This window comes from Magnolia sinica, chromosome 10, assembly GCF_029962835.1.
Source record: "Magnolia sinica isolate HGM2019 chromosome 10, MsV1, whole genome shotgun sequence".
Taxonomy (NCBI): domain Eukaryota; kingdom Viridiplantae; phylum Streptophyta; class Magnoliopsida; order Magnoliales; family Magnoliaceae; genus Magnolia; species Magnolia sinica.
Window position 1 is genome coordinate 83,116,334 of NC_080582.1, and position 72,089 is coordinate 83,188,422.

The following is a 72,089-nucleotide window of genomic DNA, read 5'->3' on the forward strand; positions in this document are numbered from 1 at the left end:
TCTTCATATATATATATATCTCCACGTGAAGTAGCCTGGAAGCTGAAAATGGGTAGTAAGGCAGATGCAACTATAGAAATGCCTCAGAAGAAAATATGGTGCCTTCCACTCTGACAAAGGCCACCTAGAAGCTTATGAATAAAGGTAGCAGTTGACTGATTTCTTTTAACACATCGGCAACTTGCACAGCCTAAGAAAGTCGCCTGTGATAGATTTTCGTATCAAATGTGGTGTACACAACATTCTGCAACAAATGTGGAATCTGACGCATCAAAATCAATCAAGAGAAACCAGCATGAGGATTTACAAGATACCAAAATGTGAACAGAAATCTGGTAATCTCATTTCAGAGTTCCAAAAGTCTGCTGACTGTGGTGAAATCGTCAAAGAAGAAAGAAAAAGAAAAAAAAAGAAAAAAAAAAGGCTATCACTGTTAGTGCCCCACCGAATCAGGTTTCAACCATGGGTTCAGGGCTTGATGACTCCGTTGTGATTGAGCGGGCCCTTGTGGATTGGTGTACAGAGTTGAAAAGGATGTCCTTGATGACCTGTAAAGAAGTGAATGGTATCAGGAATTTCACCATTGCAGCGAAATGTATTAAAAAATAAAATTAAAAAAAATCAAGAATAGCTAGCTAGTCACCTGAGACATGAGCCCGTGCACCTGCTCGACAGTTATTTTCGAGCTATCACGAGTGATCTTTGCGAGCTGAGATTCCTCCTACTCTCCCCCAAAATCAATATAGTCAGTGTACCATAAGAAAAAGAGGAAAAAGGGGGAAAAAGAAGGGGAAATAGCCTGTGAGTATTGTTTCAAATAATAATTATTATTATAATGTGGCCTGTGAATAATCTGGGATGCATTTGGATTAATAAGTTAAAGAATTGTAAACAATCAGAGTCTTAAAACTACTGATGCTTCCTATCATTCTTAACAAGTGCTCTTCAAAATAGCATTTAGAAAGTAGCATTATAGAGGCGTTTAGACCATTACAAGTTGAAGTTTTGGATTTACTACGAACAAATATTAAGGCCCTGTTTGGTTGATTCATAAAAGTGAGTTCGTCTCATTTTAGTTACCAGTATTATATATAGGAGATTTTGGTAAGGACCTCCAATACATAATTGCTGTTAACTAAAATGAGATGGATTTTTCTTATTTTTATTTTTATTTATTTATTTTTTGTGTGGCAATTAAACAGGGCCTCTCCAATACATAATTACTGTTAACTAAAACCCTTCTTTTTTGTGGCAATTAAACAGGGCCTCTCCAGTACATAATTACTGTTAACTAAAATCAGATGGAATCTTCTTCTTCTTCTTCTTCTTTTGTGGAAACTAATCGGGGCCTAAGGATTTTACAATCCTGAAAAGTATGTGCACTCGATGGTCTTGCTAGTGAAGGGTTTTCTTAGCTTTGTATTCTCTCTCACCTTCATGTGGGTGTATAGTGAGTTCTACAACTGTGGAAACTCTCCCTCCCTCCATACAAGTGGGAGCCACGGTTCTGTGATCTAGACTCCTTCCCTCCCTTCCATACAAGTGGGACCCATGGTTCTCTTATCTAGATTGTTCGTCTGATCAGCCCCGCCGTGGATTTGGCATACAGGTCAACATCCGCACTGGTACCCACCCAACTATTGGCTATTCCCATATTTGTTTTAGATCACCTTTTGCCACGAAACATTTGTTTCTTCACCACAAAGATCAGCAACAAAAGTTACGGTTGCGTGTCCAATATTTTCCTTCTTTCTTGTTTTTCTTTCAGCATTAGCCTAATAAAATTGCACCTTCAAAAACAAAAAAGTTATTTACCACTAGGCTTGGGTTACCAGTTCATGTATAGTGCTTAGTGTGTGCGTGTATTACATGTGCTTCACATCCAAATAAAGGATGCTGTAGAATTTGTCATGCACCAATCAAATTACAGTTTGCTACTAACTACGGGATCAATAACATTAAGCTTTTGCTTTGCAATAAAATACATCGCCCTCCACTGTAATAAGCAGAATCTAAACCGTACAAAGTTACAAACTATTATACCACCCTCCAAAAGATCAGTGGTGCTGCAAATCAGTTGGGTTACACTGAGGGAAGTTCCCGATCCAACTCGTTTAATAATCAGGTCTAGATCGCAGCTCAGGTCTAGGTCCAGTCCAATCCCAAATAAGGCAGGGATCCGGTCAGGCCTAGACTAAGATGATCCAGACCCAACCCATTTATCCATGGATCAGGTTTTGTCATGTCTGGTCAATTACTAACTCCTTACATAGACTTCTTCCTAGTACCCAATATGTGTTTTCTTTAGGTAGGTTTTTACAGTTTAGTCAATTGCCTTAATTACCTTAATTGAAGGATTTTTTTTTTGGTCAGATATATTTTCTACTGTTGCAAATCCAAAGCATTTAAAAGTTGGGCCTCCGGGCAGGTTAGAGGGAGTCAGCACTGAGAGGTTCCAGACCAAACCCATTTAATAATCAGGGAGGTATTTTGGACCCAGACCTGACCCAATGGATGTGATTTCAGATACAGACCAGTTTATTGTTGGATCAGGTGGCTGTTCAAAACGAAAATATGAGGTTGGGTACAATGACCTTCAGGTTGTTCTGACCCGTTTGGACCCTTAGAAGTGAGTGAAGGAGACCATTTTCATCTGTAATTAAAAATAAATAAAAATTGTTTATATGTATCAGGTGATAACTGCTCAAGACCTGGTATGGACAATATGAACTTCTCTTGGCTATCTAGTGTGGAAGCTGATTCTCTTAAAGCACAGATCTCTGAGGTAAAAATTAAAGTGGCGGTTGATTCTTTGTGTAAGGATAAGGTGCTGGGCCTGGATGGCTACCCTATGGCCTTTTTCCAGAAGTTTTAGCACGTGATTAAAGCGAATGTGCTAGCTTTTATTGCTTTCTCTGAGAGGGATCATCATCTCTCAAAAGACCTTGTGAAGCGCAGATCTCCGAGGCAAAAATTAAAGCAGTGGTTGATTCTTTGGGCAAGGATAAGGTGCTGGGCTCATCTCTCAAATGACCTTGGGGCCTCTTTCATAGCTACCATTCCAAAGACAGGAGCAGAAAGCCTAAAAGACTTCAGGCCTTTTAGTCTAATCGGGGGTCTTTAGCCAAAATTCTCGCCACAAGATTCCGAGGGGTGCTTTCAAGTGTTCTTTCAGAAAATCAGGGAGCCTTTGTAATGGAGAGGCAGATTCTGGATAGCACCTTCATTGCTTATGAATGTATAGATTTCAGGCATAGAGAAGGCAAAAGTGGGATAGTGTGCAAGTTGGACATGGAAAAGGCATATGATCACGTAGAGTGGGATTTCCTTGACTATATGTTGGGTAGATTGGGGTGTATTCAGAAATGGAGGGGATGGATTCGGGCCTGTGTTGGGTACAGTGGGGTGTGGTCAGAAATGGAGGGGATGGATTCGGGCTTGGTTCGGCTACTGTCTGTTTTGGTTAATGGGTTGCTGAAAGGCTTTTTCAAGGCTGCGAGGGCATTAGACAAAGTGATCCCCTATCTTCATATCTCTTTATGATCATAGTAAAGGCTCTTAGTAAAATGCTTAACAAAGGAGAGGTCAGCTCAATCAGTGGTTTCAGGGTGGGAGATGCGAAACCTGAAGTTAGTCATCTCCAATATGTGGACAACACATTACTTTTGTGTGAGGCGGATGCAGTAAAGGTTGATAATTTGCAGAAGATTGTTACCTGTTTTGAGTTGGTATCGGGCTTGAAAATTAATATCGACGAAAGCAAATTTTTGGGGATCCGAATAAGCAGTGAGGAGGTGTCGATGTTGGCTCCTGTGTTCAGATGCAAGTTGGGTTCGTTTCCTTCAACATACTTAGGCTTACCTTTGTGTATTGGAAAGTTGACCACGCGCACTTACAGGACAAGGTTAGAGAGAATTGGAAGAAAGCTCTCGAGTTGGAAATGCTGGCATTTGTCCTTGGGTGGCCGCCTGACCCTCATTAAACTGGCCTTCTCTAATATGCCATCATACTTTGTGTCCCTCTTCAAATGTCCGAAATCGATTGGAGATGGGATGGAAAGTTGAGAGATTTTTTATGTAAAGGGGCTGAGGATAAGGAAAAAAAAATCCTCATCTTCTTAAGTGAGAAGAGGTCTGCAAGCTGAAAGACAACGGTGGAGCAGGCATTAGAGAGTTAGAATCTAGGAATTTGGCTTTACTAGGCAAATGGCTATAGAGGTTTGGAACTAAAGAAGGTAGGATGTGGAGGGAGTCAATTGCGTGCAAGTATGGCATCTATCTCGAAGGATTAGGGGTTAAGAGATCTTCGCTTTACCGTGCCTGTGGTCTTTGAAAAGCTGTGGAGTTGACTTCTTCCAAATTTATTCAAGAAGTCTCCTTTCTACTGGGTGATGGGGGTTGTATTCGGTTCTGGGAAAATGTGTGGTGCGGGGATAGTCGGCTACAGGAGGTCTTTTCAAGAGTGGCTAGTCTTGTGATTGACAGGAACATTACAATTGACCGCCGTTGCTCCATTTTTTATGGTTCTATAGTGTGGTCACCTCCTTGTCACATAGATATGAATGGCGAGGAAGCCAAGGAATTGATGAGACTCATGGACCATCTCAAGATCTTTTCACCTTCAGTTGGGGGAAAGGACTCTATGACGTGGCATGTTCATAGTTCGGGTTGCTTCTCCATTCCCTCCTCCTACAAGTTACTCCGAGAACCACCTTGGTCTTCAGGATCTTGCCATCCTTTCCATCCTTGGTCTTGTGAAGCTCCCTGGAGAGTCGCGACTTTCATGTGGTTGGTTGGAAGAAAAAGAGTGTTGACAATCAACAACCTTCAAAAGAGATCTATGATCCTTCCCAATGTTTGCATTATGTGTGTGGGCGATGCAGAATCTATCAATCATCTCTTTACCCATTGACCATTTGTTCGAAAGATTTGAGATTGGTTTCTAGACATCTCTTAACGTAGAGTGGGTGACGCCGAAGTCTGTGGAAGATCTTGGCATGGGAGAGGATCCAATAAAGAAGGCAAGGCAGTGTGGTGGCTTGTCATAATGGTTGTGCTTTGGGTGATTTGATCCGAAACAGGAGTGCCTCTGTGGAAGAGGTCGTTAAGAAAGCTAAATTCGATTTGATGGGACAGGCATCCAATGTAGAGGTAGCGAACACTGTCAACCTTTTCTCCTTTTTTTTGTCCTTCCTTTTATTTTTGGGTTGTATTCTTTCCCCTATTAGGAGGATTGGATAGCAAGTTAGAAGTAATCTGTTGGGTGGACTGTAAACTGTGGTCCAACGGGTTGGACTTGAGACCTCCTCACACACACAGTGTGTGTATAACTCCAAACATGATTAAACAATGCATCAATTATGCTTCACAAGGCCAGTTACTTGATGATTAATCACTCAGTTATACTTCAATGGAAAAATGGTGGAAAGATAATGCAAAACAACCAAAATCAGTAAGCACGCCAAACCATAAAATAAACTACCTGAAAATTGAACCAGCCAATGGTACAAAATATCAAATCTACACTAACCTCCTTCTTCCGTTGTGGGGGTACAAGAAATGATCCAAGGCGTGAATGAGCTAGTTGATTCTCCGCTTGCTCCAGCTTTTCCGCTGCATGATGTAAAAGTGATCATTTAACACTTAACACAAACTATCATTAAAAAAACAAAAGGATCCCAGGTGAAGCAACCAGCTAATCACAATTGTAAGAAGCTATAACAGCAAGGAATGCATCAATCAGGATGTAAAATGGAACAACTAGACGCAAAGAAACACAGTAACTTCATTGCAGAACTTTCCCAAATAAGATAGTTTACTACCTCCCTAATCTCATAGCCAAACTGACTTTTCTTGCGGCTACCTTAAGTCACTCAAATGGAACCTATTTATATGTCAATCAGAGATGGACATGCATCTCAATGTCTGACATACTAAAGCGTCAAACATGGTAATCCAGCCTGTTTACACTCATAACATAAATTGAAAAGGCATTTCAATGTTAACTACAAATCTATTTTTTTGAATGAAAGGCATATCATTATATAATTATCAAATTCATAAAAGCATATGGAATTTAGCTGTAATTTAAGACCATGTAGTGTCTGTTAGGTTAAGGAAAAACTACAATTTAGCTATCCAACACTGTAGTGTCTGTTAGATTAAGGTAAAACTACAATTGAATAAAACCATGTAGTGTCTGTTAAGTTAAGGTAAAACTACAATTTAGCTGTAATTTTTGTAGAAGTATATGGAATTTTATTTTAAGTACGGAGGGCTTGGTCGTTATGGAAGGATCCATCAATCCCACTCCATAACTACCAATGCAGCTATCCAACATTGTAGCTTATGATCATTGGCCAAGAAAACGGATGGTCCACATCAACTATACTTGACATAATATCCCCTCTCTCTCACATCAATTATACTTGACATAATGTCCCCCTCCTCTACATGTCTACCATATATACCATTGCAGCTATCTCACTCTCTCAACATGTCTACCATATCTACCATTGCAGCTATAAAACATTGTGGACTCACATTAAGAAAACAGACGGTAGACATCAATTACACTTGATTTAATGTTTTGATCATCCAACACGCTGGCCTACATTTGATTACCCATGCCTCTCAAGAACTAAGAAATTGCACTTTTTGATGAAGCACGCCAAATATGCACAGAGCTGAATTTATATATATATATATATATATATATATATATATATAGAGAGAGAGAGAGAGAGAGAGAGAGAGAGAGAGAGAGGCATGCTCACCAACGCACCTTTGCACACGTGTCATGGGTGTCGAATCCGAACGGTCCATAAGATGCGGAATCCCATGAAACCTCAGGGGGTGAATTTTCACCCTGATCTAAGATTCTGGTGGGCAATAGCAAAGAGAAATTCAAATCAAGGGAAGAAACTGTTTGCATTTTTCGTGGCCCACCGAAGTTTTGGTTCAAAGTAAAAATTGGTACCAGGGGGTTTCATGAGGTTCTGCTTCGTGTAGACCGTTCAGATTTTCGAGACTCATCAGGTATGATGAGTTCTCAAAAAAGTTCATATGTAGTCCGTGCAAACTGGTTCGCAGGTATGCATTCCGCTATATATATATATATATATATATATATATATATATATATATATATATATATATATATATATATAACAATTCCATTATATATTCAGCATGGGTTTGGGCCTGTAGCTCATTGGTGGATGGTGCATTGCAACATTGAGTTCTCCGATTTGAGTACAATAATGGACCTACTGCAAAGATTATGTATAAAACCATATTACAAAATTGAGGTAGCTAAAGAAGAAGATTGACCGAAGACCTCTTGTCTAGACTTTACTAGATGATTGAGAGTTCACTCATTTTTATAGGCCAGAGTATCCAGATTTTACAAGATTTCAGTTACGCTATAATAACCTGCCGACACTACAATAATTCATAAAAGACAAACTGTTACAGTATTGCTACACTTACAATGATCTACCGACATTACAGTGATCCATAAAAAGACAAACTGCTACAGTTCGCCGCCATCTTCCTCTATCAAGCAGGTACAAGTAGATGATAACATTGCCCTGACTTCCCTTCAGATACAGACTCAGACTCCCTTCCCGAGCTTTTCATACAGCATGGCACTGTCCATAACCCTTTTGATTGTGAATCAGACATTGGGTAACAATAACAACCGCCCATTCCGGCCCAAGTTCATTATGCTAAGACTATTGATAAGAAGTGTCTCTTCACTTTTGATGATATACCACCCTCCCAATGGCAAAGCAAAATATTTGAAATATACTCTTGGTGCGCAGCTGAAATGCATACCCCAAATGCCACAATTCCCCGCACCATACGAAAATTCGTAGACCTACCGGCAGGACAGTTACGAGAATGGTGGAACAGCCTTGGAGAATATCGGTAACTATACACCCTTCAGTTTCAAACTTTTAAAGCATTTATGGATCTCATCTACGCTGAATTTATCAGCTCTATTGAAACCTACAGAAACTCAGCCTGCGGCGAGATTCTCAAGATCAAGCTCTGCTCTTTCAGAAAGCGAGACATTGAACAACATTACAACAATGTCTCGACGGTTCTATATCCTCAACGATGTCGATGATAGGAATCTCAAGCAAACATCAACTCTCTCCCAAAACCATTAGGAGATGAAACTCAAAAGTTATTATAGCCCTCAAAGGTCTTAATTTGCAACAAACCTCATTAGGGTTCATTCACCAGTACAACCGTCAGTCAAAAAATTGTGCAACCAGTACAAATTCATGTGTCAAATCGAGCAACTTGGCAAAAGATTAGGACATGCGATTATCCAAATCTATCCATCAAATGCAATGATCCAGTAACCTGCATCTGTCCTACCAAAAAGAAACTCCATCACAAGAAGCCTGAACACTTCCTCCGTGATCGACACTTTCCCTCGAAGAACTCAGCTCATAAAAGTTGCAAATGGAAGTTTCTTTGTCCCAAAAAGTTTAGACACCGCACTGCCAATCGATGTTACCTCTATGGCAAGAAAGGTCATTTCTCCAAGCAATGTCAGAAAAGACTCAAAAAGAAAAACGTTGCCCTCTTTCAAAAGGCCAAAGACATTGCTCATACTGACTTTTCAGATCGTGAATCTATATTTTCTCTAAACGATGATTATGATCCTCAGTCAATCCTTGCCATCCAACAGCCAGAAGAACCCTCTTCTTCTCTCTTCGCCTATGATCCTAAAGAAGAAATCAACAATTTCTCAATTATCCCAACAAACTTGTTTCCCGTCCAACTAGCTCCCCTTGTCCAAACCCACCTCCTTCTGGACACTTATTCTCTCCCCATTCTTGTCATTGTTTTCCTTGAAACATGTGCTTCTTCTATCCTTAATCCTTCTATTCTTCTAGACTCCTTTTGGCAACCGCATACTCAAGCTTTCAGAGCAGCAAATGGAAATGTATTCTATACCAAATTGCGTAGCAAAATAGTCATCCTCAAAGTGTTTCCCTATTTACAAGTTCTTCATAAGTTTTTAGGATCTAAACTAACTAGTAAAGATCTGACTCTCGGCTTCGACATCTTGCACTCCATTAGCCAATTACGATGGACTCTTACTAGCCTCTCTCACCATAACCATTTTCTCCCATGGACCTACAAACCCCATTTGTACAACCTGGATTCTCAAAATCCAATTCCCATTGAAGAATGACTAAAGACGGATTGTTGTGTTGAAACTTGCAATGAGTTTGCATTAAAACATCCAAAGCTACTCTGGACGAATGTTGACTTCTCTGTCCATCTTCCTTTCAAGAAAAATGAAGACATCAACCCTACAAAGGCGTTTAATGCAGGGGCATATTCACACTGGGCTCGAATGGGGTGTCCTGTGGGATGCAAGGGCACACTTAGGGTGGGCGGCCCGTATGAGGCGAGTGGCTCATGTGAGGCAAAATCCATGTGAAGTGGGGCCCGCGAGGGGAGTTTGGCCAAGGTCCTGACTCATGGGATGTGGGGCATGAGCTATGAGATAAAGGAATTGATTCACCACACTCTATCAGTTCGAGCTTTTAGAGCAAGTGGTTAATTGTCCTGCATCAAATTGGTATTAGGGCGAAAGGTCTCGTGTTCGAGACTCCTCACTGGGGGTTATTAATGCAGGGGCATTTTCACACCGAGGTTAAGTGGGGTGACCTATGGGATGCAAGGGCACACTATGGGTGGGAGGCCCGTGTGAGGCGGGTGACTCGTGTAAAGCGGAACCCTTGTGAAGTGAGGCCCACGAGGGGGGTTTGGCCGAGGTCCTAACCCATGGGATGTGGGGCCTGGGCTATGAGATAAAGGGATTGATTCACCATGCTCTATCAGTTCGAGCTTTTAGAGCAAGTGGTTAATTGTCCTGCATCAGCATCACACCAAGGGATGTCTCCAGAGCATCTTAATTTGCCTCGAGCAAAACTCTCAGAGCTCATGAACTAGAAGCTCCTTGAGCCAACCACTTTGTAGTGGCCTTGTGAAGCTTTCTATGTCAACAAGCGAGCAAAATAGACAAGAGGAAAACCCAGACTAGTGATAAATTACTAGCCCTTAAACTCTTTCCTTGTAGATAAAAAGTTTCCTCTCCCTCACCAAATCTCATTATTACAACCATTAGTTGATGCTCATGTTTTTTCAAAGTTTGACTTGAAAGTTGGCTTCTGGCAGCTTGGCGTTCATCCTGATGATAGGCCAAAGACCATGTTTACAATCCTAAATGCTCACTACAAGTGGACTATTCTTCCCTTTGGATTGAAAATAACCCCCTCATTGTTTCAGTAAACCATGGTGCGCATTTTCCAGCCAATCCTTCAGAAAGCTCTCATCTACATCAATGATATTCTGCTCTTCTCAGCTACAAAGGAAGATCACTTCGAGCTCCTTGAGCAATTCTATCAGCAAGTCCACCAGCACAGCATCATGCTCTCAGCCTGCACGATGATTCTATGCTCCCAGAATATTGAATTTCTTGGCATGACCGTTAAAGATGGTGCTTACTGTCCCCAACCGCACATTGCTTCTCAGCTTTCGGCTTTTCCTGACCAACTCACAACTAGAAAACAAGTCGAACAATTGCTTGGGAAAGTAAACTATGCGGCAGATTTTGTTCCACATCTTGCCCGACTCACAAAACTAAATCTCCCAACAAGTTTCCAAAAACCCACCTCCATTGTCGTCACAACATACAGCTGCACTTCAAACCATCAAAACCCAGCTCTCTCATCTACCACCATTAGAAATTCCTAGCTCAACCGAACGGGGTATTCTCCAAGCTGATGCAAGTGATGAATTTTGGGGACCAGTTATTCTCATTGAAGAAGGGAACAAGCGCAAAATCCGTGGATACAAAAGTGATATATTTAAACCAAGTGAACAACTTTACCATTCCACTTTTAAAGAAATTCTTGCTGTCAAAAAGGCAATTCAGAAGAAATTTCAATTTTATCTCATTGGCCAAACCTCCTTCCATATTGCAATGGATATGTCTCCTTTCCCGCACATGTGCTAGTTCAAGCAGAAGCAATTGCCTCAGCCACAACTGCTCCGATGGGCTGAATGGTTTTCTTAGTGGTCCTTTACAGCCCAACACATCAAAGATAAATCAAACACCTTGGTTGACTTCCTCTCTAAGATCCTCTCAAAGAAGAAGTCCCTCTAGTCCATATTGCTGAGCCACTGTGTTTTCCCAATCCGCAGAATCCCACATTTGCCTGCAGAAATTGAAGAAACCATTGCTCGACTCTACTTTGCTCACCAAAGTACTTACCAGCTGCGATGCGCCGATGCCATCTTGAAATTCATCTCAGGTGCAATGTGCCTCTCCTGGACCAGATTCCTCACCCAGAGTACCTATTTCTTACCCATTGTCATTCAAAAATTTGAATGGCACCACAAACGAATTACTTTGTCTCCTTTGGTAGCTGTTTAAGACCCATGCCATGACAGTCATCTTTCACACAGGAAGACTTACAACCTATCTTCTTCAGATAGTTGTTGGTCGAATCCCTCCGACTGCAACTCAATACAATACAGTACTTTCAAATGGCTTTCTTGGTTTCATTCTCTTCATGAATGGCAACAACTGCTCAATGACCATCATGACAAATATGTGCAAATTGTATTCCACATCACACAAGACGAGCGTTTCTCTTTTGTAGAAACCCAAGCAACAGTCCAACAGTGGCATTCCTATAACTTGGCAAGGCACAATTCTAGATATCCTGACCAATGGTACTCTTTCATAAGACAAAAGGCAGAAATTAACCGCCAAGATTGATTCGCTATTCCTCTAGAGATTCAAACCCATCCAATTTCCAACCCAGCTTCAGCTCCTACAGAACAGTTTGCGGAAACTCTGGTCAATTATTTCGAGAAGTGTGGCCCTTTTGCTAATGCAAATTATCCACAAAGTCCACTAGTAGAAGTTGGCACACACCTCAACTCAGATGGTGAACCACCGAGCTCGAGCCCAAACTCATACTGACTCAAGGTTGCAACAGCAGCATGGGCATGGAGTCACTATAGATGATTGGAACGGCTACACTATAACAATACTGTAGCAGTTTATCTTTTATGAATCATTGTAATGTCGGCAAGTCACTGTGACTGTAGAAATACTATAACAATTTATCTTTTATGAATCATTATAGTATCGGCAGGTCACTGTAGTGTTGTCAAGTTACTGTCGCATAACTGAAATTTTATAAAATCCGAATACTCTGGCTTATAAAAAGGAATGACTCTCACTCATCTAGCAGAGTAAGTCCTAATGGGAGATCTTCAATCAATCTTCTTTTTTAACTATCTTGATTTTGTAATCTGGCTTTATTCATAATCTTTACAGTTTGTGGCTTGATCATCTTATCCTTCATTATTGGTCTCAGAGCCATGGCAATAATGTCTTAGTAAGATAACTCTATTCCTTACTAGTCTTCTCATGGGTTTGAAGGATTATTTTCTTGTCATATATTTTTAGAACTTCTTGCCTGATTAGTATTCACTATGACTGTCATTCTATCGGATCTCTCACAAGAGGAAACCGACATGGAGTCTGGTAATATAATATCTTAATCTGATGAGATTGGTAATATTGTCTCTTATTGTTACTGCCGAGCTTGACACAAGATGTCGGTGGAAAGGCGAAGTCGGAAGCTCAATGGATGTAAACTTATGAGAAAATATTACTCTGTTCTTAAAAAGGGTTTCGCTTGCTCTACTATACTTTGGTACAGTGCATAGCATTCTAGGCAAAAACTGTTTTTATAATCCAGAGGACAACCCATGGTGAATACTATTAAGGAATGTTATTAAACAATGACAACAATGTCATCCCCTGATATCCCTACTCCATCCCGACCTTCTACATCTTCATTCTAAAGCCTCTCATCCTCTAGGGCCTGTTTGTTTTTCCAAAACACTGGTAAATGCATTTTCCCTGAGCATTTATTACTTGCTCTAGGAAATGCTCGGAAACGTCAGAGGCCATCATTAGAATTTTCACCTATTTGAAAGTTTTGTACAACTGTGAAAATGTAATGTAATTGTTATTTCCCGCGTTTGGATTTGGCTGCCAAAAGTTTTGGCGGAAATAGGGTTTGACATTGATGGTCTTCAGTAGTTTCTCGACCATACGCATTTAAACAGTGGACATTTCAGTGGCCCACGCTATCGTGGGCCTACCGTCACCGTCCATTTTCGTCCTACTCACTAAAATGAGCTGCTAATTCAAATTTTGTATGTTTGGCATATATTTCCTTCAATATAAACCGTCCAAATCGTGTAAACCACCTTAAATTTCTATATTCCAAAAACTATCTCATTTTCCATTGAATTTGGACCATTGATACGAAAAATGGATGGATGGTGTGGATAAGACCAATACTTCATGGTGGACACTAAAACCTGCTACCCGTTCCCAGCTGGAGACCGGCGGAGGTAGGACGCAATCCGAGTTTACTCAGATCGCAATCTACGACCCGTCATTCCAGCCAGAAACGACGGTTTTATGGTGAGAAATCGGAATGCGTCTCTCCTCCCATCGCTCAAATCGTTTTGAGTTTCCGCGGTTGGGCATGCACACAGTATAAAAAAAAAAATCAGCAGGCCCACTGTGATTTCGTGGGGTTTATTTGAGCCGTCCATCTGGTCTTGCAAATCATTTTAGTGGCTGAGCAAAAAGCTGAATACTCAGTTGCAGTCTTAGCCATCCTGGGTCTCATCAAAGTATTGGATCCGGGATATATTTTCATCCGGCATTATCTAAATGCTTTGTGGGGCCCTCCATAGAGTATATACGATATCCAAAACGTTCATCAGGTCAGCCTCACCAAAACGGAGAAGACATAGGAGTTTGGAAATAAGGCTTAGAGTACATATCTGTCAACGACTCTTTCCTTCTCTACAGTCCGTGCTTCGCAACAAAAGCCTGAAATTTTCACCAACAATAGCAACCTTTTCTCACAAGTAAGGAAGAAGATACCGATTCAATTATAACCTCCGATATGTATTATCTCTGAGAGCAAAGAACACAATGCGAAGTCATTCCATGGAGCGATGGAGAGATACTTACCAGCGTTGGGAGATTCTCGCGGGTGGAAGCCATCCAACAGAGTCGACTACGTAATATAGGAAGCGATCTTTCACGTTTTCTCGAACGTGCTCATACGGACCACCAAGTTCGGGGTTGGTCTTGTCGATGCCTCGAGCCTCACAGCGGATTTCGCACAAGATTTCCTTGGAAATCGCCGAGATGAAACAGAGGGAAATCCTATTTGCAGGGGGAAAGATATCGAGTGGATTTACACCCTTGCCAAATGAGATACCGGGTCATTATTGCTGGAATTCTTTGCGCTTTCACCACACGCAGAAAAACAAACAGGCCCTAAAGGAGCGAATTTGGATAAGAGACTTACATCCCAATCACCACGCATTTCTTTTGTTATTCACTTCCCTTTAGGGCCTGTTTGTTTTTCTGCGTGTGGTGAAAGCACAGAGAATTCCAGCAAGAATGACCCGATATCTCGTTTGGTAGGGGTGTAAATCCACTCGATATCTTTCCCCTTGCAAATGGGATTTCCCTCTATTTCATCTTGGCGATTTCCGAGGAAATCCTGTGCAAAATCCGCTGTGAGGCTCAAGGCGTCGACAAGATCAACCCCGAACTCGGTGGTCCGCATGAGCACGTTCGAGAAAACGTCAAAGATCGCTTCCTATATTACGTAGTCGTCTCTGTTGAATGGCTTCCACCCACGAAAATCACCCAACGCTGGTAAGTATCTCTCCATCGCTCCATGGAATGACTTCGTGTTGTGCTCTTTGCTCTCAGAGATAATACATACCGGAGGTTATAACTGAATCGGTATCTTCTTCCTTACCGGTGAGAAAAGGTTGCTATTGTTGGTGAAAATTTCAGGCCTTTGTTGCGGAGCACGGACTGTAGAGAAGGAAAGAGTCGTTGACAGGTATGTACTATAAGCCTTATTTCCAAACTCCTACGTCTTCTTCGTTTTAGTGGGGCTAACTTGATGAACGTTTTGGATATCATATATACTCTATGGAGGGCGCCACAAAGCATTTGGATAATGCTGGATGAAAATATTACAGTTGGATGTTAAGATGAAAATATATCCCTGATCCAATACTTTGGTGAGACCGAGGATGGCTGAGACTGCAACTGAGTATTCAGTTTTCTGCTCAGCCACTAAAATGATCTGCAAGACTGGATGGACGGCACGGATAAACCCCATGAAATCACAGTAGACCTGCTGATTTTCTTATACTGTGTGTATGCCCAACCGCGGAAACTCAAAACGATTTGAGCAATGGGAGGAGAGATGCAATACGCATTCCGATTTCTCACCACAAAACCGCCGAATGAGGGGTCGCGGATTATAACCTAAGTAAACTCGGATTGCGTCCTACCTCCGCCGGTCTCCAGCTGGGAACGGGTAGCAGGTTTTAGTGGCCACCATGATGTATTGGTCTTATCCACACCATCCATCCATTTTTTCGTATCAATGGTCCAATTTCAATGGAAAACAAGATAGTTTTTGGAATATAGAAATTTAAGGTAGTTTACACAATTTGGACGGTTTATATTGTAAGAAATATATGCCAAACATACAAAATTTGTGTTAACAGCTCATTTTAGTGGGTAGGACGAAAATGGACTGTGACGGTGGGCCCACAATAGCATGTGCCACTGAGATGTCCACTGTTTAAATGCGTATCGTCAAGAGACTACTGAAGACCATCAATGTCAAAACCTATTTCCACCAAAACTTTTGGCGGCCGAATCCAAACGCAGGAAGTAGTAATTACGTTACATTTTCACGGTTGTACAAAATTTTCAAACATGTGAAAATTCTAATGATGGCCTCTGACATTTCAGAGCATTTCCCAGAACAAGTAATAAATGCTCAAGGAAAATGCATTTACCAGTGTTTTGGAAAAACAAACAGGCCCCTAAACTCAATCATCTTTATGAAATAGAATACCAACCTCCTGCGAAGAAAATCCTAGCCACCAATCATGCAGTGGTCAACCCTTATCTATGTTAATCCTCATGATAACTCTGCAAAGAAGAGTATCAAAAAGTTAGCGGCCCCAAAGCACTCCAGCAACATTAGAGAATATGCTTGTGCCTCAAAGTTTGATCAACACCTCATCCGCGCTGAACAAAATGAGTCTTTTGTCACTCTAAATCTGCTGGCTCACCTTCATCCAAAATGGCTTGCAGACGGATTCACCCATCTGCATATCGGTGCTATCAAAATTACCCTCACTTTTCATGGGCATCATGGTCTCGAAGTAGCCAGTAATATCGCAATTTTGGATAGTCGGTTCAAGAAATACAGCCAGGCAGTGACCGACACCATCCAAACCACGTTGAACGCTGGAATAGTGTTCTTACACTGTACACCAATTACAATCTTTCTCTCAGTGATCCATTACTTCTTGAAGCCCTTAAAGCCCAAATTCGAATTACTGGAGCCCCTCAAACCAATGGCACAGTGGCCGCCACATTACATTACCAATTGGCTTTTAGACTTCAAAATCTCTGTGTGTGTGTGTGTGTGTGTGTGTGTGTGTGTGTGTGTAAGCTATACTAAAACTAGAGAACTCAATGTTGCAATGCACCATCCACCAATGAGCTACATGCCCAAACCCATGGAGAATATTTAATGAAATTGTGATTGAAGGTACGTGGAGCAAAACATCTAACAACGAGACAAATTTGTTAAATTCAGAGTTGTTACAATTGCAATTAGGAAAAGTTTGCATGCCAAATGGACCCACAGGTTTAGAAAATCTTTAACATCTAAAGAACCAAGTATATAAATTGTAGCAGTCGTGAAAAGGGATGATTAATTCCTAATACCCGTGTTGACTTGTGTCCGACATGTTTTTCTTCTTATTCAAAAGGGCATTTTTGTTATATAGATAACAAAATCACAGGGGTGACTTCAGTAGACTGGCATGTTAAAGGTCTTAATCTGCCCTTTTGGAAATGTGCATGGTCAAATCAGATGGGCCATCTATTAGATTCACCCCATTTTTCATGTGAAAAATTCACCCAAACAAAACTTTGCCACCTGATCAATCGCATACAAAATGGAAGGAATGGATCGAAGGTCCAATAATGGTATTAGATAATCTGTTACATTGAGTCTTTGGATAACATGTCTCTGATAAACCATTTTGATTTACGACCTTAACCACCTAATCCATGGCCTGGCAAACACATCATTCTTGGAGGAGAGGCCAATGTTTGCAGGGTTAGCATCCTTAGATCAATACGAGTGTTTATTTATTTATTTATTTATGATGGCCCATGAAAAGTGGGGTGAACCTAATGGACAGTTAAGATTGAGGATTTGACCATCCCCATTTCATGTGCCACCAGGGCACACTGGGGAAGTCAATATGCCACGGTTGCACATGATCTTTTCCCAAAATTAAAATAAATAAATGTCAGAAAGAACAGCCAGAGCCTTTTCAAGATAAACATCATCACTGTTATGGAACTATTTCGTGTTGCATACGATGGCGATGTTAACTCCTAAAAAGAAAGCAATAAATACAGAAAAACAAGAGAAAAGAAAACACTATTGAAACATCAAGAAGGTATAACTCACCTAAATCTGAAATCTGCCCCGCAACATAGTCTCTATTTGCCAACAGCGGCGAAGAAGAAAGTGTATTAACCCAATACTTGTTCCAGAGTAGATCCAACAGGTGGCAATCAAGAGAAGATTTGAAGTAGGTGATATCCAACGCATAATACTGCAGCAAAAGAAAAAAAAAAACGTACAATGCATTTTAAGTGAATTGTACAATTGCTGTATGACTTTTTCCTTTTCAATTAGGATCAAGATGACTCTTGATTTGTATTGAATTAAAACAAATAACCTCTGAATCTAATGATAAATTGTAGCATTCCAATAACAATGCACATCAAAATATCCATCATAAAGGTGCTGACAAGCAATATAAACAACAATGGTGGGAATTTTGAACTTCTGCAGACAAAGATAAGAGGGTATGAACTCAAACCTGTTTGCAGTGAACACCAAAGTCTTCAATCTTATTAAGAGGGATTGTCTGATACTCCGATACAGGCTCATCCGGAGGCTTATAACCTTGGGGATATGTCCTGAAAGCTCCAATCTCAACCTTCCCTGCTGAAACAGTCCTTGTTGGGTCTATGACAATTGCCAAGAATGGCTCTTGAAACTGCTGATTCAGCATCTGCGTCGAGACATCAATTCCCGAAAGCCAGCATCCATACCCAGGATGGGAGTGGTACCACCCGACCACATTCTCCAACCTACCAGCCTAAAACCAACCAGGAATAATAAAAAAAAAAACAAACAAACAAAGAACAAAGAAAAAGGTTGAGGAGCTACTAAACCAAAGTGTCCATCACTATCATACAAGTGGCAATGCACCCCGATTAACAAAGGGTAGATTGGTTATTTCATTATGTACATAAGGGTAATTTAGGTAAGTGTGTAAAAATTTCAGGTGAATATTTGGTATTTCTAATTAATCCAAGGTTTAATTAGGAAGTCCTTTTTTATTTAAGGAGGTTGAGGTTGGTTCCTCTACAATGTTTGTAGAATAAGCTTATTCTGTAACTCTTGCATTTGGGGCCAACCTAGATATTTTCATGGCATCCAACCCATGTCCACACTCTAGAAGGATTGCCTCACCATAAAACTGGGATGCATAAAAAATCAGGCCAATCCAACCATCATGGAGGCCACCACGTGAATTGAAGGTTTTTGGGTGGTTGTCCATTGTTTTCTATGGGATGGCCGACTGTGTTGGTTTCATGAGATCCCACTTGAACATCATGATGACAGCATTTCTGTTGGGGCAACCCACTTTCATGGTTGGGAGACCCTTATGGAAGGGTTCGATGCCATGCATAGTTGAATGTCATGGACTTTGGCTACAACCCTCCATTCATAGGGCCTTGATCATACAGCTGGGTCATTTAATCAGAGATTGTTAGGCCAAGTGCAATCCAAGTTCCAACAAGTAGTCCTGCATCAATCATCGGGTCCACCATGTAAGGATTTCACATGATATGATATAGTGCGAACTATTCACGCCCAATCATTCCCCTTCCAGAGGTTAGCAGAATAATTCCAAAATTCTAACCAGTCTATACCTACGATCGTTATAATACAATGTGTGGACAGGCAGCGGACAGGCACCATTGTGGACAGGCAGTGGTCCAAACATCAAACCAATCAGATGATCCCAACTGCCCAATCAACAAAAAAGGGTCATTGCTCCAATTAAAATTCACCAATCAGGAAGTAAAAAATCATACAACAGGCGAGACACCCAGAGCATGGCCCATCCATGTAGCTGTCTACACGATGAATGGTCCAGTTCATCCAACCAATCATCCAATCCAAGTAAAAAAAGCCATACGATTACGAAGGCTTCAGCATTCACAGCCCAATCATCACACCAATCAGATTATCCCAATGCACCAACCGAGACTCCACTGATTGGGCAGTCAAAAACCATCCAATTGCCAAGAAATTTAGAGCACCGCCAATCCAAAAATCCGTCTACCCGATGAATGGCCCAGATAATACAATCCAACAAAAAACACCAACAAGATTACTAGGGTTTCAGCGTTCGGGGACCACACCTGCTTATTAGTCTGGGAGTAATCGACCATGTACTCGTAGGCGTCGGCCTGAGCATTGACGCGGGTCTCGGTGCCCTCAACGGGGAGGGCAAAAGCGTCCATGACGATGATGGTGTCACCGTCGGTCTTTCCCTGCATAAGGCCCATGACCTCGATGGTGCCGCCGGAGCGAGCGTGGACCACCATTTTGAGTAGCGCGAGGGCAGAGACCCTGACGCGCTTGAAGTAGTGAGGCTCAGCATTCCACGGCTTCTCCTGCTGGACCTTGGCTTGGGCAGCCTCGTCGTAGACGTAGATGGAATCGTAGTCCGCATCTGCTGCGGATGAAGGTGATTCCATGCTCACGATGTTGTTCTCTAGCTCCCACGTCTTCTGCGCCATCGATGCCGACGCCGACAGTGAACTTTCCATTGTGGGAGTTTTGAGAGAGAGAGAGAGAGGAAATGCTCTACTGAGAATGGTTGTGGGCGATGGGAAGAGTAATACGATGCAGTGACCCGCGTATCTTTGCAGAGCATACACGGGTTTTCTGTTTTTTAAACAAGTGGGGCTATGGATCGGTAATCGGAACCGTTGATCTGGTGTGTCCCACCGCGGATGGACTCTTCCTCACAAATCTGCTCGATTGGACTGCATCATGAAGATATATATATATATATATAAATCGGAACTTACGGTAATTAGCAGATGGAAGCTATGTGGGCCCACCGTGATTTGTGAATTTCATCTAACCCGTCCATTGGATGCCCAATGGATCTCAAAATACAGCCTCATACATTAGAGGCGTATCACTACTGCGTGATGAGTGAACTCTGTAGGGCCCGATGTGATGTATGTGTCTTATCCACGCCGTCCATTCGTTTTTTCAGCTCGTATCAGCCTAAAATTAAAGTACGTCCAAAAGGTCAAGTGGACCACACCACAAGAAACAGTCCCTTACCGTTGTTGAACCTTATCAACAGGTTGGATGACAAATAAACATCACTGTGAGCTCTAGAAAGGTTTTAACGGTGAATGTCATGGTCCCATTCTTTCCTATGATGTGGTTCCCTTGAGCTTTGGATATGCTTTCATTTTGGGGTTGGGATATAAAATGAGCTGGTAAAATGGATGGACGGTATGGATAGGACACATACATCACTATGGGCTACCACGGAGTTTACTCAGTCCGCGTCTGATACATGACTCGGTGGGCCACCTGAAAGGAACGAGGGAGGACGTTGGGGAGGCGTACGCCCGCAGTGGAAACTTCCACATGCAATGCAATGCGGTGGACGCGGATTTCGCTGGGATGCTAAGTGGAGCTAACGTTGATGTTTTTAAGAAATCCACACCGTCCATTCGTTTTGAGATATCATTTTAAGATACGAGAACAGAAATGAGTTGAATCAAAAACTACAGTAGATCGCACGACAGGAAACAGTGGATATTCAGTGACCACCGTTTAAAACATTCGAATGGCCACAATGTTTCATATCAGGCCAATATTTTGGTTTTTTTCATTTCATCCCAGTGTAAATAATCTTATAAACGGTTTGGATATCATATAAACGTCAGGGTAGATCCCAGGAAGGTTTCAACGGTAGGAAACTCTTTCCCCAGTTTTCCCTATCGTATCGCCGTCTTGAGTTTTGAATCCAATTGATTTTTGGTGGAATCTCCTAAAATCATATGGAAAAACGGATGGACCGTGTGGATTTCTCAAATGAACGGTGGTGGCCCCACATAGCATCCCATCGCCTTTTGCAGGAAATCCGCGTCCGGCGTTTTGTGTAGGGCGCGGATTGGCCACTGACAGGTTGAGTAGGGAGACTGCTACTGCAGTGACGTCACCAAGATTTGTGGGCCCCACTATGATGCATGTTTTGTATCCACGCCGATGTTTTGTATCCACGCCGTCCATCCATCTGTAGAGATCATTTTAGTGTAATATTCAAATAACGAGTCACATCCAAAGATCCAGTGGACCCCGCCAGATAAAACAGTGGGGAGAGTGACACCACCATTAAAAACTTCTAAAGGCCATGAAAGTTTTAGATCAATCTGATATTTGTGTTTTCCCTTCTTTAATGTCTTTGTTAACTTTTGAACAGGTTGGATTTTGAAAAAACATAATGGTGGGCCTTAGGAAGGTTTCAACGGTGGGCATCAATCTTCCCACTGTTTTCTTTGGTGGGGTCCACTAAAGCTTTGGATCTGCCTCGTTCTCTGGTTTATGCCTTAAAATAATATCTCCGAATGAATGGACGTTGTGGATACAACACATACATCATAGCGGGGTCCACAGAACTTGGTGACGTAACTTCAGTAGCGACTCTCGCTACTCAACCTATCCGCGTCCTTTTGTGCATGCCAACCGCCACAGGGACGCGGATTGCGTCCTGCCCCGGCCCGTCTCTAGCCCCGAACGGGCAGTTATGTGGGCGGGCCCACCGTGGTGTATCTGTACATCCAAGCCGTCCATTCCTTTTTCTCAGATCATTTTAAGGCATGGGCACAAAAATGCGTCAGATCCAACGCTCAAATAGACCACACCACATATGACTCTTGCATTTAATGCAATGGCACCGTAGATGTGGTAAGAAGAACTCCAACATTTGAGGTGGCACCCACATCATGATTGTCGTTTCTTCTCTTCAATCGCTCCTCTCACGCCAGTGGATCCAGCAACTTGATGGTTCCATGGCCGTCTGATCATTGACCATCTTCCCGGCACCATTCTTTGCAGGTCTCATTGTTGTTATCCTCTGATGTAATAAAGATCCCCTCCATTGAATGATACGAGGACCCTGATGGTGGCCTCCAAATGGACGGTTAAAGGTTACAGGTTCATATTTTATTTAATGAGTAAGATTCCACCAGTTTGATGATTAGTATCACCCTATCACTGCGATTTTTGTACTGTGAGCTGTCCTTAGCGGATCCAACTGGATGAACTGTTTCAACTAATAGATGGGGGCCTACCTCTAGTGGATGTCCCACAAACTACTAACTGGCCCACCAGGACTACTGAATTAAACCTCTCTGTTTTTTCTTTTTTCTTTTTTATGTTTCTAAAAAATTAGATTCTCATCGAATATATGGAAACATCCGATCCATGAGGCTTTATGCATGGTCCACCAAGAGAAAACACACTGATTGGATGGTCTATATGGATGGAGACAAGTACAAAGTAAACAGGATGTTGTGTGCTACTGGAAAAGCTCATTAGCCCAAAAATGAGGCAGATCCAAATCTCAGGTGGACCACACCACAAGAAACAGTGGTGATTGAACGCCCACCATTAAAAACTTCCTAGGGCCACTGTAATGTTTATTTACCATCCAACCTGTTGATTAGGTCACACTCACATGAAGGGAAAACACAAATATCTGCCTGATCAAACACTTTTGTCACCCCCAAGAAGTTTTTAACGGTAGATGTTCAGTCATCACTGTTTCCTTTGGTGTGGCCCACCTGAGATTTGGATCTGCTTCAATTTTTGGCCTCATGCCTTCAAATGAGCTGGTACAATGGATGGATGGTGTGGATAGGGCCCACAGCTTTCCCAGTACGCAATCCCAGTTACGTTTATGCACCACGCTCCAGTCCACAGTTATACTGTTATGAATGCTAGGTATATGTACAGTAGACTAAATTTCAGTTCAAATAAGCGGGACCCATATGTCAATGATCCAGACCGTCCACATGATCAGCCTCGCCATGAATAACACTTCCACCAAAGGTTCCCTGAGTGGAAGATCCTATTGATTGGACTGAACCTTTTTTTGGTGGAATGCAGATGACACTTGTATGATCTTTAACCATCTATCTGCAGGACACCAAGTGAAGGGCTAGGATTATTTATTGATTTATTTAATTTTCAATCAGGGACATTTTTCCTGTACAGGTAATCCAAAGTGGGGCCAATCATATCAATGGTTTGGTCCACTAAACCATGGACCCCATTTGTACAAACTGAACTTGGGCATTGTAGAATACACCGAAAGCAGAATTCAAGAATTACATTTTTTCCCTTTTCTTTTTGTGCAGGAAGTGTATCCATTCATGATGCAATGGGAACCATACTGCCCTTGATTTTCCTAAATCAGGAATTTTTTTTAATGAATGAACGATCAGGATCACACATCCCACCAAATCATGCCATGATTCCAAGCACTGCTTGAGCTCAAAACTACAAAAGAATCTAATAGCAGCTACAATGAATGGACTGTGGTATTCCAATCTGTGCAATGTATAAAGCTGCTAGAAACCTTCCCAGTGCACAATCTTCTCTTGACTCCATCGTCTGTCGTAGAAGTGCATTGATGATGACTCCCTGATTTTCTAGCAAAATTAAATGCTGAAGAACATGACAGGGGGCCATAGGAAAATTGGGAGGGCCCCCTTTGTTGGATCCGACGCGTTGTGACTGCAGACATCATGGATCTGATCTGACGGCGAGCACTGAATCACGGCATAGCCGCCAATACTGTTTGAAGCTGAGAGAAAACCAAGGCATTGTTGAAGGGAAACCAGTTCCCAAAGAGGATGGGATTCTGTAAGAAGAAAGATGTCACATTTAGGGTGAGCTTAGATGTGGTGCTGAATCGAATTGCTATTACTAGTCTATTACATAGTTCGAAAACCCAAAAACTCAACTCGACTCAATGTCCACTTGGATTGGATCACTTGGAGACTCAGAATGAGTCTTAAATTGACTCAACTCAATATTATTATATACAATTGAAGAATATAATGGGGTGTGAATAAATATTTAAAATCATTACATATATAAGTTTATGTACAGAAAAGCATAGCTTTTTCTTATGGAACGTTGGTAAGAAGGTTGCGCTTCTAGCAAATGATGAAAATTCGATCTTGTCTGCTGCATTATTTTTGTGACTAAAAAGCTCCCGACTTTGCAGCCAACGCGGTTCAAGCCACACTGAGTCAGTCGAATTGTCAAGCTACTTAATGAGTCTTGTTGAGTTCAGACCGAGTCAAGTTTGTGACAGAGTTTCTCAGAGACTTGGCTCGAAATCTCATCGAGTCGGCTGAGTTTTGAGTCGAGTCAGTGAGTTTTAAAACTATCATCTAATAAGGTGGAAATAACTGAGTTGGAAAGCCTTGAACTCGATGTACTCAGAAACATCATTAAGAGCCAGTTTGAGTGCTGCTCGAAACTGGTAGTATAGTCCTAATTCAGTTTCTTCAGGCACGAGAAGAAAGAAAACCCATCTGAAAATAGGCACCCTTTCAAACATGACTCCACTTTTGGCATGGGACATTCTAGAGAAAGCAAATGCCCAGCTTTCTTCGATCCAAATCCTTTCAGAAAAAATCCGAAAGAGTCAAGACCGTCCCCTTTTCCGAACAAGGCCCTTGAAGATTAATGAACATGGAAACGGAAACGGAAACGGGACTTGAACAAATGGTATAAGAGATAATGCTCAAAGAAACAACTGAAAAGTGAAAACACATGAAAATTACCTTTGGCCACTGAGAACTCCATAAGCAGATGAAGCAGCAGAAGATAGAGAAACCCCACGAAAAGCATTCCTATAGTGAGGTAAGATAACTTGGCCTGCAGTAGTTCCCGTGTTAGCAGAACTTCACAGTATATATACGAAGCCAATGTAGCAGAGGAAAGAAGAGGTTCACCGATATGATGCAGGCATTCCAATGAAAGACAGAATATATGAACTTTTAATCAATCGCAATAATATAGGCAAATCAACCAATGATATTTCAACACACAGGTCCCACGTAACAAGGGATTGCAGGGTGCTGAGACTTGGCAGATTTACATCTTGCTGAGGCTCCCAATTTGACACATGGTTTTCTGCATAATAATAGGGCTGCCAACAGGTCTGGTTTGGGTCGGGACCTGTAGTACCCTTACCCAGGCTAACTGGTTCAGATCTTTCCGGGTTTGGGTCTAGTTCTTGAAGATTTGTACCCAGATCCGATCAGGTTGGGTACCACCGGGTCATTGGATCTAGGTTTTTGAGTTGGGTTCTGGACAAATAAGAGCACCTTGCCTGGTTTGGCCCACCCAATGGATGGATTAGATCTCACATAATGTGCCTCTTTGACATACTCATGGGATGTAAACACGTTCTCTTACATGCATGTACACATGGCAAGTGCTTTAACCATCTGATTTTTCCCTTTTTTTCTTCTATTTGATTTTTCCCTTCAAATTGTGGCGACTCTCTTAGGCAATCCCGATGCATTGCAGTCCAAATTGGGTGACTTTATAGCAGGCAGTTTAACCACCTGATTTTTCCCTTAGAATTTGGACAACCAACTATTTTGCTTTCTATCCATTTGATAGCCATTACCTAGATGATTACAGTATCCAAAGCATGGGCCTCAAATCATGGACCCCTTTGTGGATGAGGCAAGGCCCATTCTAGACGGATCATAGTCAGGTCGTCGACCTAGGAATAAGCAGTTGTTTAATGTTTGGCATGCATCATAGCAGAATGCTGTTGAATGTACCTTTGAAATGTTGAAAGCGCAATTTCCTATACCAAAGACAACCCAACTTATCAATTGGATACACAAGCAAAGGTAGTTTGCAAGTTGTATCACACATAATCATATTGTGAATGAGAGGTGATCTTAACCTTGATTCGAAAAATAGCCAATTGAGAAGAAGATAGCAAGGAGGATGTGCCAAATGAATTAGGCAAGGTGGTGTCAGATGAAGGTGGTGAGGAGGAAGAGGATGACATGAGGCAAGCAGTGCCACCATTTTAAAAAGTGAAGCAACGCCATCTGGGATAGAGAAAATTTATGTGCTTCTATTTAGTATCACAAGTGTTATATGGGCAAATTACCGACATCTTGGATACTGTTTGACAGGTTGTGTTTTGATACTTACCTGAATGAGAATATGAACAACTGCTAGAATTTGACAATCAGATTTACTTGAAAATGAACACGTGAATGTGAATGTTTTTCTTGTACCCTGTCTTCCCTACACTTTACATGAAAATTCTTAGGCATTTTTTGCAAAATTTGAAAGCAATCGGCACCTGAAGGGCAACCATGGCTTCGACTCTGACTATGGATCATTGACTTGCTGAGCTATTGTTGGAGCAAGTCCACTTGGGACAGAAGTGTGACCATCCTTTTGGGACACAAACATGGACTGCAATACTGAGGGGTTTAGAAGGCAGGTTGTATGTCGCTCTGGAAACATACCACATTTGGAAGTCCTAATATCTCAATCACTGGCCTCCAAGGAATGCTAAGGTGGGGAAAAAACAATGGCACATACTTCACTGGAAAAGCAGCAGCAAAAAAAAAAAAAATGTAGTGTTGAGATCTTCCAATTGGGAGGTTTTGGGGCATCACCCATCAACAGTGAGGCTCATCAAATCAACAGTCTGCACAACAGAACCGTGAATCTTACATGCACAGAACTGGAAGCATAAGCAAACTATACTTGGGTATTTTCTGAGGCTTGGGAAATCCCCATGGTAAAAGAACTGAGCAAAATTTGAACACATTCACTCGCTCATTTTTCTGTTGTAATTCTGATTTGAGAAGCTGGATTGTGATCATATCTGAGGATTGGACATTTTCCACAAGAATAAGGATAAGATCAAGTGGTACTAATCGGTGAGTATGAAGTGTCGTGACTGGAACATATTTCAAGGGCATGTTTGGATACGTGGAATCAAAAGAAAGGTTAGGAAAAAACAATATTATCCGATGATGATTCCATGAGAACTATTGAACAATGGATTCCAATTTAGAGTTTTTGTTTGTATAGCAAGTGGAAATCTCATGTTCCTCCCACAAAAATCAGCTAGTTTCTTTTGCCAAAAATACAAATTAGGGAAAAGCATAATGATAGCTTGGTGCAATCTCCCCTATTCTTTGACATCCAAACAACAAAAATTGTCACATCAAAGGAAAACCTTTTTCCTTTTCCATTGTTTGGTATAGAATCCATGGTTTCCAAACAAGGCCTAAAGAAGAAAAGAGAATTTTCGGTTGATAACTCAATGGGCATCGCCTTACCTAAAGTTGCAAAGTTGCTGCGAAGAACAGAAACCATATCTCCTGATCCTTTCTTATCATTCTTCTCTGCCATCCTTTCTTGTGCAGATGGTGAATAGTCTTCGTTAGAGAAGCTGAGCTTGGGAGCAGGCATATTGCTATTCTGACCCAATATGATTTCGAACCATATTCCAGAAGGGAATCTTCTCGGCCTCACCATCCGGAGGAAAATTTCAGCATAAGGGGTAGCGTGAAGAACTGAAATAGCAACTTCAATGAGAATACAGATGAAACTGGTCATGGCATTCATAATGGTGAAGAAAATGTAGAACACCGAACTCGTTGGAAGCAGTAGTAGTATAGGTGTAAAGATAAGAGACCCAACGACATGTTGCTCCACAGTGTAGTCATAACTATCTAGTCTCTGCCGAAGTGGATTCCACTTAAGACCTCTGCAAGCAACTTAAAAGCATTGTCAGTCAACTGAAGCAGGGAAAAAGAACAGTTATAGAATCAGGAATGGAACTATCAACTTTGAATTACTCAATCCCCACAGAAAGAGAACTACATTACTACCGAATTTCCAATTAAATAACCTAGATTCAAAATGATAAAAATAAAAATAAATAAATAAAACTTTTTTATCATTTAATGTAAAAGAAAAAAGAAAAAAGAAACTCCTCAATCTTATGAGAAGTCAGCAATATTCCAATTCTTTGGAAACTTAAATGTTTTTTTTTCAAGTGCGCTTCTTTCAATGGAAGTAGGCAATATAGCCATTGTTGTTTTGAAAGCTTAAAAGGAAAAACTCAAAAAAGGCCCCTTATTCCTCATCAACTGAATCTTTTCTTCTTCTTCTTCTTCTTTTAATTTCATTGATGATGAAAAAAAGAAAAGCAAGTTCAAGAGATTTAAATTTTAAGTGGCAGATTTGAATGTGCTCATCATCAATTTTTCACAATTCAGTCAAGAATAATAGTGGAAAGTTATTAACCCTAACTCAAGGATGAAAACTACCTAAAAAGGCGCCACAGCGATGCCAAAGCCTGGATCTGCTGCGAATATAAAAGCGAGATCAACCAATGAAGAGTTGAAAGATGTAATGTGGCAAGTTTAAGCATGTCTATGCACAGAGCAGCAGGTATAGTCGCCCCCAAAACGATACCAGAAATGGCAAGCCCCTTAATGAAATGCCTGAAGAGGAAACCGATAAAAAACCAGAGGGTAGACCAGATTTGAATTGCATTGAGTGAGAGCATGCCAAGAACTCTTGCCAGCTCAGTATTCAACTTAAAACCAGCTGGAACACCCATCAGCCACACGCATCCTGAACGCAATAGATTATTTGTAACATTGCCGACTAAGTGCAAAATCCAGAAGTACACAGCTTCCCTATAAAGTAACAGTGCCCAGCCAACAACATTCCCCAAAAGAACATCGATGAAAATACTCGACCAGATAGAATGATGGCGTAATGCAGCTCTATGTGCATATTCCACACTTGATTTCAACCTGAAAATTGCGCAATGTGAGGAAGCAAAATGTAAAAGATTAAGGATGGCTGAATAGCTTTTGCTTGGTTCGTTGAATTACCTTGAGCCACTACCTTGAAGGGAGATAGGCCAATACAGAAGCTGACAACTGCGGATATGCACATTCTTCCACGTATGGCTGAATACTTTCTCTACCACCATGCAAATCGATGATAGTGATGCATTACTGAGGAACCCATGACATACATGAAGAATGACGTAGAAGAAAGTGAAGAATGAAGCCACAAACATGGCTATTGAACGCCATGCAACAGCTACCAACCTGAAAAGGCAAAATACACTGTCAAACGCATAACGAAACGTAACAGGTAAAAAAGTGTAATGGTAACATAAAGAGACAATTAGGAAATAATACATTACATGGAAATAATTGGAAACTGTTGAAAGGAACTTCTGGGGCCTAGACTACCCTCAAAGAATGCCTTCGCAGCAGATGCACTGTTGAGTGCCAAAAAGACTATATCCTGTTTTAGAGATGATAAATATAGAAGTAAGTGGGCAATCATAAGTGTTGAAAATCAATCAGGTGAATTTGAGAAATATCAATCCACAACAACCGAACTGCCGTGTTACCAAGTCAGAGAATGGCTGTTTTTGGTAGAGTTCATCAACCCACTTAGGTCTTTTGAAGGGAGTTTTAGCATGCTCTGAAGAATTCCAAGAACTCAACGAGAAATGGTGTATGCCAAAAGTCGGCGGCTCATAAATTATCACCTGAAATCACTCAGATAAAGAAAAAGAGGATTTTAAACAGAATCCGCAGAGAGATTCCAATGAGAAGCAACCAGAGAAGGTCTTCCTGACTTACATACGTGAGCATCACGAGTAGATAATAGATCCCCATTGCAATGCATGTGATGCAAATCGGGAATCCAACCAATCTTTTTACAAAGAAACCCTTGTGAACTGGAGCTTAGCTGGACCCAGTTACCATTGTTAATAGAATATTGTCTGTACTGTTCTACAAATCTATCTAGCTTGTGGCAACCACATTGCCATCTTCCACAATCTACTGTAGATGCTGCATTTCCGAATATCTCTTGATCACGTTGTGGACATAATCTTCCATAATTGGTGGCCTTTGAGGCAGTAAAGTCCATTTGAAAACTTTGCGATGTCTGAGTAAAACTATCACAATCAAGATCATTCTTTTGATTGTCCATCATTTTCTGACATTCATAGTGGTAATCGACTAAGAATCCCAGCATAGAGAACATTGAGCAATCCTGTAGCATTGTTGGCATTTTTCCATTTGCATAACGAAGGATTTCCTGAACGAGAAAAAAGAACCAGAAACATCACAACAAAATCATCTTGAGAAGATATGAAAGACTAAAGAAAATGACATTTCATTGAAATTTCATTTTATCAATTGAATATATAAAAAGAGTAATGCTACGGCAATTACTTTCTCTCTTTATATTGTTTCCCGAAGTCCATCTTAAGTAGGCTTGAAAAGCTTCGGAGAGGTTTCCTTTGGAATGGAAACTCTAATAGTTGCAAATTTCATCGCCTCAGTAGTGTGAGGTCTACAAGCCCTATTCGGAAGGTAAAGCAGGTATCCCGGTTCTAGCAGATGTTACCTAAGCTCTCTTGGGAAAATGGTTCTAGCGCTTTGGCATAGAGGCAGGTAAATGGTGGAGAGCAATTATAGCTTGCAAATATGTTATTGATGAGGGAGGATGGTTCTCTAAATCCTCCCTCTACAAAGCCTCATCTGTGTGGAAGGCCATTGCTGCTTGTAAGCTTCTTTTATTGGAAGGAATCTCTTTTGCCCTTGGAGATGGGAGATAAATCAGATTCTGGGTGGACCGGTGACAGAGCTCAGGTTTTTTATTTTCCCCAGTTCAACCAGGATGGTTTCTAATCTCTCCTCATCTACTACATATTTTTTTTTTTTAAACAATGGTTCAAGGTTATGGGGCCCGCCTTGCAGGAGACCTTTGTCAAAGCATGAGTTGGAAGAATTTTTAGATCTCTTGAAGCTCCTTGAAGGGATTCGGCCTTCCCCGGGTGTGGATGATTCTGTATACTGGTCGCATTCTTCCTCAAGTGGCTTCTCTTCTAAGTCCTTCCTCTTACTCATCAGAGGCTTGTCCCTTAGGATATCGTTTTCGCAACTTCATTTGGTTTCTCATGACAGGCAAAATTCTCACAGTGGACAACTTGCAGCGTCGCAACATGGTACCAATGTTTTTCTTCTGTCTTGGCAACATGAAATCTATCAACCACCTATTTCTTCACTGCCCTTTTGGGTGTGAAGTGCGGTCGTCTATCTTGGCCAGATTTCATTTCCCCCTAAGTGATACCTAACTCGATTTACAGCCTATTGTTTACTTGACATGGAGGAGGTGTTGGCAAAGATTTCTCTCTTTGGTGTTTGTCTATGTTGGCGACTCTCTAGGCTATATGGAGAGAAAGGAACAGGCATTGCTTCCGGGATTTCTCCTCTCAGTCATCTAGGGTGTCAAATCTAATTCTTCAGGACGTGGGAGACTGGTCGCTTAGTCTTAACCTTTCAAACCGTCGTATCATTTCTTCCCTTCTTGGTTTGTAAATGTGTTGGCTCACTTAGTCAGCCTTAGGTCTCTCTTCTATCATTTTTTTTTTGAAAGATGACAAATTTTATTAAACACAAGGCACAAAAAACAACAAACAAGAAAGAAAGAGGAGAGCAAGGACACCAAGACATCGACCTAGCTAAACCCCTAAGAAATCCAAATTACAACCCTTGAGCTTGGGGTGGAAACAGTCCATTCACAAACTAGCAATTTGATTCTAAGAGAAATACTTTCCGCCGACTTGAGGTGTATGGTTGGTTTTGTAGGTTTTCTTTTGTCCTGTGTTTCCCTTTTGTCTTTGTTTTGAGTTGTATAGCTGAATTTGTTTTTGGCTTTGGCTTTGTTTTGTTTCTTGGGTTTCCTTTGGCTTCCCTTTTTATAAAAGTTCAATCTTCACAAAAAAAAAAAAAAATCTTGTTCTCATATGTTCTTTAACTGCTCATTCTCTTACCAGCTTTGGAGAAAGACATGCACAAAGATGGCGTTATCTCCTTCCTTGCTTAGCTCCCCTGAGTACTACTTGATTAATGGTGCCTCTAAATTCCCTTCCAAATCCATAGAAATTGAGATAGACTTAGCTTTGCAGCTTCAATATTCCATATTTGCAAGGAACGCAATAACCACATATTTTGGAGGCTATCTTCCTCCAAAACCGCTTTACTTCATGCCATTTTTGTTGATATTCAATGCAGGTTATTGTTTGTAGGCACACCTCGGGATACTCCAATGGTAGTCCCACTTTTTACATTGCATGAACTTTTTCCAAGCCTAACTTGCCACCCTAGAGCTATTTCTATGACCTTGAACCTTATTTCTTTTGGAGGTATGCCTTCCTTGCCACGCCCAAGGGCTATTGTTACTATTATTGAATGGAGAAAATCTCCATGTGCCCTCCATCTCGATTTGGGATGAGTTTGGTAGTTCCACCCTTGGGAATGTCAGTTAAGTGGAAGAATTTTGGGAGTTGGGTTCACAGATTGAGGGTATAGCTTTTGCCCTTGAGAGCCAGCTTCATTTTAGAGAGCAGTATAATATTGATATAAAACAAACGCCATTAATGGTTATGAAGTGCCCCTCGAAGTGTCAATTGTAAAGTGGAATAAAAGCCAAGCAATGTGCGTCCATGGCTAGAAAGTTTACGAGTTTTATGTTTATTCTTGCATCTTCCTCCTGGTTTAAGACGTCGAAGAATCTAATCCAGATTACAAGCTCTCTGCTTTTTTGCCTTCATAGTCAACAATTATCTTTGATCGATCTGTAGTGTAGGTGGCTTGAGGCTTGCTTGGCCAGACTGAGGGCTAAGATATTTTCTCTTTGTTGCTTAGCATGTGTTGTGGGCACTAAGTTTGGTTAGTTATACATTCTTTGCTTGCTTGGCCTGGGTTGTTGGCTCTAGTTCCCTTTTCTCTAGGGGCTTGTTTCGATTTGAGTAAAGCATGGGAAAGGAAAATTTGTTTCTTAGGCGACCTTATTTCCAGGAAATTGTGGGAAAGGAAACTTTGCTTTCCATGTTTGTTTTTAAATAAGATTTTCTTAGAAAATTGGAGGTGCCTTTTACATGTGGGGCCCAAGTGAAGATGAATGGTGGCACATGTGGCATAGGGGCATGTGTGTGGCACAATAGAAGATGGACAATCGCACATGTGACACATGTGAGGTGATTGGAGATGGGCGGTGGCATGTGTTTAACTCTTGAGAAATTCATTTTCCTTCAATTGTGGAAAAATGCCTTTCTTAGGAGGGGGAAGGTGAGAAAATAAATTTGTTGATTTTCCAACAAAAAGAAGCAATGAGAAATGGTGTTTCCCATTAATTCCCACTAAAGAAGTCTTCATAAACATAGAAAATTAGTTTCATGGGAAGTGGTGTTTCCTTTCCTTTCCCTTCCATGCATCCAAACGGACCATAGGTTTTTTTCCCTAGATTGGGCCCTTTTGATGTTGTGTAGTGTTTGTAGCCGCGCGCTTGTTTTCCCTGCTGGTTGGCATTTTTTGTTGATTAATAAGCTCCTATCTTCCAACCCCTCGAATCAATTAGAACCCCTCCAAAGGCGAATGTTTGGTCCGACAGCTTCATTTATTCTTTGCAAATGATGCATTCCTGAAATTTGATTTACAATGCCCAAGCACAAACAACAGCAAATTACAACATAAAAAGTGCACCAAATTCTATGTAAACATCAAGCTATATGAATTATGTGATTGTTCCTAGGTAACAATTGTTTGTAGGTAGGGCTGTCAACAGGCAGGGCCCGGGGTCATTTCTGGCCAGCATTTTGAACTATTTGGGGGCTGGGCATATTCCAAATTTTTATTTTTCTAGGCCCAAGTGCAGCCCATTGACAATCCTACATGTAAGGCCAGTCAACAACTGATGGAAAAGATATGGGACTGGAGAAATAAAATGAGATCCGCACCTGAAGATCAGCTTGGGAGCGCATGAGCAAGATCTGATCCAGAGGAGCTGCAGTTGCTACAACAACATCAATGGAAGTGCAAGAGGAGGGGACAAACCAACCAAAAAGGAGGAGGGCAGAGTTGGGTTTGCAAGATAAGAGCAGCTCGGGCCACCAAACCCTGCATTTCCTTCGCCTCATCTTTATCTCACGACCATGGCTAGTTTCTTCTTAGTGACAAACACCATAAGCAATAACTGGAGGAAATCAAGAAAGACATTAAAATCTTGAATCCTCAATCCAAATTGTGGGAAAAACGCATCCAATCCAACGAGAACTGGGCACAAAATGAAGCAAAGCGGGGTTGAGAAATCCAAAACAAATAAAGAGAATGGTCAAGATATGTAAATGTCCACTCATACATTCCTTTTCTCCTTCTGTATTTTGTTAAACGAATGCAGTTAGTGCATGTGCATGGTCATTATTTCATGACCTTCCACAATGACAATAGGTGCATAGAGGGCACCCCAATTGAACGATCCCAACTGTCTGTTAGTTGGCCCCCAAACAAGTGCCCAAAATGTAAAAAGCTATTCGCTTGAGGCCTGGCAATCATACAGTTGGGATCATCTGCATACACTATGGTAGTTGGCAATTGCCGACTACAATTCAAGTACATGTGACTATGTGAAGATTATGCAACACAATGTCAAGCCAGGTTGATATCACTGCGACCTACCATTTCCCTTTGCTCAAATAAAGAAGCATTAATATCTCTCAACATCCCCACAACATAAGAATACTGACCCGTTCCTGACAAAATATGCAACATCCCTAGTTCATAATACTTGGTTCAGCACTCCGTAGAGGTGGAGCCCGCATTTCATTGATCCGAACCATTCATCTGCCATGTGCTGCAATGGCAACACTGTAAAGACAACCATCCAACAGTGAGCCAAAACGGACCATCCAACCAGTCCTCCAATCAAATGGACGACAATGCCCAGTGGAGGGGATCCCCATCCCACTTCCCATCCACAGCTGCACCCACCAGATGAATGGTACAGATCACCAAAAATGAGCTCCATGTGTATGGAATACCGGCCCGAATGAAAAACGCCAAATATTGTACAGAAGTAACCCCATTTGTCCCCACTATTTACCAAATTCTGTGAGAAGCCCTGAAAAAACTCTTAATCCAAAAACCCTGATGTTGTCTACAATCCTCGTTTTCAAAGATCAAATGGAAGGCATTTCAACTCCATCAAAACGAACCCAGAAATCTGGAATTTCAAAACCCTAAATTTCAAACCAACATAGAAATCTTGAATTCCAAAACCCTAAATTCTCAAACCAACAATGAAATCTCAAAATCCAAAACATTAAATGCTCAAACCAACATAGAAGTCTTAAATTCCAAAACCCTAAATTCTCAAACGAAGACAAAAATCTGGCATTCCAAAATCCAAAATTCTCAAAGCAACACAGAAATCTTGAATTCCAAAACCCAAGAAGATCGAAATTCTCAAGGGTCATATGGATGATTGTGAAATCCTCAAGTTGTAAAGAGTTTACAGGTAATCAGATTACAGGGGCTGTTTAGATGCCTGCAATTGCCTATGAATACTTTACAAGCACTTTACAGCGTGTAAAGTCATTACATCTTTCAGCTGCAATCTGAAACCTGGTTAAATGCCATGTTTCATATTACAGGTAATGGCTAGAAAGAAATTTTGAAATCTCTCTCTATCAATCTATCTATGAGATGTTCAATATTGATTTAGAGAAGATGGATTTTGTTGGAGGAAGAGAAGAAAGAAAGAAAAAGAATGAGCTGTTGAATTTATTTGGGTTGGTAGTGATTTGGGGGAGTTTTCTTTTGCAATGGATGAGATCAAACATTGGATGAAATGAAAGAGATTTTAGAGAAGTAGTGAGAAGCTACTAACAGATTTATCAACTACCTTTGATGATAGCAAGAGAGACATTAATTGCTCTCAACTACCTTTGATGATAGCAAGAGAGACATCAATTGCTCTCCATTTCTAACGCAGGACACCATGAAGAACCTCGCGTTACTATGTATCAGGAATTTCAAATAGTTTCATGAGAAAAGGGGGAGTTGATACTCTATTGGAATATGATGCTTTGCAAGGGACGCAATCCGTCTACCATAGCCTGTCTCCAACTGGGAACGGGCAGCAGCTTTGAGTGGCTGCCATGATGTATGGGTCTTATCCACACCGTCCATCCATTTTTTTGTATCATTTTAGGGGATAAGCCCAAAAATGAGGCGGATCCAAGGCTCAAGTGGACCACACCACAAGAAGCAGCAGAGATAATGATTCTCACCGTTGATACTTTTCTATGGCCCACCATGATGTTTATTTTCCATCCAACCTATTCATAAAGTTACATAAACCTGGATGAAGAGAAAACACAAATATCAGGCTCCATCCAAAACTTTTGTGGCCCCCAAGAAGCTTTCTACGGTAAGTGTTTAATCCCCATTGTGTAGTCCACGTGGGCCTTGGATCTGCCTCATTTTTGGGTCTATACCCTAAGATGATACAAAAAAATGGATGGACAGTGTGGATAAGACCCATACATCACGGTGGCCACTCAAAGTTGCTGCCCGTTCCCAGCTGGAGACGAGCGGGGTAGGACGCAATCCCTCCAATTTAATGGTTAGCATCGTTTTTGGTTCATGATACATCTAACAGACCCACAATATGCCAATTAAAGTTGAATTACATACATGTATATGGCCATTTTTTATTAAAATATAAGAGCCTAGTATTATCCATCACATTCCATCAAAGGTAAGAGGGCATTCGAATTAGTGAGCCCACTTCTGTGGCCCACCTAATGCTGGTTTAGCATAAAGGTTGGCTCTGGATTTTATTGAGATTGGCTCTCAAAACAACAATCCATCTTAAATGAAACCCCTATATGTCATTTGAAGATTTTATAGGAATTTACCTCTCCAAGCTCTCTCTGATGTAAATACCTCATGACAAGCTGTAAACACTTTACCTTATTCAAGCACAGATATTTGTTTACTTGTAACCAGTTTACAACTTAGAGCCAAACAAAACAGTCTGTAAAACACTTTACACCTCTTTTTAGGTTTTCGCTCAGTTGGCAAAGAGCACGAGACCACACAATGTGATCCGTCCACCTTGTCAGATGGAGTTCCAAAGAAAGGAGAGGAATGTTCAAGTGTGCTCATTTGCCAGGATAGACAGGCACATGCCAGCTAGAAACACGATTGATGCATTTTCCAGGTGCAACAGACTGTGAATGGAATTCATCGCCTCCATCACGACTAACGATACAGCACCTTTCGCTGGGGCATTGCTAGGGTGCGGTGGCTCCATACCGCAGTCATGCGGTGGCTGGTTTTCACCCCCGGATTGCATTTTAAACAATTAACCGTTCATGTTCTGAAGATGAATATTTAAGGCTCATATTCAAAACCAAGTTTCAGAGGTTAGGATCATCAATGAAGCATGATTATAAGACTGCAACTTCTATATGGTGGTATTAATAACATGAACAGTACCATAATGTGGCACGTGCCACCGTACCTTAGCAAATCCCGTTTCGGTGTTGGGTCTCATATGCTGAAATGATCAGATAATCGGAACCATCCAAACTCTGGAGCCTGGATTGTATGCCAGACACGACTTCTCTTGTAGAGCTCAGTTATGGCTATTGATGTGGGATTTTGAATCATGTCATTCCCTTGGCATGATCCGGATGTTCATCAGATGGGCTGCTCTGTATGGCCCAAAAGGTGGGCCGCTCCAATTATCGGTGGGCCCTTGCCTGCGTGTCAAATGTGGACCATTGCTCATTTTTTTTAAACCGTCCGTTTCTTCATAGACAGATGGTCCACTTGATGAGTGGACATGCCCCAACGTTAGTCCACAGCTTAATCATGGCAGGGAGATGATCCAGAACTTGCACACATTTCCCATTAAAAGAGAGAGAGAGATTGAAAATTAGGTATTTATTTTGAAAATTACTAATTAGGGATTCACCATTGTAAAACCCTAATTAGGGTTTCGGCATTCAACATTGAAGATGCTCGACCACAAGGGAGAGACTGAGATCGAGAGAGAGAGAGAGAGAGAGAGAGGGAGGGAGGGAGGGAGGGAGGGAGGGAGATGAGGAGACCTGAGAGAGGGAGACCAAGAGCGCTTGCGTCGCGGTGGTTGCTTCGCCGCTTGATATAGAGAGAGACCTCTTGCTTGGCACAGAGAGAGAGAGAGAGGGAGAGAGAGAGTCGGAGAGAGAAAGAAAAGAGAAACTCTTGGATTTTTCTTGGCATTTTTACCGCGATTTTTAATGCATATTTTACCAAATAACGCTTGGACTGTTGGAAATTACAATGAAGTGTTTTTTGAGGGGTGAAATCAGAAAATGCCGCATTTAATTTATTTTTTTCTTTAAAAAGTTGTAAAAGTAGAGCCTTGTGGGGTGACATGGTACACGTGTAACATCCAGTCCATCCAACCTATCCAACCCACCATGGCGATAACGTGGACAAAACATTGAGCCAATCAGAACATCGGATGGGCTACACTTGGATTGAGATATTTTAAATGGTATATATTTTACTTTTAATGGATTGGCTCACCTTTCGATTGCATCCGTCGTATGTTTTCGGTTTGTCTAACAGCATGGTCGTTGTACATCTGTTTGACAAGTTAAATTTGAGATACATACCATGTAGGCCTTAAAAATATCAACCCAAGAAAAAATATCAAATCTAGAGGGTCGTGGTAAAATCCAAGTGCTGGCGGAGAATTTTATGTTAGAAATAATTGTTTATTTCAGAGATTTTTAGATAATAATACTTTGTTAATATAGAATTTGCATTTGTATGTGTTTAATTTTAAAACTTTTAATGGAAAATCTCTTATGAGTTTTAAACTTACTAACAATTCCTCCCTATATCAAAAATATTGCTATAATAACTTTTGAGAAAAGTTATAAAGACATTCTTACCTATCATTTTACTTTAATAAGTAATAAAGAATTTTAGAACTTACATAATATATGCAGGACTACTCATCACTCAAATGCATTTGCCAAACTATAATAATCATATAAAAAAATTTATTTCGAATCGAATCACCCAATGAAGTGCAATTGAACATCATGGCAATTACATCTATTGAATGAATTAAATATCATACAAATATCATATAAGCTCTACAAATATCAAGAAGATTTTTATTTACAAAAGTATCAGGATATAAATACCTAATTAATGATGCAGTATTTTGTAAATTTCTTTTATGCAGAAAGAACTAATGATCCAGACCATTGGTGTATGCTCAGATGAATTAAAACATTGCCTCAGTAGCATCTTAGGATTGTCAGCACGTGTCACCCTCTAAGGAGCCACATGCCAAGATGATCCAATGATCTAAACCATAAATGTTTTCCATACGATGCTATTATGGCCAACGTAAGAAGCTTCCTTTGAATGGATGAGTGGACCCACCTGGTTTTCGCACATGGGGTCCGCCTTATACATGGCTCAGATGTCCAGTGGGACATGGTCAGTGATCGAGACCATTGATCCAATGAACAGTTTGGGCAGCAGTCACACTCAACTCTCAAAACTGACTGCTGGATGGTCAGAGTTGTCCAATCACTTTTTTTTTAGCGTATGGCCCATCAACATAGTGGCCCACGAGATCAACGGTCCTGATCACCAACCCTATTTCCTACCGGTACCGTACAATGGAAGAAGCCACACAAAGCTTCCATCCCTTGAGCAGCATGATAGCATTTATCTTTATGAAAATCTGATAGTATGGACCTGGGAGTGTTTGGTGGCACACAAAATCTTGATTCAAAAAGGCCGAACAAGACTGAATAGAAGCAGGGCATGTTTGATTTTTTCAGGAAAATGTAAATGCCGTGGAAATGGGCAATAATTATTTTGCAGGGTAATTACCTTCATCGCTATGTTGATTTGACTCTTACTTTTTCCAACACAAATAGAGGAGACTGCCAAATATAAGGGGGCCACCATGATGTATGTGGATTATCCACACCGTCCATCCATCATGGTAACTGATTTTAGGCATGAGCCAAAAAAATGAGGCAGATTCAAAGTTCAAGTGGACCACACCGTAGTAAAAATGTAATCGAACACTTATCGTTAAAAACTTCTTGGGACCACTATTTACTTTGGTGTGGGCCACTTGAATGTTGGATTTTTCTCATTTTTCAGCTCATGCCTCAAAATGTTAAGGTAAAATAGATGGACGATGTGGATGTGTCATGTACATGACGGTGGGGTCCACAAATTTATGTCAGTTATTTTGGACTTTTTTCAAGAAAGGAATACCCAGGTATTTTCAAACAGGTGAAATTGTAATAATGGAGTGTTTGCAAGGTATTTACCCTGAATTTGGAAAACCAATCAGGCCCTTAAGGTAAGGGTGGCAATGAGCTAGGCGACCCAACCCAGCTCTGGCTAGAGCCGTACACGAGTCAAGTTAGCTTGGTTAGCTCGCTCGACTAGACTTGAAAAACCTCGAGTCGCCTTGGTTCGAAATTGAATTCAGACCGAGTCGAGCTGATTTTTGGAGCTCGAACAAATTTCAAGCCGAGTTCGAGCTTGCCCGAGCTCGACTTGACTTGGATCGATCCTCGACTCGGATCAAATCAGCTTGGTGACTTGATTATATTGGTATTGGTGCTACTCATGGCGTGTTTGATGAAATGACTCAACGAACTATTGTTTCAGAGTTTGTGCATTCTACGTAGGATCAGTTAGTAGCAAGGAAGGAATGAATAGAAAACAAATCACTAAAAGAAAACTTTACATTATAAAACTACCTTCATATTTTGATTTTGATTTTGATTTTGCTCACCGAGTGTTTGATGAAGTAGCCGTAAAGAGTTGTTACTGTTTTGCATTATGTGCGAAATTGAAGATGCATTCAAAGTGTTTGATAAAATGCCGCACATGCTCAAACTCGGCTCATGCTGGCTCAAGCTGGCTAGACAGGCTCGAGGACTGAGTCGAGCCAAGTTCGAGCTGAGGTTAGCTATGAGCCGAGCCGAGGCAATCTATGCCAAGCTCGACTTAGATAGACTCGCTTCCAGCTAGGGCTTAGACCTAATATGTTAGCCTGTAGGCCATGCTTGGGAGCGGCATTGCACGATGGATTTCTCGTCATTTTAGCCCAGCCCAGGCTAGCCCAACCTAACTTTTACATGTACATGAAGTTAGGTTCGTGTTGAGTTTTGGTCTTGATGGCTCGGGTCCTTTCAACTCCGGGCCTTGCCTTTTGGGCCATGTCTCACCTAATTCAAGTTCATGTTAGTTCTTTGAACCTTGTTTTTGATGTTCCCATTCATGTTATTTTTACTTGATCAACGAATGAATTATGAACATTCAAATGGGAAATATGGATTTTACCAAGCGTTTCGGCTGGGGCTTCGAGGACTACTAAGTTAGGTCCATAATAGGCTTCATGGGGTTTTCCTCCTCAGTTCAGAGGTGAGGTTGTGCAGCGTAGATGTCCTAAATCTTGCTGGACCGCACTGCTCGACCGGTCAAGTATCCTGCTCGACTAGTCGAGTGTGCAGCTCGACCGGTCGAGGATGTTGCTCGACCAATTGAAGATCGCTCGACTCAAAGTCCAGCAAGCCATAATTTTTTACCTCGACCAGTCGAGGGTTACACAGATTCAGTCTGGATTTGGTGCAGACTGCATAAAATTGAGGCGGTTTTCACAAAGGTCCGGAAGGGAGTTTCCTAAACTATAAATATGGGTCCCTATGGCTATTATAAGGTATGTTAAGGCTTACTAAAGTGATTCTAGAGGGAGGGAGAGAGAGAGAGAGAGAGAGAGAGAGAGAGAGAGGAAGCTTGTGGAAGGGAGGGTTCTGCTCGTAGAGGTAATCTACTGCGCAGTTGACGTCTCAGCGCTTCTACGTCCTCGTGATCGGTGAGATCTCTCCGTTTTCTTTATTCTCTTATTGTTCATCCACTCCTGCGTAAGTGAAGAAGGTTTAATCCAAGTGGTGTGTGTTTATGGTCAGTTGGAACGTTCTACTTCGTAGTGAATTGTTGCTCTGGACTAGGTCCCGTGGTTTTTGCTTATTCGAGAGTTTTCCACATAAAATCTCTTATGTCGTGTGGTTTATGCTTTGATTTATTTCATTATTTTATTATATTTCATAATTCTAGTGTTTTTTAGGAGGCGAGATCCTTAGGTTTTTGTGCAACGCTCCCAACAAAGTGGTATCAGAGCATTCAGGTTGGTTGAACGGAGTGGGATCAAATCTGAATTATGGAAGGTGGCTCATCAAGGATAATCAGTTTCAACGGTTATAACTGAACCATATGGAAGGCTAAGATGGAGGATTTGCTTTATTGCAAGGACTTGTATGCTCCAATTCTAGGCATATCGGCAAAGACAAAGGATATGTCAGATGATGATTGTAAGAAGTTGGACCGGAAGGAGGTACGATTTATTAGACAATGGCTGTATGATTTCATATTCCACCATGTGTCTATGGAGACCTTAGCCGCTAGCCTATTGCTGAAATTGTAAGGGTTGTATGAGAGGAAGACAGCTGACAATAAGATTTTTTTGATAAGACGACTTGTGAATCACAAGTTCAAATATGGTGGTTCTGTGGCTAAACACATAAATGAAGTCAGCAACATATTGAATCAGCTCTCCACTATGAAGATGGTCTTGAACGATAAACTACAGGCTTTGTTATTGCTTAGCTCATTGCCTGACAGTTGGGAGACATTGGTAGTGTCTCTAAGTAACTCTACGTCAGATGAAAAGGTGTCCATGAAACAGATAACTAGTTGCCTCTTCAATGAGGAGATAAGGAGGAAGTCTCAGGGTCTACTCAACAAGAGGCCCTTGTGACATAAGATCAGGGGAGAGGAAAGAACAGAAAGGGCGAGAAGACCCGAGATGAATCAAGAGGCAAGTCGAGTGTCAGGAATGATGTTGAATGCTATAATTGTGGCAAGAAGGGCCACTACAAACATGAATGTCATAAGAATAAGAATTACAAGAAAGAAAAATGGATCAGATTCCACTGCAGTAGCTTCAGATGATGACGTTGTAGTTATTCTTTTAGCAGATCATGATGTTTGTTTCACTGCTACGAGTCAGGACATCGACTGAGTGATAGACTTAGGAGCCTCGTTTCATGAGACTCCACGCAGGGATTTCTTCACAAGCTACAAGTCAGGCGACTATGGGACCGTGAAGATGGGAAATTCTGACGTATCAAAGATCATAGGGGTCGGTGATATTTATGTGAAGACCGATGTGGGTTGTACATTGGTTCTCAGGGATTTCAGACTTTCGCATCAACTTGATGTCAACAAAAAGGTTGGATGATGATGGTTATGAAAGTCGATTTGTTGGTGGGCGCTGAAAGCTCGTTAAGGGTTCGTTAATCGCAACCAAAGAGAATAAGTGTTGCACCCTTTATAAGGCAAGTGATAATGTGTGCAAGGGTGGGTTGAACTCAGCGAAAGATTTAGCTACTGACATGTGGCATAGGCGTCTATGCCACATGTGTGAAAAAAAGGCTTCAGCTACTAGCAAAGAAGCGGCTCATTCCAGACGTAACATGTATACCTCTCAAAACTTGTATTGACTGTTTATCAGGGAAACAATATAGAGTTTCATTTGTTAAATCTTCTTCCCATGTTAATAAATTGCATGCATTAATTTTGATTTATTCTAATGTTGTGGTCTTATGAGAACAAAAACTTTGGGTGGGGCATTGTATTTTGTCACTTTAATAAATGATGCATTTAGGAGGGTTTGTGTTTATGCTTTGAAATCCAATAACGAGGTTTTTGGTGTATTTAAAATGTTTCATGCAATGGTCGAGAGAGGGACAAGTAGATTATTAAAGTGCATCCGCACTGACAATGTTGGTGAATACATTGGTGACTTTCATGAATATTGTAAGTCCACAGGTATACGGTATGAACAGACGATTCTCAAGTCCCCCCAGCATAATGGTGCGGCTGAGCGAATGAATCGCACCATTGTAGAGAGAATCAGATGCATGTTATCTCATGTAAAGTTGCCTAAGATGTTCTGGGGATAAACAATGCACACGGCAGTATATTTGATAAACATGTCTCCGCCAGCCCCATTGAATGGAGAGGTACCTGAGAAAGTGTGGACTGGACAAGATCCATCGTACAGTCATCCCAGGGTGTTTGGATGCAGGGCATCCGTTCACATATCAAAGGATAAGAGGTTCAAGCTCGATACAAAGATCAGGCAATATGTGATCTCGGGGTACGATGATGAAAAGTTCGGCTATAAATTGTGGGATCCGACCGAGAAAAAACTCATCAGGAGCAGAGATTTGGTCTTCTTCGAAGATCAATGCATATAAGACATTTTTAAGCCAGAGAAAACTCAGCCTAGTTCAGGTGAGCTAGAGAATATTGATCCGGTTATTCCTCTTGTGGTGCCCGATGATGGAGGAGTACAACAAGGTGTAGAGGACGAGGGAGTTCTTACAGAAGATGGACCGGTGGAGCAGCCCCCAATTGATCCGCCTATTGAGCCACTAGTGAGGAGGTCATCTAGGGGCATATATCCGTCCAGGATGTACTCGCCGCATGAGTATATTATGCTCACTAATGGGGGAGAGTCAGAAGATTATTCTGAGGCCCTAGCCGACGAGCATAAGGGGGAGTGGTTGAAAGCTATGCAAGAGGAGATGAAATCCTTGCATAAGAACCACACTTATGATATGGGAAAATTGCCTAAGGACAAGAAAGCTCTGAGCAACAAGTGAGTGTTTAGAAATAAGAATGAGTAAAAGAATTCACAAACGAGGTTCAAGGCCAGACTTGTGGTGAAAGGGTTTGGTCAGAGGAAAGGTATAAACTTCGAAGAGATATTCTCACCGGTAGTGAAGATGACATTCATACGGGTGTTACTTGGGTCAGCGGTTAGCATGGATATGGAGATAGAGCAGTTAGATGTTGAAACTGCCTTTCTCCATAGTGACCTGTAAGAAGAGATCTACATGTATCAACCAGAGGGGTTCGAAGTCAAGGGCAAAGAGCACATGGTGTGTAGGCTAAGGAAAAACTTGTATGGGCTGAAGCAAGCTCAAAGGTAATGGTACAAGAAGTTCGACTCGTTTATGTTAAAGCATGGATATGACAGAATGAAGTCAGACCACTATGTGTTTACACGCAAGTTCTCAGATGGTGATTTCTTAATTCTGTTGTTATACGTTGATGACATGTTTATCATGGATAAACACATCAAGAAGAATGACAGGTTGAAACAGAAATTGGGCAAGTCGTTTGCGATGAAAGACTTGAGCCCGTTTAAACAGATCCTGGGAATGAAGATAGCCCGTGATAGAAGTAGCAAAAAGTTTTGGTTGTCACAAGAGCGGTATATTGAGAAAGTCCTACAGCGGTTCAATATGAATGCAGCGAAGCCGGTCAGTACTCTACTGAATGGTCACTTCAAATTGAACTACAAGCAGTGTCCAAAGACAAAGGCATAGATGGATGAGATGAGGAAGATACCCTACGAGTCAGCTATAGGAAGTTTGATAATGTTATGGTATGTACGCTCCCAAACATAGTATATACGGCTGGTGTTGTCAGACGGTATCTTGCCAATCCTGGCAAAGAACATTGGGCAGCGGTGAAGTGGATACTGCGGTATCTAAGAGACTTGTCTAGGTTGAGCCTATGCTATAGTGATGAAAGACCTGTATTAGAAGGCTATACAAATGTAGATATAGCAGGTGACATAGACTCCAGGAAGTCTACATCGAGGTTCATGTTCACGTTTGTAAGGGGATCGGTCTCTTGGCAGAGCAAGCTACAGAAAGTTGTAGCATTGTCAACGACAGAGGCCGAGTACATCGCGGTCACAGAGACATGTAAAGAGATACTTTGGATGAAGAGGTTCCTACAGGAACTTAGCCTGAAGCAGGAGCAACACGTGGTCTATTGTAATAGTCAAAGTGTTATACACTTGAGCAAGAATCTAAGTCAGCACTCCAAGTCGAAGCATATAGAGATTCGATATCACTAGATCGGGGATACTTTGGAACAGAAGGTGTTATAGCTTGAGAAGGTCCACACAGACAATAATGGGTCAGACATGATGATTAGGGCATTGCTCAAGGGCAAGTTTGAAGTTTGTAGAAACCTGACTGGCTTGAAGAAGACGAATTCCTCCTGAGTCGGAAAGGGAGAGATTTGATGAAATTTTCCTCCTCAGTTCAGAGGAGAGGTTGTGCAGCGCAGATGTCCTAAATCTTGATAGACCACGCTGCTCGACCGGTCGAGTAGCCTACTCGACTGGTCGAAGGGAGCTGCTCAACCAGTCGATTGGGCTGCTCAACGGGTCGAGGACGCTGCTTGACTCAAAGTCCAGTAAGCCATGATTTTTGGCCTCGACCGGTCAAGGACCCGACTTGACTAGTTGAGGGTTACATAGATTTAGTTTGGATTTGGTGCAAACTGTGTAAATTTGAGGCGGTTTTCGCAGAGGTGTAGAAGTGAGTCTCCTAAACTATAAATAGGAGTCCCTAGGGCTATTATAGGGTATGCTAAGGCTTTCTAAAGTGATTCTAGAGGAAGAGAGAGAGAGAGAGAGAGAGAAAATAGAAAAAGAGGAGGCTTGTGGAAGGGAGGGTTCTGCTCGTAGAGGTGATCTACTGCGCGGTTGACGTCTTAGCGCTTCTACGTCACCGTGATCGGTGATATATCTTTGTTTTCTTTATTCTCTTATTGTTCACCCAGTATTGCGTGAGTGAAGAAGGTTTGATCCAAGTGGTGTGTGCTTGTGATCAGTTGTAATATTCTACTTCATAGTGAATTGTTGCTCTGGACTAAGTCCCGTGGTTTTTACTTCTTTGAGGGTTTTTCAATTAAAATCTCTTGTGTCATGTGGTTTGTGCTTTGATTTATTTCATTGCTTTATTATATCCCATAATTCTAGTGTTTTTTTGGAGGCGAGATCCTAAGGTTTTTATGCAATGCTCCCAACAAAGCCTAGGCCTAATATTTCACATAGGACCTGGGCCTAGCCTGGCCAGCACAAACCCAGCCCATTACCATTCTCCGCCTTCAGATCTGGTCATCCACCTATTCGATCAGAAGCGCATGTATGGTCCACTATATAAGTGTTTTCACAGTAGGTGTTCTTCACAGTGGGGCAATGGATAAGTGTTGATCTAATATGAAGTGCATGTTGTAAGATTAATGGGGGATAATGGATTATCTATGCCTTAATTATGAAAATCATAAACTGAATAATTGAATCTTAAAGGCATACGCTTTAGATGATTAATATGTGAATTGATGTATTTAGTTATCTATATATGTCATTTTGCACGTCAAAAATTTTTCAATAAAATTAGAGTTTTTGTTGGTGTGGGTTTGAGACTTTGAGGACCAAAATATATTTATAAAAGAGGGCTTTTGAAGTTTTCAACTCATTACAACTACTCTCTTAGGAGTCTCACATTTGATGAAGTCCCATCACAACTATAGCGAGGTCTACTAGTATGCTCAATTTAAATATCCAATATTTAAATCCTCCAAACCATTGATCGCATATGACCCACTTAGGGCCTGTTTGGTTTTTTAAAGCAAACGTAAATATCCTATAAATGAGTAATTATTATTATTTCACTCGTTTGAAAATTCTTCAGGGTTTCTGTCTTGTAAATCAGTTTAAAAGTGCTAGTTTAAATTTATAGACCCCACTATGATGTATACGATATATCCATTCAGTCCATTCATTTTACCACAACATTATGAAGCATGAGCCAAAAAAAAAGGCAAATCCAACATTCAAGTGGCCCCACACCAAAGTAAACAGTGGCCTTAAGAAGTTTTCAATGGTGAGTGTATAATTTCTTTTTTCTTATAGCATGGTTTACTTGAACTTTGAGTCTGCCTTGTTTTCTGACTCATGCCTTAAATTCAATTGAAATAATGGATAGACGGTGTGAATAATTCACATATATCATGATGGGCCCCACATATATTTTTGGGCAACTTCGATTTTAGTGTTAAAAAAAATAGGAGTCAAATCAACCCTAGGGAACGATGAGATAATTACTCTACGAAGTAATTATTACATATTTGCAATGCATTTATGGTTACTTTGGAAAATCAAACATACTTTTAATAAAAGTCTTACACACCTGGAACCCACTAAATGGAGGGCCTATACTGTTAATTGGGCTTATTTTTTTCACAAGCAATCTTAACTCATGTGATATGAATTGTTCCATGTGATTTCTCATTGGTGGCACATCAGCTGTTAGTGAAATCCAAACATGTCATATTTAAAATAAAATTACTCTAAATATTATTTTTAGAAAATACTAGTTAAATAGCAATTTTCATGTCACCCAAACATACCCTAGAGTACGAATTTATTCTTAGATGTTACAGTGCCCAATTATTACAAAATTACCCTCATTGCTTAGTGGGCCCCACATTCAAACATACCAAAAAAAAAAAAAAAAAAACTCACCAAAACACCTGAAATTTCCTCTGCAGTTTCTCTGTAGACTATACATTGCATTGCCTGTAATTATCCAACTAAAAAAAAAAAAAAAACCTTCCATCCACACTCACATTGAGGAAGAAGAAGAAGGAAGGGCGATCTCGACGGTTCCGTTGTAGATAAGCTCCTCGATCATCTCTTCAATGTACTCATCATCGACCCGATTAATTTCTTCCATTTTCACTTTCGCAACTGCCTTCGGTTCTTGCCGAGAAGTCATGCAACATCTTTGTAGCTTTGCCGTGAGTGCCGCTGACAAAACCCGCGATCGGTTCAGCTCGTTGGGCTCGAATGGGAAGTTGGTCCGTGCTCGTGGGCCGCACATGAGCCAGGCGGCTTCGTCGTAGGCTCTCGCCGCCTCCTCGGCGGTCTCGAAAGTTCCCAACCAGATTCTAGTCTTTCTGCACCAAGAAGCAATGGAATTTGGATTAGTTCTAGTAACAAACAGGTCGAAAATCAAAGAAAAATTATTGTATTTTACGTGAATTTGAGGGAATTACAGCAATGGGTGGCGGATTTCAGACACCCAGGAGCCCCAATGCCTCTGTCTCACTCCTTTGAATCTCTGTAATCTAGCCATGGCTCTGAGAGAGAGAGAGAGAGAGAGAATGATGATGTTTCTTTTATGTTTTGGGGGTTGGAGGGGGATGGTTGGATTTGAATGAAAGTTGAGGACTTGGTACTTTTGTAGTGTGAGTGGGCCACCTTTTTTTTAACAAGTGGGGTCCACCTTTCTTTTGATTTTATGAAATGAAATGGTCTAGCATGCCACGTGAAACTAGCTGCTTGTGGGGCCCATGTGGTTCATGCATGTCATCCAATCCATCCGGCAGGCGTTTCCCCATTAGGATGGGCCAGAAATGATAACGATTTAATCATCATGTGGGCCACAAGTGGGCCCCCCACTCCAATCAGGCGACGGATGGTATGTATGAATAGTTAAATGCTACATAATGATGTGGTCCAATCAGATTACAATAAACATAAAATTTTTGTTTATGGCAAACTGGGAATATAAATTCTTTCTAAAAATGTAATGGCTTATTCATCCACGGCTTCACTAGATTAAGCTTGATTTAAAGGGGGGGTGGGGCCCACACCGTGATGTGTGCATGGCATACAATCCATCCATCATGTGCACTCCTTCGTGTTCTCCTTTTGAGATCAAGAATAAGGCCGGCCCAAAAACTCAGGTGGGCCATATTACCTAAAATCATGCCTAAAACCTATAAAATCACATGGTGTGGACCACCTGAACTTTGGAATGGACTAAATTCTATGGAAACTATTCATCATGGCATATCTCGTATTATGAATGGATTGGATGGTATATAAAAATAAGGTGGGCCGGTCCACATTTGGTGTGGACCATAACAAATGTTCCATGTGGTGTGACCCTAATGGGTTTCGGATCGGGCTAGTTTTTGGTAAGTAGATATATAATAGAGGAACACACCTTTTGGACGGATTGGATGGAGACATTACATCATTTTGGGCCCCACACAGTGCATTGTAGAAAATCTTATTTTTCAACAGAGGATCCGGCCTCGTATTCTTCAGGTTAAACAACCAGCTGCAATGATAATCGGGGAGTCATTTGATAATTGATGCTCTGTCAGAGTACAAAGCTTGATACGCTGGCACTAATAATAGTATGCGTGGCACGTAATAACTTAAATTAAACCAAATAAAATGTGGAACTCACAGTCACTTGGTCACATTCCAAAAATCAGATTTGTTGATCAATCAAAGCCGCTGATTCGTATATACTCGCATACCTTTCATTTTTAACCGTCCAGTAAATGTCCACCAATCCAAATGTCAGATAATCAGATAGCTTGGCCGTTTGTTCATTACATCTAAACTGAGATCTATAATCTGGACAGTTTAATTTAAATTTATTTTATGCCACGTATGTAATTTGAAGTGCCTGAGTATCATGCATCACATTCGTCCAGAGTATCAAAGTTTTTCACATGCTAAATTTAGAATAATCACATGTGGGCCCAGCAACTGAGCGGAATCTCTGAAAAAAATATGCATATGAGTAGATCATGTGGCTGATTAGATTTGCGTGTATCCAGACCGTCCAAATTGTGGGGTTGTATCTGGATTTGGGAGATCTCAACCTTTTGATTTTGCTTGTTGAATTTGGTCATTGATCATGTTTGTTTTAACTGTCCATTTGATGGCCACCGTTAGGATGGTTGGGATCAGCCCATCCGTATGAATTTTACACTCTGCTTTATCCGCAATAGGTCCCGTGATTTGGATGGTCTGGATTGACGATCATGTATGCCACGTGTACAACACAAATTGCCAATTGCCTAAACGGTGGGCAACACATACTGTAGTCAACCACCATGGATCTTATTCTGATTTTGTGTCGGTACGTAATCCATGGAAGCCGATTGTCTGTGGCGGTTGGCACAGGGATTGCCTTGTAGCACGACGTGGCCAGATCTGTGGGGACTATCATGAAGTGTGTATTTTATCTACGCCGTCTATATGTTTTTCCATCTCATTTTAGGGCATGAGCTGAAAAAATGATATATTCCAAATCTCAAATCGACCACACCACAGAAAAAAGTGGGGATTGAACGGTCACCGTTGGAAACTTCCTGGGGCCACGGAAGTTTTGGATAAGCTTAAATTTCTATTTACGTTCATCCAGGTATGTGTGACCTTATGAATGGGTTGGATGGTAAATAAAACAAACTGGTTAGCCTAGAAATTTTGCAACAGCAAGCACTCAATCCTCACTGTTTTATGTGGTGTGGTCCACTTGAGCCTTTGATGTAAATTTTTTTTTGGAATTGTTTACTAAACTTATATGGAAAAAGGATGGACGGTGTGGATAAAACAAATAACCACTGTGGGCCTCACAGATCTTGGGCCACGTCATGCCACAGGGATAGCCGCTACAGGCAATCCGCTTACCCAATCTATGGGGAATCGTCGGTACCTCGAGCGAGGTCTTGCACAGTGTACTTGGGTTTTCAATTCTGACGAGTGGGTCCCACTTTAGTAATCCAGACCATTGGCCTATTGGTCCATAACATGGATAGATAAACACAAAAATTCTTTCTTGGTAGGACAATCTCAGCCTTTCAATCTGGCCTAAAAACAGATTGTTAAGAACGGAAATACTAAAACAGTCCACGTTCACTGAGAACAAAGTCCATGGACACGAGCTAGGACCTTACCATCCTTGGTTCTTTTGACGCCGCTCCATCCACGGTGGGAGACAACAGACCAATGGTCTTGATGACTGAACCATAGGCCCCACTTGCTATAGTCGTAACCCGTGCAGAGCCACGGTTGGTCGTGAGTGGAACTGTACACAGTACATCCGGACGCGGATTTCCTAGGAAAGCCTTTCGCAGGAAGTTCCTGCACAAGGATTCTGGGTGGGGCCTACTGCAATGTTTGTGAGAAATCAAACCCGTCCATCAGTTTTTCGACCTCATTTTAAGACATTCTACGAAAAATGAGGAGGATCCAAAACTCAAGTGAGCCATAGGAGATGAATAAGTGGGGAAAGGAATACCTACCGTTGAAACCTTCCTAGGCTCCACCTTGCTGTTTACATGCCATCTAAACCGTTTATAAGGTCATTTTCACTCAGATAAAGTGAGAACCAAAAAAAAAATTAGACCGTTAAAAAACTTTCATGGCCATGTAAGTGTTTCAACGATGGTCACTAAATATCTACTGTTTCATCTCGTGTGATCCACTTGACTTTTGCATCATCCTCATTTTTGTTTTCATGTCATAAAATGGGCTTCCAAAACGGATAGAGGGGTTGGATTTCTCAAAAACATTTAAGTGAGCCCCACAGAATCCTTGCGTAAGAACTTCCTGCGAAAGGCTTTCCCAGGAAATCCACGTCCAGTACATCCAGGATATTCTATATAGGCTATACAGAAAAGCGAGAGCTTCTTTGTAAGATGAACAGTCGCATGCTAAGCTTACCAAACTACACCCAAGTCATGAAAAATGTGGACCCCACCATGTAGATTATCTGGACTGAAAATCACATCCATTCACTTATCATACAGGCCACACTTGTGCATGGATCAGATCATGGATCGGCCAGGATTTTTTTTTCACACTAGGTAATCTTGATGTTGAGGCCCACTTTTTTCATGGTTTGGATTTCCCACACATGTGACAAAATGGCGGGAAAATTGATGCAGAATGACATGCATTGCATCCTATATGGTTGTATATCTTTCGGTAATTTTGTGTGAGAAGTTGGTTGTTTTCGTTTGGACTTGGCAATTTCAGTTAGGTGGATCCGTGACTGTGGGACCACCGTGACATATGTATTATATATCTACGCCGTCCAATCGTTTTTTCAGAATATTTTAGGGCGATAACCTAAAAATTAAGTAGATCCAAATATAAAGTGGACCACACCATAGGAAACAGTGGTTATGTAATGCCTACCATTACAAAGTTCATGGGGGCCATGAAAGTTCTTTTTCAAGCTGATATCTGTGTTTTTCCTTCATCCATGTATTTTTGACCTTATCAATGGCTTTGATGGAAAATAAACATTACAGTGGGCGCTAGGAACTTTTAATGACGGTCGTTCAATCACCACAGTTTCCTGTGGCGTGGTCCACTTGATTTTTTTATCTTCTTAATTTTTTGCATCATGCCCTAAAATGACCTATAGAAACGGATGGACGGAATGGATATAAAAAATCTACATCAAAGTGGGCCCCACAGTAACTGATCCACCGAGCTCGGTGGCTCCTCGGATCCACCGAATCCGCGTCCCGGTTTCAAACAGCCACATGATTTCGTTGATGTAAGCCATATGCAAGTGTTGTACGGCTCCTTTTACCCCTTTGTTGGTGGGCCACACTCAAATGAGTATCAGATGGAGGGAAAAACACCAGCAAGCTTGATAAAATGTTGCAATCATCATTTAGTCATGTTCATCATAATCATCATTAGCATTTATTTAATGGGCCCGGGTGCTATTAGCCCAGCTGGACCTCACTGAGGTGCTACAGCCCCCATCCACCGTACATCTGGCAAACCTCCATACTAATTTTGGACCTTCCAAGTTACAGGAGACACTGGGATGGAGGATAGCTCGAAAATAAATTTGATCGGGTAATCCTGACCGTCCAATTTTGCTAGTTAAATTTGGACCTTGGACCATTTTCTTTATAACCATCCATTTGATGGCCGCCAATTGCACGGTTATGATAAATCAATCAATGTGGATTTCCGGGCATCCTCAATCGATAATGGGGCACAAGATTTGAACAGTCTGGATCGGCATACGTACGTGCCACATGTACGGTGGAGGTTGGATGGATGTTTGGAGAGGAATTACATCACACCAAATCGAGGATGATAGGGATTGGCAGCCTTCGCTTTTTATATATATATAATAAATAATCCCCCATTTTTTATTTTCTTGTCCTTTTCTTTTTTAAAATAATAGGAAGAATTATCCTTTGTGTATGATGTACACTAGAATTCTGTGTACAGCCATCTCTACCATCCATTTGGAGTTCTTGATCTTCCATCGAGGCCATCTAATCAATGGGCCACTTCTTGAATGGATTGTGTATCTGAAATCAGACCAATTATTAATCCTGGCCGTCTGACTGATTGAGAATTTTGTAAACCTTCATGGATCTTTCAAGTGGGGGCTACTGATCAGAGAATTATAGATTGTGGACCATCCAAGACCTGGCCCATTGATTAAACGGTCAGTGTACCAACTGATTATTCTCAAGAGTATCTATAGTGTGCTCAGGTTTTTGATTTGTACAAGTGAGGGCCCATATTTCTTTGATCCACCCGTTGATCTTATTAGACCCTTTTTGGACGGTCCACGCACCAAAAATCTCCCAGATTTCTTGACCTTTCAGTTTGCATCCAGCAAATAAACGGTTAAGAAAGAATACAATAAATGGTCCATCCAACGTAAAAAGGCGAAAGATTTGATGGCTAAGATCTTCCTGTCTGGGGTTTTTTTTTAGTGCGTGGACCACCCAAGTTGGGGCCCATCATATCAACGGCTTGGGGAAAGATGGGCCATACCCGTACAATCTGGAAATTGAGTGCACTGGAGAAACTCTCGTGCAGTGATTTTTACCAGTCTATTCCAAAGGAGATGATCTAGTGCTGAACATGCCTCCATGTTATTGCCACAGACGTAGAAAATGGACAAGATCCGAACCGTTCATTCAGTAGGCCCAATTTTGAGTAGGGCTTAACCCAAAAATCATGCTGTTTGGATGAAAATGGACAGTGAGAGTAGAAAACCTTCAGTGATTCGCATTCGATGAACAAGATCATCTATAGATGGCTAGGATAGTGGGGTCAAAGACATCCTTCAGTCATCACACAAATAGTGGTGGATCCCACGGGATGAATGGTTTGGATCATCATAAATATTTTCCACGTGTACGATTCACGATGTGGAGGCACACCAAAAAATAGAATAATTTACAGGGATTAGGGAATAAGAAGAAAAGAAAAATTTTCATAATGACATGAACCGATCACATGCACCCGTTTTCCCAGCACATGAGTTGCTCTTCCCCCAATCTCTCGTGCAAGAGTCCAAGCAGGTGATGGGAGGAAGTGGGCCCCACTCCCATGTGTTCTTTTGCTTGATATTCAAAAGGGAGAAATGGACCATCAGGCAAGGCACGTGCGAGAGCGACAGCAGACACGTGTGTGGCTTGATTCAGCACACAGCACCGACGTCAATACCGTGTGCGAAATCGGACTGCGGATCGAGTTACTCGGTACGCTCTTATCGCAGTGAGTAAACTCTGTTGGCCACTGTGAATGTATGTAGTTGATCCAAGGCGTCCATCCGTTTTTACAGATCATTTTATGGGTTGAGCCCAAAATTGAAGCATATCCAGTGACCAAGTGGACCATGCCACAAGAAACGGTCGGAATAATGATTTCTGCCGTTGAAACCTTACTAGGCCCCACGGTGGTGTTTATTTGTCATTCTAACCTCTTCCAACGATCACACAAACATTGATGAAGGTAAATCACAAATATAAACTCGATCCAAAACTTCCGGACGAAGAAATTTTCAATGGTAGAAATTCAATTCACACTGCTTCATGTGGACTATAAATTAATTGTAACTTTTGATCCAGGTATCTTTACTGCTCACCAGACCGAGTATCATGAACCGAAGCAACACGAGAACCCGAGGACGAATTCTTTTGAAGTGGAGGGGACTAATATAGAGCGGGTTACGGACAGTTTCATGTCCAAGATGGACCAGAGAAGGCCCGATTAGAGTTAAAAGTTATATATTAAGACTTTCAGAACCTTAAAACATGCATATCTCGCAAATTGGAATGAGTTACTTGACGTACCATATGTGATTTTGGGGTAGGACGAGCTACTTTAGCCAACCAACCTGGCACAGTCGAGTTGCCCACACCGAATTTGCAAGAGTCCATCTTATTGATAGCCAAATTCCATATTTAGTTCCATTTTTACTATAAATAGTAAGTTTTAGTTTGATTATAACTCTTCATCAATCGGCTTTAGGAGTTATGTCCAACATGAAAAGAGTGCTTAGAATAATTAGAGAATAACTTAGTGAAAGCCACATAGGACACTATAAAAGTAAATTTACTATTTATAGTCAGTACGAATTTTTAGGAGTTTTATTTATAGTTTGCTTCTGATTCATGGCCTAATATCCCTATTTAAAGGGTTGTGAACTCATTTATTTCATTAATCAATTAAATTTCAATTTTATTAGAATTTTATTTCTAATTTTATTGCTTTTTCCTCGTGGATTCGAAAAGTCTCTGTGAGGAGTCTAGAGAAACTCCGTGAATTCGGAGTAGTTAGCCTTGAGGAAGATGGTGATCGACCTCATCACGCTCATCCCCGTGTCAATTGGTATCAAAGCGATGACTCTCCTCGGACTGATAGCAACTAACGACAAAATGGACCAAAAATCTATAGATGGTGATTGAGGGAATCGTTATCTTTTGGAAATAATGGAAGCTTTCTACCGGAGAGAGTCCATTGACCATGCAAGGGTTGCAAGCAACCTCAACCATATTCAAAGCGCTAATTTCGCCTCGAGTTCAAAGTGTCGCTCAACCGCCCGTGGTCGCCTACAACACAACCCCGATTTCAGAAAGCAATACCATCAAATGATGGTAAATCGCAAGCCACCACTTCGATCATGAGGAAGCCGTTATACATGTCAAAGGTAGAAATAGAATTACAACGAGGTGCACTGTACCAAAAAGTCCGTAATGTGATCATCGATGTCGAGCAGTGAGAATCTCGTGTCGAAAATAATGGCGGAAAATCGCAATCGAAAAGAGAAAAGTATCAATCTCCGTACATGCTTGGATGAATCAAAGAGATCAACAAAAAAGTAACGAACAATGCACCATCTCGTTTTCAATTGGTAAAAATTATAAGGATTAAGTACTTTGTAACGTAATCGACATGGAAGTTTGTCATATGTTACTTAGTCGACTATAACAAAATAATATTGATGTTATTACTACGCATAGAGGTCAAGATAACGTATTAAATTTATTAAAGATGGTAGAAAAATTGGCCTCGTTCTATGAGAACGGAGAACCAAGCTAAGACTTCTAAAGTTGAGGAACAGTTTCTCACAATTGAATAGACTTTTGTTAAATAATATGGGGAAACAAGAGATATATATGCATTAGTTGAAAAGAAAGAATATATGAAGCTAGTGATCACCTATAGGATTTGAAACAAGTGTTGCAGAGTTCAAAGCGATTGTACTCAATGAACTCCCCGATAAATTGCCTCCCATACGAGATATACAAAACCACATCAATCTTGTCACAGGATAAGTTTGCCTAATTGCCCACATTATCGGAAAGAATGTGAGCTTGAAGGCAGGAGTGAAGGAATTGATCCATACTAGCTAAGTCAATGAGAGCATGAGTACATGTATTGGTCAACTTAAGAGCCTAATGTCAAGTAAAAAAATGGCTAATAAACATCGGCATTAAAAGTTATCTCATAATCATGAACCAAGTCCCTTTAGTAACTCGAGGATAAGTTTTTTCCAAGTAGGAGGGGTTTGATGTAGAAAGTGTCACATATACATTCCTAGCATGGTTGACTAAAAGAAGGTGGACCATAAATTGATCATAGCTTTTGATCCGGGTATCATTACGGCGCATCTGACCAAGTATTATGAACCAAAGCAAAGACGAGAACTTGAGGATGAGTTCTTTTGAAGTGGAGGGGATTGATGCAGAGCGGGTCACTGACACTTTCATGTCTAAGATGGACCGGAGAAGGCCCGATCAGGGAAGTTATAAAGACTGTCATAACCCTAAAATAGGCATATCTCACAAACCGTAATGAGTTACTCGACATACCATGTATGATTTTAGGACAGGAGAAGTTACCTTAGCCAACCAACCCCGCTATGCGGTTACCCACTCCAAATTTGCGAGATTCCATTGGATCGATGGCCGAATTCCATGTTTAGTTCCGTTTTTATTATAAATAGAAGTTTTAGTTTGATTATAACTCTTCATCCGTTGGGCTTTAAGAGTTGTGTCTAACATGAAAAGTGCTTAGAATAATTAGGAGAATGACGTGGTTAAGCCACATAGTACTATAAATACAAAATTTACTATTTATAGTATGTTACGAATTTCTAGGAGTTTTAGTTATAGTTTGCTTCTAGTTTTTCTCCTATTGCTTAGTATCCCTATTTAAAGGGTCTATAAACCCACTATGATGTATCTAATTTATCTGCTAGTTCATTCATTTTTCCTAGCTCATTTTAGATCATGAATCAAAAAAATATGTAGATCTAAATTTTAGATAGATCAAATCATAAAAAATAATTGTGATAGAACGCCAGTCGTAACAAACTTAGTAAAGTCTACTATAATATTCATTTGCCATCCAACCTATTAATTCTTCACCGTTTTTAACCATTCAAATCGCACCCAACCCGATCTGACTCAGTTTCTCTGAACGAGTTGAACGCAGTTCGGGTCAGACCAATCGTGTGTCGGGTCGAATTGAGTCCTATGTTCCGGACTCGGTCCCGGATCGGAACAGATTCGGGTCAGCCCAGTTAGATTTCGGACAGGATCGGGTTAGCCCTAATCCGATCCGACTCGGTCCGATGCCCACCTCTAGCAACAAATTAGGGTCGCTGGGAGCCTTGGCCCACTTAGGTAACACACAGGGAATTATTACATGCGTTCCAATGCACAGTAACTACCATACCGATGTTTGAGGGCCGTCCAATCTAGCCTCATCATGTTTCAGGGAGCCACACCAAGGGCAACAGCGGGGCCGTTAAGGAGGGTGAAGCCCAACCATAAACACTTCGAGATTGAATGTGGGGTCCACCGTGTTATGCATCTGCAATCCAAACCAGTCATCAGGTGGGTACCAACAGGATGAAGGGGCAGAACAAAACTCAGGGCATTCCAAACCTCAAGGGGGCCACATCGAAGGAACATATAAGATTTAATCCTAGTTGTACATTGATCCCAGCAGCGTGCACCACCCGAGCTTTGAATCACGATAATTCCCACTGTCTGGATTCCACGTATACAACACAGGGAGTGCCTCGCTGCCCGAAAGCATGTGAACATCCCCTACCAGTATGTGGATTGCCTGCGACCTCATGGAGGCCACCCTGATGTTTGCAAGAAATCCACCAGGTCCATCCGTTTTGCCAGCTCATGTCAAGACATGAGCCTAAAAATGAGGCAGATCCATAACTCAAGTGGGCCACATGACAAGAAACAATGGAATTGAGCACTTACCCTTGAAACATTTAGGGGCTGTAGAAGATATGGTTCTGGCTAATATTTTAATGTTTTCAGTTCCTCCTTGTGGGACTGCCCTTGTGAACGGTTTGGATGTCATATAGACATCATGTGGACACCTTAAAGGCTTTAACAACACACATTTCTCTCTCTACTTTGAGTTGCGGATCTGTCTCATTGGGATTTCTCACAAACATTATTCCTCACCACTGCTTTAAAGGCATACCTAGTTGAGAAGCCATTGTTATAGGCTTCATGCCCTATTTTTCTTAATGGGATTGGAATAGAAGCTTCTGTTAGGATTGGTGACCTAGCCCTCTTCATATAGAAGTTTGAAACCCACCGAAACTCCTCATCCTAATTCTATACACGAATTTGGTAATTCCGGTCCCAGTAGAACATTGTGTATGTGACATAGTTATAGTGCATCACTCTTTATATGATTTTAAATGTATCACAACTTAGTGGGGTTCACTAATACTCTCAATCCCCCGTTCAATCGGGCCTGGGGCGTGTTTGGACAGACGGATTGGAAGGAATTGGAAGGTAAAATCTCGGGATATGTCAAACATGCCGAGCAGACCCGGTAAACTTGTCCTAGGATATAGCAAACCCATGGATCTTAAACCAATCCACCGACATCACCATCATTACCTTAAAATTGATCCCATCCCTCCTATTCCCGTTCAATTGTGCCTAGGGTGTGTTTGGGACGGATTGGAAGGGATTGGAAGGTAAAATCCCGGGATATGCCGGGCGTGCCAAACAGACTCGGTGAACTTGTCCCGGGATATAGCAATCCCATCATTACCTTAAAATCCATCCCATCCCTCCTAATTCCATGGGATCTGTCCAATCAAGCAGGCCCTTAGGGCAATCCAGATCGTTGATCAATAAGGTCCACCTTATTTAATTCCTACAATCCACACATGTGCTAATGTTCTGCAACCTGGACAAAAAATCTCCAACCATTTCACTAGATATGCTTCAGCTGTCCACACATATAAGGAATTGAAAATTGATAGAATTTTTGTTTGAATTATTTAGAAGGGTGTGTAGAACTTGCAAATTCAAAAGGAATCAAACAAGCAACCGATGAATTCTTTCTATAAGAAGTTGGTTTTGGATACCGAGTTGAATTCTTCATCACATGATATGATAAAATATCTAAGATTAATTTGGGAAGGCTACCTACACCAATCTGTTTCTTTTAAACGGTGGGTTCCACCGTTAACCCACCATTACATATGATGTGGCCCACATAAGCTTTGGATGACCCTCATTTTTTGCTTCTGCCCTAACCCTGTTGGGCAAAATTGATGAACAGTGTGGATTTATCACATCATAGCTGTGGGGCCCACTCTTTAAAAAAAAAAAACAAAAACAAGTGATGACGCACCTCACCCTCAAACTAGCCCTCTCCTCCACGACTCCCTCTCATTCTCACTTCTCCGCTGTACGGTTGCGGATGTGAACCCATCCACTATGCATGATATCATCATGGTGGGACCCACTAATCAATCAAAACCATCCAATGGACTCCCAACCCACTAACTCACCTGACATTATTTTTATACCCCATTTTCTTATGCTATCTAGAGAAAACGAGAGAGAAAATCACAAAAGAAAGATTGTGAGTAGAAAAAAGAGAGATCAGGAGAAGGGAGAGTAGCCGTGAGGGTTCAACATTGAGTTCATGATCAATCCAAGTCAATACACATAGAAATTAGCATCGCTTCAGATTATTTTCCTTCCATTACACAATTTTTCCATAGCAGGTAGGTGATCAATCCCTATTAAAAGATTCATAAGAAATTGCCTTATATAATCTAGACATTGAAAGATTCATAAGTAATTCTCTATTGAAGGATATTCTTTATTTGACTACTGAACCAATGCAATTATTTTATTATTAATTATATTATATATTATATAATTATTTTATCTAGTGGTGATGATGAATATTTATTATGTGATCAATTATTTTTTACTGCAATGATTCTTACGGGTGCTCCGCCCTAAAATTTCCTAAAAGGATCAGTACACACGGGTGCACTGCCCTGGGCTTTTGTCCCTAAAAGGTTATACCGGTGCTCTGCCGATGGTCATACCCTAAAAGGTTAACACCGGTGTTCTGCCGTGGGTCATCCTCTAAAAGGATCAGCACACATGAGTGTTTTGTTCACTCCAATCTTAGTATTTTTAGAAAAGTTATGTTAAAAATTTATTCATTTCATATTCATGAATGTTAAATTATTAACTATGATTTTACATCTAATGTTCGCCTTATTTTGATTAATATGTCGAGGTTAAATTTAGTAATATTTGTGAGACTTTCAACTCGGGATTGATGTGATCCTATTCAGTTGTCAACTCATTATGTTTTAACCATTTCAAGTTATGAATATTTTAAAGATGCAGGGTACTACTATTAATAGTGGAGCATGGAATGTGGTTAGATGCACGTGGCATGTCATTGTACATAGAATAAATTTTATTTTATTTTAAAACTCTGAGTGTAGTAATGTTTGGGCTTGATTTTCTTACTTCAAGTTAAGTTAAATAATTATGCATCGATATTGATTATGTAATTAGATATTTTAATTTGTGTTTGGATTTTAAAGTGTTGGGCTATGGTGTGAAAAAAGAAAATGAAATGCATATGAAATTGTCATACTTTATTTGAATTCTTTCTATAAGAAGTTGGTTTTGGATACCGAGTTGAATTCTTCATCACATGATATGATAAAATATCTAAGATTAATTTGGGAAGGCTACCTACACCAATCAAATCAATCTTGCCATGCTCAGAAACAATTGAAGATCATATACGTTCATTACCAATATTTACCAAGGCATTACCCTTGTTAGGTTCCTTATAAGGTTGCTTTTATTTATTCCTAGCAATGCTAATTTAATTATGTTTAGGTTTTTGAAGAAATAATTGAAAGTCTTTTATAAAACTCTGCTATGCTTTCAAGTATATCACGCCAACTTGCTAGAAAGTCTGTCAATAAAAACGGAGTAGATCAAAAACTCAAGTAGGTCAAGACATGAGACCTATCATGATATGTATGCGGGATTCACTCCAACTATTATAGGTGTGATCCCATGTTAGGCCACAAACAAAAAATCAGGCTCACTTGTAATTTAGATGAGCAATATCAAGGGAAACATTTGAGGGAGAGAAGTCCACCCTTGCTTTTTACAAGACCCACTTTAATGAGTAAGTGTAATCCACTCCAACCATTAGATGGCACACCAAAAACTTATAGGCCAAGGGCAAAAAAAAAAAAAGGCCCTTAGTTCAAGTGGGCCACACCAAGGAAAACAGTTTGAAAGGTGAACTCTTCCTTGTACACTATTTATGTTGTTTATCTGAAGTAGAGATGGGGTTGATTTTTTTATCCCTAGGTCTAACATGGATTGACGCACTCTATGGTTAGAGTGGATTTCATATTAACACTATAGAGTGGATTTCATATTAACACCATGGTGGGCCCACCCAAGCTGCCACTGCATTTCCAAGCCGACATGAAATAATAACCGGTGTCAGGACATTTACTAACATTAATGAATCTTAAATTAGGTTGTTGGACCTGCATTTATCCCTAGGTCTAACATGGATTGAGGCACACCACCTACCTAAGACACAGTGTTGAAACTCCTCAAAGTCTACCAACGAGGCAAGGACTGCCAATGAGGCAAGGACTGGAACCCACGAGGAGGCACACCAAATTCATTATTTAGATTCCACGTATACAACACAGGTGGGCCCTTGGCTACTCGAAAGCCTGTGACCCCCTGGGGCCTACCGTGATGTTTGTGGGGAAGAATGCAAAAATGAGGTAGATTCAAAACTCTAGTAGACCACACAACACAAAATAGTGGGATTGAACGCCCACCATTGAAACATTCATGAGGCTATAGAAGCTCTGGATGAAGCTAATACTTTTTTGTATTTTCAGTTCATCCCAATGGGGCTAACCTTATGAATGGTTTGGATGTCATATAAACATCATATTGGACCCTTGGAAAGTATCAAAGTTATGCATTTTCCTCTCCACGTTTTCATATTACTCAGCTTGTTTGAGTTTTGGATCTTTCTTATTTTTGGGCTCATGTATTTACATGAACTTGCGAAATGAATGGACAGGGTGGATATCATGGTGGGCCCCACCCAGCTTCTTACCATAAGAAATTAGTATAGTGAGGGTCATAGGAATTTACACGTCTTCTTCAACTTAGACCAAACCTCAAGCATTTCATCAGCCGTTCTACTTCAAAACAGTCCAATCGGCAGTCTACACATGTTAGGAATTAAAAAATGATAATCCTTTTAAGCTTATTTAGCATGTGGGATTAAATGATATGAAATTGCATTAGATGAAATTAACACTATTATTACACAATGATTGCATGTATGAAAATGTCATGGCATTTTGATAATCCCATCCCATCCTAAACGTTTGCGATCAAATTCCTCCATTAAAGAAAATATGGCATTAAATCACATAATTGTAATCAATGATCAGATTTCACATGTTGGTCACCTGTATGCATATGTAGCTCGAATGTCTGAAGGGTGCATATAGAAGGACGGCATGTATAAAACACATGTATCATGCTTACAAACTTAGTCGATTTTAAAATTCACCAGAAATCCTGCAATATTTACCATTGGCATTGGATGATATGATACTAAGATTGATCCAATCTTTCCAAATGCCGGATGGAATATGTTTGGGATCAAATTCAATTCTATATCACCTAATCTCACCTAATACCATGTGCCTTTACTTCAAATGGTGATGCTGAACTTGCAAATTTGAATGGAATTGAACAAGTAGCTGAAAATTTCTTTTCATAAATAGCTGAGCTTGAATCTTTTGTCACATGATTTGATGAAATACCTTGGATCTATTTGGGACGGCTACCTATATATATCAATCAAATCAATCTTGCCCTGAGAAGTCAATAAAGGAAAACTAATTTGGAGGGAAACAATTCAAGATTATACATTTTATTATTATTCTTAGTGATGCTAGTTTGGCCACATCTGTCAAAGAATTTTCTCCTATGAATTCTTAGAACTAGATGCTGAAAACCGTGGCTTTTGACTTGTGCTTTCGCTTAGCAAGAAGTTGGTGACTGCTATTAGTGAGATAAGGGATCTAGTGATACTTGGGTCTGAGCTAAGGACAACTCTAGGGAAGTAGATTGGGTACTATGTAATTCACTACACTTGACCACACTAACTAAACTCTGTTGGGCCCACAATGAATGTATATAGCCTAATTACGCCGTCCATCTATTTTTTCAACTAATTTTAAGGATTGAACCTAAAATCGGAGCATGTCCAAAATTCAAGTGGACCCCACCATAAGAAATAGTGGAATAATGATGTCCACTGTCAAAACCTTCCTAAGGCCCATGGTGATTTTTATTTGTCATCCAAACTGTTCATAAGGTCACACGGACATGGATGAAGGGAAAACACAAATATCAGCTTGATTTAAAACCTTTGTCGCCCCATTAAGAATTCAATGGTAGGTATTCAATTCACACTGTCTCCCATGGTGTGATCCACTTGAACTTTGGATATGCTTTGATTTTTGGTTCATACCCTAAAATAACTGGTAAAACAAATGATGTGAATGGACCTTCCATGAGATCTACATTGTCCAAATTGCAAGTCTTGATTTAGATGTATCACGGACCAAAATTTATTATTCACCATCCTATTAATGGACCGATAAACATTTTTTAGACGGTTAGAAGTGAAGATGTCCAACATTCCTAATTTAACTATTGAATAAACTTGGAAATCATGAAAATCCAATACTTGAGTAAGTCACAACATAGGAATATAGTTGAGATGGAATGTCCACCTTTAATTTTGTGTAGGGCTCATTCAGCCGTTTACATGCATTCCAATCCACTTATCTGATGAGCCTCACTAGGAAGAAAGAATTACCCAAAAATCACTCTATTTTATGACTTAGGTGGGCCACACCATGTGAATTTAGAAGTTTTAAGTTTTTTTTTTGGGTGGCCCATGTGAGTATTTAATCAGCTTAAATTCATAATCAAAGCCAAACGAGAGGGTGGGTTTAGCTGATGAACGGCATGGATTCATGCATGTTAAGCCATTTCTAATCTGTAATCAGCCAGTGCAACAAAAGTTAGAGCCATGGTGAAGTGTGTGTGACATCCACTCCATTCATCAACCAGAGCCAGTAGAATGCCTACCATTGAAACATTTTTGGGGCCCACATAAGCTTTGGACCAAGCTGATATTTTGGATTTCCCATAAATCCACAGGGACTGAAGTTATGAATGAGTAAGATGTGATATAAATAAACATCATGATGGATTCAGGAGAATTTCAACGGTGGGCATCACATCCTCACTTTTCCTTATGTCGTGGCCCACTCAAGTGTTGCATTGTCCTGATTTTTCCTATCATATGTTATCATGACATTTCTACTAACAATGGATGGCTTAGATGCCACACACACATCATCATAGGTCGCACAAAGATTGTTTTTACACAAGTTATCTTTTGCTTTTATTGGAGAGCTACATAGGTATCAACGGTATATGGCTTCTTGCACCAACAAACCAATTGATGACATCCAACGGTCGAGGATGAGCTGAGGGCAGTTTCGTCACTTGCAAAAAAAAAAAAAAATCTTACTTAATCTAACTACCGTTAACAAGATTTGATGAAAGTACTAAACTGAACGAGGTGGTTTAATGAAAATATTTTAAAAAAAAGATCCATAATGAAAATTCTATAAAAATCAAGTAGTATATTATAAATTCCCCAAAAGGAAATGAATGGCTTAGAAACGATTGCAAGGTATTTCCTTCCATCCATTCAGTGTTCTGGTACCATGGTCAGAACTTAAAAGAGTCATCCAACGGACTGGATTTTGTGTTTGGTGGGCCGCTTGATGATTGGTTTGGATCTCTCACACGCGTGCAAGTATACACGCACCCGGCGAGTAAGTTGTGGTAGTGAGATTGGGCTGAGTGCGCATCGCACTTCACCTAATCCACTCAGACAGTTTATACTAATTTAATTAAAGGACAGTGAATATTTCAGTAGACTGAACGCAGCTTACGTCCTGCCCAGGCAGATCTGTGGAGGGGTCCACCGTAAATTATCTCTTTATCCACGCCGTTCATACATTTTCTAGGATCATTTTAAGGAATAATCCCAGTAATGAGGAAGATCCAACCCTCAAGTGGACCACACTAAATTGAGCATATGGGTTGCATTAAAGGCAAGAGTCATCTGTTATGTGGTTTACTTGAGCGTTGGATTTTCCTCATTCTTGGTTTATATCATAAAATAATCCTATACAATGTATGGACGGCTTGGATAAACGGATACATCAATGTCGGCCCCTCCACAGATCTGCTTGGACGGTAATCCATCCAAGCGGGGCAGGACGCAATCCGCTTTCCAGTACACTCGTCTCTATCAAAACTCTGTACAACCTATCTTCCATTAATGCAATATAGAAAGGCTACCATAGATCAGGACTGTCCATACAATATACCTACTTTAGATGGCCTGTATTTCAAATATTATAGTGATCAGATGATCAAACCATCCAATCTATCACCTTGAAATAGACAGCATACTACAAAGATTGTAACTTATTGATGGTGAAAGTCTAAGATCGTCATGGGTTACTACGGTGGGGATGGGTAGATGGGTAGACCTCATACCTTGATCTTCTTCCACGTGGAAGGTAGGATGTACGGTAATCCTAATAAAGACGAATCTTAGGCCGTTCATTTGACTTCGATGCTACGTGCCGATTGAGTCGTTTTCTATGTTGGTGCCGTGTGCGACTTTGCGATGATCACATGTGGATCGTGTTTAGGGGTGCCAATGGGCCGGGCTCGGCCCAGAAAAATCACAATTTTAAATAGAACTAGCCTCATAGACCGGCCCGAAACAGTTGAAAATATGGGCTGAGACTAACTCAGGCCCAGCCCGTTGACAGTCATAGTCATGATAGGCAGCGACCGGACGCCCGAGCCATCCTAAGGGCTAGTTTGATTTTTCATGTAAGAGGTAATTACCTGGTAAGTAAATGGGTAATAATTACTTACCCAGGTAATTACTGCATCGTTTCCGATACAGACGTTGACAGCCGAACTTTTAAGTGCTGGAACCAAGGATGGCTGCCAAATGAATATAGGGACCACTGTGGTATATGCCCGTCTCATTCAGGGCATGAAACCAAAAATGAGGCAGATAGAAAGCTCCATTGGACCACGCCACAGGAAACATTGAAAATAGGATACCCACTGTATGAAAATTTATGTGGCCCTTAAAAGTTTTGGATGAAGCTGATGTTTGTGTTTACCCCTTATTAATGTTTTTATGACATGAACAGGTTAGATGACAAATAAACATTAATGTGAGCCCAATGAACTAAATAACTTTTAATGGTGGATCGTTTAAGGCCATTGGTTCCTATGGTACAGGCTACTTGAGTGTTCCATCTGTCTCAAATTTGGACTTAGGCCCTAAAGTCTTTTGATAAAACAGATGCACGGTGTGGATATGTCATGGACATCACAGTGCGGTTCACAAATTTAAGTCAGCTTTTTTCGACCGATTTTCGAGATAAACATACACTTGGGGCCCGTTTGGCCGGGTGGATTGGAAGGGATTGAATGGTACTGGGGTGGATGGCATGGATTTCTAGGTAATGATGGTGTTGTCAGTGAATTGTCTTGAGATCTATGGGATTGCTCTATCCCTGGATTGCTATATCTAGGCTGTTTGGCATGCCCGGCCAATCCCGGGATTAAATCTTCCCATCCCTTGAACCAAACACGTCCCAGGTAAATTTGATTGGATTAGGGTGGATTGAATGGGATTTAAAGGTAATGATGGTGTTGTCAGTGGATTGTCTGGGATTGGGATCAAATCACCGACTCTGCTTGGCACGCCTGTCCAATCTCGGGATTTAACTTCCAATCCCTTCCAATACCATCCAATCCCTTCCAATCCGACCGGCCAAACGGGCCCTTGAAGTTTCAAACGGAGTAAAAAGTTAATAATGAGCTTTTACCTGGGTATTTTCCTGGTAAGTGAAAAATCAAACTACCCCTAAATCATTTGGTTGTACCCAAACTCAACCCACCCAAAAGTTGGCAAATTCTCAAACCCAGCCCGACCCGAAAATTGGCAAAATCTCTCTCTATATATATGTGTGTGAGGTATTATGAGGTCGACATAATGTGAACTTCCCATGAGGTTGAGTTGTGTGGTCCCCATCGTGATGTTTGTTGAACATCTACCCCATCAGTTAGATGTACCATTCCATGGTGGGCTACGGGCTTAAAAATCAAGTCAATCCATCACTTGGGTGGGCCACACTACATACAACAGTTGAGGGGGGTTAGGCTCCCATTAAAACATTCATGATCATTTATTGGGCCCACTAAGATGTAGTTCACAAATCCAAACCATCCATTGTGTGTGTCCCACTTGGATTAGGGGTTAGACCAAGTTTCAGTCACATCCAAAACTCAGGTGGGCCCCACTAAGTGATTTGATATGTTTTAGGCACGTCTTCATATGGTTTTGGATGGTATGGCCCACCTGAGTTCCACATACAGCTGATTTTTGGGATATCCCATAACTTAAAGGTGAACCATCAAATGCATGGTGTTGATTTTAGACACACATCACGGTAGGGCCCACACAACTCGACCTCATGGGAAGTTCCCATGAGGTCAATCTCATGGTACCATTTCCATATATACGTGAGAGAGAGAGAGAGAGAGAGAGAGAGAGAGAGAGAGTGGTACTATGTGGATGACCTCATGGGAGCTTCTCATGAGGTTGAGCTCTGTGTACCGAGTTAGGTCCAACTCGACTCGATCCAGTATTGTGGAAAACCTGACCCGAACTTGATTCAACTCAAGACCGAGTCCAGTGAGCCTGACTCAATCTGAACCGAATCTTGGCTAGGCTTATCTAAACTGGTCGGACTCGGTCAGAGATATCAAGTTGGATCAAGTTGGCTACAATTCAAATTGGGTCACCAGATGTTTATGGGAAGCTTGTTTGATCTTTATGTGATGGTGATGTTGATGTGAAGCTCGTTTGAAAAGCTTTTGCATTTGAAAGATGTAAAGAAAGCTTTTCCTCGTTAGAATTTATGGGGGCCCACTGTTGTGTATGTGTTTGATCAATGCCATTCATCCAATTTTCCAACTCATTTTATGACATGAACCCAAAAATGAGGCAGATCCAAAACTCAAGTGGACCACTCCATATGAGACAAGAGAATTTGAACGTTTATCGTTCATTTCTTCTTTGGGGCTACAAAAGTTTTGGATCAAGTTGATATTTGTGTTTTTTCTTCATCCATGTTTGTGTGATGCCATGAACGGGTTGGATGATAGGTACACATCCCCATGGGGCCTTAGCTCATTTTTACTTTCAATGGTAGGCATTCACAATTTTCTTTGTTTCATACGGTGTGGTCCACTTGAAGCTTATATCTGCCTCAATTGTTTGCTCATGCCCTAAAATGGGTACATAGAACAAACGGACTGCGTGGCTCAGACACATACATAACAATGGGACCCACAAAATTATATTGCCATAATTTCAATCCCTCTACCCATTATTTTTGCCACAGTTTCAAAAAAATTACACTGTAAATCACTTTTTTTCAAACAGTTGTTTGTTTTTTTATCCACAACTGGAAATAAAAGTCTTGGGATTGAGTACTGAGTAACTTAGCACGCTGAGTGTACTGAGTAAACTCTGTGGAGTCCACCATGATTTACATATTTTATCCACTCCATCCATCAATTTCAACGGATATTTTGAGGGCTGTAGTCCAAAACTGAAGTATATCCAAACATCAAGTGAACTTCACCACGGGAAACAATGTGAATTGAAATTCTACCGTCGAAAATTTATTGGGGGCCACAGAACTTTTGGATCAATCTGTTATTTGTTTTTTTTCCTTCATCCATGTCTGTGCGATCTTATGAACATGTTAGATTAGGGGTGTACACGAACCGAGCTAGCTCGGTTAGCTCGCTCGACTCGACTCGAAAAGGCTTGATTTGACTCAATTCGAAGCTGAGTTCAAACCGAGCCGAGCTGATTTTTTGAGCTCGAAAATGAGTTCGAGCCAAGTTCGAGCAGGCCCCAGCTCGACTTGACTCAGTCGAATCTAGCTTGGATCGAACCAGTTTGGTAACTCGATTACTTTGCCATTGATGTTGCTCACCAACTATTTGATAAAATGACTTAATGAGATGTGGCTAGTGGCAAGGAAGGTTTGGCCGGTGGTAAGGAAGGTTGGGTGGGTGGCAAGCAAGGTAACATTAAACAAATACCTTTTCTCTCTCTCTCTTTCTCTCTCTTTTTTTTTTTTTTGGTTTTTTATGTTACTTAGAAGGTGTTTGATAAAACACCTGTAAAACCATTGCTTCTCTTTGTAAAACAGTGGGTTTTTGAAGTTATAGTTCAGGTGTTTGTGGAAATGCCACAATGGTGAACTTGGCTTGATATTGGCTCAAACTCGGCCCAAGCTATTGACCGAACCAAGCCGAGCTGGCTAGTCAGGCTCGAGGACCGAGCCAAGCCGAGTTCGAGCTGAGGTCAGCCAGTGTTTAAGCCGAGTCGAGCTGAGGCCAGCTCGACTCGGTTCGACTCGATGTACACCCCTATGTTAGATGACAAATAAACATTATTGTGGACCTTAACAAGGTTTCAACAGTGGAATTCATTATTCCAATTGTTTCCTGTGGTGTGGTCCACTTGAGCTTTGGGCATGCTTCAATTTTCAGCTCAACCGCTTAAATAATATGGAAAAATGGATGGATGACATGGATAACCCACACACATTCATGGTAGGCCCAAATGAGTTTACTCAATCTGATTTCTATTTCCCATAAGAAATATACGCCAGCCGCCTGATTTCTATTTCCCATAAGAAATATATGCCAACCACCCATATCCAGCTACCTTTGATTTGACTTGCATACCGAGGAAAAAGTTTAAAATGTTGCCAGGCCCAACATGATATATGTATATGATCCGAACCGTCCATTCATTTTAACAGTTCATTTTAGGGCATGAACCGAAAATAGAGACAAATCCAAAGTGCAATTGGACCCCAACACAAGAAACAAGGCATTAAACACCCACCATTGAAAATTTCTTATGAGCCACAGGAGTTTCGCATCAAGTTGATATTTTTTTTCCCTTCATCCATGTCTTTGTAATCATATGAACGAGTTGGATCACAGATGCACATCAGTGCGGGATCCACGAATGGCTTCACATTTCAACGATAGACGTTAATATCCCATTGTTTTCTACGGTGTGGTCCACTTGAGCTTATATTCTACCTAGTTTTTTGTCAAAAGTCCTAAAATGATCTTAT

At 41.0% G+C, this 72,089-nt stretch overlaps 3 protein-coding genes across 10 annotated transcripts; all 3 read right to left on the bottom strand.

Moving 5' to 3' along the window:
• Positions 1 to 321: 321 nt before the first annotated feature.
• Positions 322 to 20,176, bottom strand: LOC131217192 (COP9 signalosome complex subunit 5-like). The gene is made up of 6 exons (XM_058212007.1): positions 19,714 to 20,176; positions 18,096 to 18,377; positions 17,678 to 17,825; positions 5,530 to 5,612; positions 644 to 721; positions 322 to 548 (listed from the first exon to the last, which is right to left on the bottom strand). The coding sequence occupies exons 1-6, from the start codon at positions 20,122 to 20,124 to the stop codon at positions 450 to 452; spliced, it is 1,101 nt and encodes a 366-aa protein (XP_058067990.1). The 5' UTR covers positions 20,125 to 20,176; the 3' UTR covers positions 322 to 449.
• A 3,610-nt stretch (positions 20,177 to 23,786) lies between these two features.
• LOC131217193 (uncharacterized) lies at positions 23,787 to 38,533 on the bottom strand. Of its 8 annotated transcripts, none has more exons than XM_058212008.1 (11): positions 38,403 to 38,533; positions 37,811 to 38,051; positions 34,242 to 34,477; positions 30,077 to 30,535; positions 29,838 to 29,978; positions 29,625 to 29,728; positions 29,305 to 29,526; positions 28,729 to 29,223; positions 27,733 to 28,163; positions 25,186 to 25,279; positions 23,787 to 24,251 (listed from the first exon to the last, which is right to left on the bottom strand). In XM_058212008.1, the coding sequence occupies exons 3-11, from the start codon at positions 34,419 to 34,421 to the stop codon at positions 24,134 to 24,136; spliced, it is 2,244 nt and encodes a 747-aa protein (XP_058067991.1). In that variant the 5' UTR covers positions 34,422 to 34,477; positions 37,811 to 38,051; positions 38,403 to 38,533; the 3' UTR covers positions 23,787 to 24,133. The 8 variants fall into 8 exon arrangements, with proteins under 8 accessions (XP_058067991.1, XP_058067998.1, XP_058067996.1 ...); XM_058212015.1 differs by lacking the exon at positions 37,811 to 38,051 and adding an exon at positions 35,028 to 35,148 and having other exon boundaries at positions 34,242 to 34,557; positions 38,403 to 38,509; XM_058212013.1 differs by lacking the exon at positions 38,403 to 38,533 and adding an exon at positions 35,028 to 35,148 and having other exon boundaries at positions 37,811 to 38,343.
• Positions 38,534 to 48,546: 10,013 nt separating this feature from the next.
• LOC131257577 (ethylene-responsive transcription factor ERF003-like) lies at positions 48,547 to 49,464 on the bottom strand. The gene is made up of 2 exons (XM_058258362.1): positions 49,321 to 49,464; positions 48,547 to 49,221 (listed from the first exon to the last, which is right to left on the bottom strand). Exons 1-2 carry the CDS (start codon positions 49,398 to 49,400, stop codon positions 48,888 to 48,890), a joined length of 414 nt encoding a protein of 137 aa, XP_058114345.1. The 5' UTR covers positions 49,401 to 49,464; the 3' UTR covers positions 48,547 to 48,887.
• Positions 49,465 to 72,089: the final 22,625 nt, after the last annotated feature.

Excerpts from the sequence above, each read along its gene's own strand:
- LOC131217192 (XM_058212007.1), bottom strand. The coding sequence starts at position 20,124 with ATGGAAAGTTCACTGTCGGCGTCGGCATCGATGGCGCAGAAGACGTGG. Across the intron at positions 722-5,529 it reads CCCCACAACGGAAGAAGGAG|GAGGAATCTCAGCTCGCAAA; the intron begins GTTAGTGTAGAT and ends GGGGGAGAGTAG. Across the intron at positions 549-643 it reads TGCACGGGCTCATGTCTCAG|GTCATCAAGGACATCCTTTT; the intron begins GTGACTAGCTAG and ends ACTTCTTTACAG.
- LOC131217193 (XM_058212008.1), bottom strand. The coding sequence starts at position 34,421 with ATGAGGCGAAGGAAATGCAGGGTTTGGTGGCCCGAGCTGCTCTTATCT. Across the intron at positions 30,536-34,241 it reads GCTCCCAAGCTGATCTTCAG|GAAATCCTTCGTTATGCAAA; the intron begins GTGCGGATCTCA and ends TTTCTCGTTCAG. Across the intron at positions 24,252-25,185 it reads GGAGTTCTCAGTGGCCAAAG|AATCCCATCCTCTTTGGGAA; the intron begins GTAATTTTCATG and ends TTCTTCTTACAG.
- LOC131257577 (XM_058258362.1), bottom strand. The coding sequence starts at position 49,400 with ATGGCTAGATTACAGAGATTCAAAGGAGTGAGACAGAGGCATTGGGGC. Across the intron at positions 49,222-49,320 it reads GAAATCCGCCACCCATTGCT|AAAGACTAGAATCTGGTTGG; the intron begins GTAATTCCCTCA and ends TTCTTGGTGCAG.